Below are 72,089 nucleotides of genomic sequence, written 5' to 3' on the forward strand. Positions count from 1 at the left end.
TGACTGATTCTTACAAGGGCCTAAAGACCTGGTACAAAACCTAGGCTTTGAACAAAGAGAAGGCAAAATGTATCCAAGATACCCATTGGGATCATATGGTTCTTGCTCTTAATAAGACTCATATCTTTCTTGTGTGGTACTAAGGTAGCTATGGCAAGTGTGGGTATACATACCTCTTGGTAAGGGGTTCTTGATCTTGTTCCAATTGAGGAGTGATCAGTGGCACTCAGTGAGTAAGGCATAGGGAGCATTTGTCATGGTGCCAAAGTCCACACTCTTGGGTTTCCTTGGTACCAATAAATGAGCTGTGTCATGGTTCCATTGGCATTGGCAATGAGCTGTGTCATGGTTCCATTGGCATTGGCAATGAGCACAAAATTGTTATTTTTTAGCATTGGCATTGGCAATGAGCTGTGTCATGGTTCCATTGGCAATGAGCACAAAATTATTATTTTTTAGGGCTCATTAATGGACACTCTGTACTTGTATGATATTGGAGGTAAATTGCACACCAAACCATATTTCTCCCTAGAAATAAATGTTCACGTGCAGCTTTCAAGAACTGGCTAGGTTTATCCTTAGGGGAAGTCCTATTTGCAAAATAAAGTAGTTCTAACTTCTTTAAATATAAGCTTTTATATCTTGGACACATAATTATTGTCCATGATGTTTGTATTGACTATGAAAAAATCCAACCCATGTCTAGCAAAGAAATATGATAACTAAGGGAAATTTTGATAGAGTTTGAGCCAATACAAGTCCAACAACACAAGAGTTTATAAACAAAGAGATAATCAACAAATCAACCCTTAAAGTTATGCCTAGAAAATGTAATAAATCAATTTTCAAAGACGAGAGGGGAAACTATACACCAAAATAAAGGGGTAACATATGGAAAAGGATATTATGAAACTTCTAGTTGTTGGGAAAGATAATACCTAAAAGAAGAAGAATAAACAAACTTGGTCAATTTTCAAACTCATTACCTACGTCATCGTATCAACAAATTTTATTTTACAAAAATATTTATACCCATTCATGGGAAACATAAGAAAAGTAGTGAGACCACTTATATCTAGATTAAAATTATCTTAATCACATTACTTTCCATTTATATGAATTCACATCAACTTACGTAGTTGAGATTATTCTCAACATGCAAGTTAAGACACAATAATTGTCCAATAAAAACACCATAATATCAAGACAACCATTTTTTGTTATTTTCAAAGTCACAAAAAATATTATAGAATAAAGGTCCAAGGAAGGCATGAAAGTTAGATTCAATAGTAATGGATGCTTTTGACAACCTTTCAAAGAGATTGAAACGTAACCTCTATGGGGACATCCAATATTTTATTTTGAATGCACCTTTTATTTATATAATCTACCAGGATTAATGTATTTAATCAAGATATGTGCGCTAGTATGATGTTTACTAGGATTAATGTGTTTAAAAACCTCTGTTTGGTGCTAGTATGATATGGTCAGGATTAATTTGTTTAATCGGTTGTGTGCATTGACTAAATTATTTTTGAAGAAGGCGAAGAATGAGTGACGGATTGTGTTAATCGCGGGTACAACGTGTGTTGGACCACTTGGGATATTTTTGATGGCATATGAACACCTTTTATGGTTTCATATTTAGGCATCAATATTTTTGTAAGGCTAAGGCCTCATCCTTTGTACATACCAAATAGTATTTTATGCTTTTGGTAGGCCCAAGATTTTAAATTAATGCTTGGTACATTTTTGTAGAGCTTGCACACTCATAAACTCAAAAGCACTTGTGCTTTGTTTTTGGAATTATCTTTTTTTGGAAAGCAAGCACTTTTTCTAATACATATAAATATGGGTGAGTGGTACAAGGGCCACTCTTATCCTAGGGGAGATTCAACCCACTCTTGTGTTGATGGTGATCTCTATTATATTCTCGATCTTATTTTGTTTATTAAATTTTATGCTTCAATTTGTGCAAATATATGTTATACTCTAATTTTTGTGTTGAGAAATCTTAAAGGTCCTGGCAGTGGTATTAAAGTTTATGCTTTCAATTTGCGTAAATATATGTTATGCTCTAATTTTTGTGTTGAGAAATTAGAGTTTCCTTTTCCAATTGTCTTAAAGGTTTTGATTACAGCTAACTTTTTCCAATTGTCTTAAAGGTTTTGATTACAGCTAACTTTTTCTCTTTCCCTCCCTATTTTCTATTTCCTTCCTTATTGCACAAATTAAGCCGCGCCTGCCTTTATTTAAAGCTTTGTAAAACCTTAATCTTATAAAGCTTATACTTATATCATAAGCTTATAAAGCTTTGTGTAAAAGCTTTATCTTCTAAAGCTTATAACATAAGCATTACAAGCCTACTATATCATAAGCTTATAAAGCTTTCTAACATCTCAAATTTAAATAGAAGCTTCAAGTATTTACCCCCCTACATACATACCTTTGTATTAAAAAATTAAACAATTTTTGGACCATTTTAGCCTTAACTCTAGCAAAAACTTATAAATCTCACAAGATTTATAATCAAAGTTTCCAAAAAGGGGATATATCTCAAGCATGAACTTCAAGTAAATTCAACATCAAAGATTACTACTTTGAGCATGTTTCCAAGATTTTTCTAACATTGCTTTTTATAGATTTCAAAAACTTTATCCAAGATTGATTTTTACAAAGCTTCCAAAAGGCTTGCTTCTTCAAAACTAAACATCGAGGGTGACAATCAACAGAAGATCTTCAAGGCTTTATCCAAGGCTTAACATCAAAAGTCTATAAAATCAACAATGTCTCATAGTTTTGTCAAGATTTTTTATTTTTTTTTATTTTTTTGCAGATTAAATCAAAGCTTTCAAACGATAATACATCATCAAGGAGCAATAATCCCAAAATTATTCAACCATGAGACCAAGAATTTCAGGTAATCAAGGAAAGATGTGGAAAAAAAATATTTCAAGTGGAATTTCATGACAAATCTTAGGCGCTTTGACATATTTCTTGGTTGCTACATCTATCTTTGGGCTTCACCAAGTTTTGAATCACTCATATTTCTTGTTAATCGGCGATTTACAAACCAATTTATCCAACATCAAGAAGTTATTTTTCATATTTTCTTTCTTGATTTTAGTCCGCTTCAAAATTCTATTTTCTTTTTTTTTTCATATTTTCTTTCTTGATTTTAGTTCGCTTCAAAATTCTATTTTCTTATCGGCATCAAGCGGGACGGCAAAGTTTATTTTTCACTCAACGAAAACGAGATTAAATTAAGGGTTCAAGGACACTTTAGGCATTAAGAATTTTCATATTTCTTGCTTCTTCAACACTTCTTTCTCGAAAGCTTCCAAAAGGATCAAACAAAGAGCAAGGTCTTTAGCAAATCGAGCATCAACCAAGAGAAGAATTTCAAGGTTTTGTCGATGTTTCCTTTTTGTAGATTTCATCAAGGCTTGCTATATTACACGAGTCAACCATGAGGAAGGTGACTTCTCTCTCAAACAAAAGGGTAATTCTACACATAAGGAATCTTGATGATCTAGGTATGCCTATTGAAAATAAAGTTTCACCTCTTATGCTTCTAAAAATAAGAAGAAGAATAATTCTTATTATTAAATGATGATGAAAATAAAAACATAAATTAATCACAAGTAACATATGCTAAAATTATCTTATAAATTTTATGGATCTTTCGAAATTATACAAGAAGAATTAATCATAGACCATGAGACCACCACTAGCCAAATAAACCTACCATGCCTTAAATAGGGAGTAATTAAAAGCCTCTTGATTCTGGAAATTTGATCAATGTCAATATGACAAGGCTCAATTTAACATTTACACAAACAACCAATACAACCCTATTGATAGTCTATTATATTAAGAGAATCCTCATGTGCCCAATAGTGTGTTACATAGGAAACATTTTATTTTGCTAATTCATGTATATTTGCACGGCTAATTACATGCTAGTATATGTTACTCAGCAAATTATAAAGATAATTTGTAAACATTAACATGTATTGGAATGTAAAGTTCAAACATATGAGGTCTATCTTAAGCCATAATTTTTTTTAAAGTTGGGAGTGGCATTATTAATTGGAAGCATCCCCTAGTAATGCTAAAGGAAATTTCAATGAGCATGAACAGATGCATGTAAAATTTAGAAAATGCATAAAGATATTGGAACCTATACTAAACGCCCTACTTGAAAATTTAGTTTTATAACTCTTAGTATTGCCAACACCAAAGATAAGACTTGCAGTCGATTATTGAAAATATTTCCATGTACAAAAAACGTTATTCCTAAGTATTCCTCTCCCTATGGATGCCTTCGCATAAGACTTGGTATTACCCTCAAAATTACCCAAATTAATGGGAAGCAAAATAGTAAGCTGATAATTTTGATGTAAACTTTCTTATAAGCCTCAATGCAATCACATAAGGTTTCCTAAAGTTCCAGAAGATGAATCATACAAGTAGTAGCTTACCTCATGTTACTCGCTTTGTTCTACAGCAAAACAAACCATATGAATGATACAGGAGCACATGATTAAATGTATGGCAAGTAGCATGCGTCTATTTCAAAAATTGTTTCAATATTTAGGGTGATATTCACATGAAAATGTAAACCCTCAAAATGCCTCCAAGAGACCATAATTGTGAGTAAAGAAACAAAAACCCTAACATCTGGTTTGATGAGAGACAATGAGAAGAATTCATGACAAGGTACGAGGGCAGAGGGTCAACTAATTGCACCCCCCACCCCCCCTCACACGTGCGCGCGCGCGCACACACACACACACACATTCTTTCCATTACTTCTTTGGTGATCACACCTACAGAGAAAAAAAGGGGCACACACATGAAAAAGAAAAGATGAATGTTGTGAGTAAAGAGTGAAGAGCATAGGACATTCTGATCTCATCTCGTACTTAGTCATTGCGGTAGCTCACTAGAGCACAGTGAGAGTCAAGGACATTAGAGTACGACGTGTGCACTCACGAGAGCACACTGAGACTCAAGGACAACGAGTCTCAGTGTGCTCAGGGACATTGAGCATAACATATGTGCTCTTATAGACTATATACAACAGCACACTAACACTCAAGGACATTGAGCATGACTCGCGTGCTCATGAGAGCACAGTGAGACTTAAGGACTTTGAGTCTCAGTGTGCTCATCACGAGAGCACACTTGAGACTCAGGGACATTGAGCATGACGTGTGTGCTCTTATAGACTATATACAAGCCTTCCTGTAACTGACTGAAAGTGAGACACCTTCTCCAGCTAAAGTAACCCAAGAGACCGTTTTTTCAAATGATAAGCAATCTTAGGAAAACGTCAAATAGTTTGAACAAACCTAATTCTTGAATTGGTAGTGAAGCTCTGTGAGGACTCCAAAACACAAAACCAGACATTCAAAACCGATTACATAAAGCTAACATTGTCATTAACAATTGATAAAATGTTTGTTGGCGTCTTGGGTGTAGATTATGCATTGCAGATGTTGGGATTATATTTTACAATCCCATTTCTACAGAAGTTGGGCGCCCTTCACCTTGCAATGTCTCCTTTGGCTATTGAGCTGTGGTTTTCCCCACTCCCCACTTGCCAATTTGCCACCATGGCATATAAGAATACAACCTCCTCCATCCCACACCCCCCCCCATCCCCTGCCACTGACGCGTGCCTCCCACCCCTGCTATTTAAGTATGAATACCTTGCATATAATTGCTACTACCTAGAACATCAAGACTCCAAAGACAGAAGCTTGCGGCGGATGATTTGTCGGTCTATGTCATTCAGACTTGGATTATCCTGCATTAACCGCTGCCTCAACTTCCTGGTCTCTGCATCTGCCAATTCTCCAACAACCTGCAAAAGTAAGGTGTTATGTTCCTCGAGTGTTGAAGGGTATTTTCGGACATAACATATGGCCACCTCTGCCCTCAAGTACACACCCTTGGTATCCCCCTCCCAAGCATATCCCAACGTGCATTGCTAAGACCTTGCACATGAGGTTTTTTCAACGTGATAATCCTTCACACAGTTACATCATCTCCCACTAGTTCCTAGACCATACACTTAGGCAGCTAAAATCAGGCTTAGATGAGATAGTTCCTATACCATATACTTAAAAGGCTACTAAACCTGCGTCAATCAGGCTTAGATGAGATAGTTCCTAGACCATACACAAGGCAACTAAGCCTCCATCAATCAGACTTAGATGAGATAGAAAGGTCCTGATTACCTCCACAAAGTTGTTGATATGGCCATCCTTGTTTGGTTGCGTCAGTGGCTCATGTGGGTTGGTTGTCCAGGTTCCATCAACTATATACTTGTATTCATATTTTCCAACCTGTTTTATATGCCCAAGCTCATTACATTGATCAGGGATATGAACCCTCAAAAGCACCAACATAAGCATCAGCATAAGAACTATGACAAAAACAACAAGTGGAGGCAACATGCCACAACTTACGGGTAGTTCACGGCTCAGCATCCAGTAGTTCTTACTTGGTACAAATGTTAAAGGAAGCATCTGCTATACAACCCCACGACTCAACAAATCAATAAAAGCCAAGCTTCAACAAAGCTTGGAAAAATCACTCTTCACTTGGTGCTTTTAAATGAGAGTTAACACAATTTAAAACAGCTTTAATGAGTGTTTATCACAATTTAAAACAGCTGCTACATCTTAACCACACGCCTTGCTCTTTGGTGCCAGAAAACCCTTCCATACTTGCAATGATGGATTCAAATCTTTTGTGCTTTTCTTGTCATCAATTAGAAAGCTTCATATCTGAGTAGCAGATGAGATTCCTAACTGGACATGCATGCATGTCCTGCCGATGAAAACTATCCTGAGAATGCTGTGATGAAAACTATCTCATGGCGCTCACACCTGTAGGCATGGCAATGTCTGCTCTCATGGCACCTCTCTGGACTGTAGTCATTGCCAAGCCACCTTTTCGCCGCCTGCGAGCGGGCCAGATCTGAAAAAGGCACCAACTGAACCCACTTGAGAAGCATCCTGGCTGCTGCTCCTTGCTTGGCAGAGGCTGCATACAATTATTGATGATTTATCTGGGGCTGGATCCACCCTTCACTAGGCTGATTTGATGTTGATCAGGCCCTTTTATAAAATCAGCCTGCTGTAGGACACTTCCATGACCTGTTTTCATCATCATTTTCACAGGAGTGCTTCCCAATTGGCATATGGCTTGAGGATTCTTTCCCAACTGCCTTGGATGCCCCAACAATGCAAAAACAGGCTTGTACCTTCAGATGTGCCCATGCCTGTATATGTGTCACAACATTGGAGGCTTAGTTGTCAAAACTTGGTACTAGCAAGGTCCCAACCCCTTTCTCACATTTTTTCTTGAGAGGGTCTGATGTTAAGAGGCTTGCATCCAAACTTTGCCAACCCACCCTTTCCAACCCTGTGGAAAACAATTCTTGAAAACAATGATTGGCAAGTCTAAAAGGCCACAAAAATATTTAAATTTAGGGGCTTTGAGACACTGGGAAGTTCTTCGCATCAGAAACTAAAGGGCAAATTAATAATTGATGTTACTTTCTCTCCCTATGGAGTGGGAAATGTGTGCACTCATGGATATTTGTATGGGAGAGATTGCTGCATAGTGCCAGCAGCTATACAAATCAAGTCAGGGCTGCCAAGCCTGCTTGCAGCAGATGGATGACCTACAACCACGCTGTGTGCTGGTGATGTGGGCAACTCAAAAGTACACATGCACACGTCAGCAAGGTGCTTATGAGAGCAAGCCTTACGGTGCACACACAAGCTGCCAGCAGCATAGTCACATGGGACGCAAAATGGGGACGGGGAACAAGGACGGAAAAGATTGAGAATGGCCATTCCCTGTGACTATAGAGTGACATGGGACGGGAATGGGAATGGGAAGATGCTGCCATCCCCAACATTCCCGACTCTAAAAATGCCCATTCCCTGTGACTATGAGCAGCACACATAAGGGTGGGCTTCAGCACACGTGAGAGCAGCCACTAGAGTGCATGCTCACGTGAGAAACATCAAAAGCACATGTGCTTGGGCTATGTTGAAGGCACTCGTGTTGGCTGAAGTGGCAAGCCAAGTAAGAACAGCATCAACGCCACCCATGTAGCAGACAGGCTTGATACAGCAGTGGATATGTTGATGTGGCTCTGAATCATATTTTCGAAACTCTTGACAGCTGGAGAAATGAAGAGAAATAAAGAAAGAAACTAGCTAAAGAAACAAAATAACCATGTGAATGTCAAATGTAAAAAAAGCCCTGTAGTAGCTGAAACATGTGGTAGGAAAAAACTGCTCAGCTAAGAGGGACTCAGCATCTCAGGTACAAGCCCTCTATCCGCACTTGGGGGATCAATGTGTATCATCTACATCTGTGAAATCATACAAGCTCCTTATATCCACTGGCCATTGTGGAGCACTCCTGCCTTTGAAGTATGGAGAATCACCTTGGCCCAATGCACCTACAGCAACTGGAGTGCTCTTTCCAGTGTAACCCTTCAGAGGCGTGGTGGTCAGGGTAGCTCTGGAACTGCCAACGTGTTCTGTTTGATCCGCCTGGTGAGATCATTTGAATATATGATCCCTTGCGTCTGCCGTTGCCAACTGCCTCCATCTTGAATTGGTCATTGAGAGAGAAACTAGTGATGGGTGACTGACTTGTTCGGGGCCTGAGTCCAGGCCTCTCTGCATAAGTGTTCTCTACGTCGGCCCAGCTACAGAGCCCGAGGCAACCCTAGTCCGTAAAGTCAATGACTCCGGACAATGTACCAAAACCAGCTCCGAAGAGACAACAGACCTCCTCCATATCTCACAACACACTGGGCATCTAAAAAGCTAGTGCTCTTCCATCTCGACCCCTGGAGTGGAGGAGAGTCTACAATTCCTGGCCCCTCTTTTGCAATGCCCTTTAATCTACCAGTCCACTCTTAGGCCATGGGATGAGACCCAGATAATCCAGGCTTCTGGATGAAGCCATCATTTGTGAGATGATCCCAACAGAACTGCAGCTTCGTGGAAAGCTGCAGTGGATCCAGCCATGTGGAGCAAGTCTAAAATCAAGAGAGGTTAGAGTGGATGGGTTGGGTAATGTCCTGCCTAGTGAGGGGTGATGTGGCATGCAGTCCATCTGAAGCTCGTGTGAGAGGAACCATCATGTAATCAAAGCATACTACAACCTATCATGTCAATGATGGAATCCCCCCACCACTGCTGTCTCGTCTCTTGCACAGGCGGCCGGAATTCCATCCCTTCGCATTTGTATTGCCTCGCCGGAGACAGTGCCTCATGTCATATCTATCCCATGCCTTTGCGGTGACCCCGTCATTCAGAGAGTGGAGTACTCAGGCCTCCCAAGCCAGTGTTTCATTTGCAGGCAGATGGGCCACCTCGCCAGAGCTTGCCCTCGGCGCCAGACCAAGAGACCCCCCCCCAAAACCAGTCCCCGCTCAGATACTCACCAAGGGGTAGAGAGAGAGGCAAGATCTCAGCCTTCAGGTAGCGGAGCACCAGGATCCGGCCGTGGACAACCCTACCGCCAGAGAGTGACGGGCAGTTGGCCTGCGCCCGGGCCGTCAGCCGACTATCAGAGCCAAGCGTCATCACCACGCACGCCAAGCTGGTAGAGTACAGGAGGATTCGGTTCTGTTAGAAAACCGTTTCAAGCATTTATCACAGCACCCACCCGTCGACGATGGGCCCCCTCCAGTCATAGAGAGGGAACCTCTGGCCCCTCCGGTTTGGCGGCCGCTTTCCCACCAAGATTCCTCCTCCGGTTCTCAGTTTCCAATAAGGCCAGTGGGTCCCACTGATTTCCCGGCGAGGCTCCCTTAGCAGCCTTCCTCTCCGACAGATCGCTCTCAGCCGCTCCCTTCTTCTTCCTCTCCGCCTTCCCACCCCCCTTCGCCTCCTTCCCCCCCTCCTCCACCTCCCCCATCCTTGCCTCTGACTTTTCCCACAGTGGTCCCCTCTGCACTGTCCTCTTCCTCTGAGCCAACACTCCCCCCTCCCTCCGCCTATCCACAGCACTCCCGTCGCCCTCCAGCGGCACCTGACCCAAGAGTGGAGGCAGCTGGCGAGTTCTGTTCGCCGCTTGATCCATAGATTCTCAAAGCCGGTAGAGATGACCATCGCCGCTTCCCCGGTGAGGGCTCTCCCTCCAGAGTCCCTTGGTGGGGCTCCCCAAGATCTTGGGGCTTCGAGTGGATTACAATTTCTTCCACTGCCTTCTGGTGGAAGGGACAGATCTTTTTGAGGAGACAGGAGCCCCCATTCGAATATGTGTGGTGTTCCATCACTCAAGACCTTCTACGCCAGAGAGTGGCGCGATAATCTTCTCTTTTCCTTTGAGTGCAGCCCTAGAGACAACCCCGGAGACGGAGTGGGACTAGGAGTTGGTGGCTGCCCCCATTCAGGGGCAGGCAGTCGAGCTTTCACACCATCTTCACGATCTTCGCATCACTGATGTGCTCACCCACCTCTGGTCCTTGGCTAGGATGCAATTGGGAGGCTCAGGCCAGAGGGACCAGGACGGAGAGGTGGTAGCCTCCAGTCTGGAAATGCCACAAAATCAAAGAATTGGGCCACAGCAGCATATACCAATGCCTTCTTTTACAGATACCAAGATGTATGGAATGTGGGTTGCCTTGCTTTCTGTGATATAAATCAAGGCTAACGGGAATCAACGGCTACTCATAGGTGACATGGCACAGAACAGAGTATAACAAACTGGTTGTATGGGGTGCAAAGGCTTCAACTCCAAGCGATGTGCTGTACCGGCTGCAGCTGTAAGTGCTGCAAACTGCACAGCCCTCATGTGCTGTATGGGCAGCAGATTGCAAGGCTGGTGCACCTGATCTGATGGGCTGGCCGCTGAACTCTTGAGAGCTGCCAAAATGGTGGATTTGATTTGATATCAATAGACTTTGTGCTCCTTTAACATGTCAAAGAAACTAAAAATTGAGGATAAAGGACTGACCAACACAACGCATAAACCAAAGTGCAGTTCATTATGATGTCTTTATGGTAGATAAACTGAGAACAAGCCACAGTAAATGCGAGTGGAGCCTCATTATGAAAGGTCAGCAATAAGCCTAAGGGAAATCTAGTACAAAGAAAGCCCAACATTACCTGGCCCCAGCCAACATCAAGGCCCGAAATCTCTACATTTTGACAGCCACTGGTCCGCCACTTTAAGTAAACAGTTTCTTTCGCTCCACCTGTCAGCTGCCAATCCCAATCACAAATGTTACATTCAACAAGCCTGAGATACTAAGCCTACCCATAAAAGTTAAAGTCAACCCCAAAAATGGCAATCTTGCTCACAAGATCACAAGTAGCGTTTTTTATGGACTCCAGCTTTGGGAAACATGGCCGCACACTCTGAAACACAGCATCAATGACTTCATTGATCTTGTATAGTGTGAATGGTTGTGAATAGTTGAGCACATCTTCACATTAAACTATGAATCAAATCAAAACTTGCAAAGACCTCTGTAGCATCAAGGAGATACATACACTTAAAAGCTTGCAAGAATGGTTCGGAATATACCAAAAGCAGAGAGTTAGCTTCTAGAAGCTCATAACCCAGCAACCAATACATATATGTAAGCTGCAGCCAAAAGCAAAAAAAAAAAAGTAAGTTTGCAAGATTCTAATCTATACCTTCATACATGAGCTAATTAACAAAAAAGAACTGCATTTTGACGAGTGAATTGTATTATGACCCATGTGCAGGTAGGATCGCACAGACCAGGTGCAGGTACCAGCACACGGCTGCCAAGGTGCATCTGGCAGCAGCATGCGCAGATGAGGCTTGTCAGCCTTCAGGCAATCAGGCTGGATGGCATGTTGGGCTGCAAGTGTTCTGGGAAGCAGCAGATTTGGGCCAGCCAATGGCCAAGCGCTCAGATTTAATCATAAGATTAACGGTGCTTAAAACTAATCGACCAACCAATGACCCACCATGGACCAGGCGACTAGGAATAAACAGCCCGACCAGCATCTAGCCAGCACTATAAATATCGCCCAAAGATATTTTGCACTTGAATACTTTCCAGCAAGCAATCAGGAGCACAGGTGTTTGGAGAATAGCCTAGCATGACATGTATTTGAATGTCTGAGCTGATTCCCTCCATGTACCTTTCTGTTATATAATCTGCAATCTGCATCATCCATTCAATGCCGAGTCCACGTGGCTTAAAACTAACGGACCAGCCCATGAACCACCATGGACCAAGCAGTTTAGGAATAAACAGCCCGACCAGCATCTAGCGAGCACTATACACAGCCCCCAAATGGAATCATAAGACATTTTGCACTTAAAACTTTCCAGCATGGCCTGGCTCAAGAACCTCGCTCGAGGGGACGGCCACACCAACATCTGTAAGAGAAGGGCAAGAGAGTGCGAGGGGGGGGGGGGGGGGGGGGGGTGTGTGTTGGGGGGGAGGTTTGTGGGGGGGGGGGGGGGGGGGGACCTTGTGGATGGGGGACAAGGACGAGGCTCGGGGGTAGGAGAGGACTGCCTCCAAAGGCAGAGAAAAAAGGGGGGAGTGCGGGTAATGAGGGTCAGGGTGGCCCATCCAGCCGCCTGGGATGCAGCTGCCGAGCTTGCTACATCACCAAACTGCATCCATTGTCAAATCTTGGGGTGGGTCCAGGATAAATATTCACAATGGTTCGAAGTCCAAACCGTTAGATCGGCTCATGTCCATAGTGGAAGCGGGTCCCCACCCCACCCATGACAGCAATGATGTCGCCTACAAGAGGTCCACGATTGCTGCCCAGCTCCTGTGGGGCCTGATGAGGCTCTCTGTAAGTCAGTGGTGGCGCTGAAGGAAAGGGCGCAGGTAAGGCTGACGGTTGGCACTACTATATGACCACGCATCAGGCTCACCAGCATCTGGGGCTCTCGGTGGCTGGCCCAGACCTGTGCGCCAAGGACATGCCCACTCAAGGTAACTGATCTGCCAACACACACAACATTGCTCGGGTAGTCCTGAAAACTCTATACGCTGCAGGAAAATGGAGTGGGAATGCAACCTGGCGAAGAAAACTCTCTGGAGATGAGATGAGTACTCGTATGGATGGGAGCCCAGCTGCCCTTGCAACGGCAACTGCCATGGTGTGTGTGTGTTTGTTTTGGAGAGGGGGGGAGGGGGGGGGGGGGGGGGGGGGGAAACTCGAGAACCTGTCCCAAGGAGCGCCCAATCACTGAAAGGGCATGATACTTCTGTCAGAATATGCAGTGGAGATGATGACAAAATCTGAGAACACGAGCAAGTGCAGAAAAAATACAGCAATGGAGAGAGAGAGAGAGAGAGAGAGAGAGAGAGAGAGAGAGAGGCATGTAACTCTGCTCTATATACACAAGGAAAATCCCGAAAACATCATACAATGGAGTGGGGGCCATGGGGGCATTTTATATGGCCCCAAATACCCAGTCGGCCAGTGAATAAACAGCCGCCAGCCTCACGACTGGGTGTCATCCAGTCGGCCAGCAGAAAAGAGGTCCACGACCTGTACAAAACCAATCGGCCTGCTCCAAGAAGTGAACATGTGCACACTAGTGCAGTCGGCCAGCTTCTGGGTCATCTTGCCATCATAGGGCAGCCACCCATACCATGGAAAAATAGGGAAAAATGGGGAAAAAATATGGAGAGTGGGGAAAAATGAGAAAACACCTAATACACGCAGGCACACCCAGACAGAGGCCCTGGTGTATATGTATAGACAGGAGATGACTTCTAACACCCCCTCTCAGCTCTTGGCTATGGAACCAATCCCAGGGAGCTGGAGTGCCGCCAGAGCAACGCCTGAGATAGAGACTTCCTGAAGAGGTCCACCACACTGTCCTCCGTCGAATAGAACTCTAGCACGATGTCATCAGCAACGATCTTTTCACGAACAAAGTGCCTCTGGATGACCAAGGATTCCACCAGTGGAAACCCAATCCTGCCAAGTAACCTCTGCAACCTCACCACCTCGCAAGCAGCACCACAAGCAGCCCGGTACTCTGCCTCTGTCGACAAGGCAAGAGAAAGCTGCCTCTTAAAACTGCTCCTGAGGCGAGGGTAAAACTGTATCCTAAAGTAGATCTCCACGTCTCTGGATCTCCTCCCCAATCTGAGTCACTCCACCCTTGGAGTTTGACTCCATCCATCAATCCCCCTCCTATGTAAAAGAGTCCAAGATCCTTCGCATGCTGCAGAAACCACAAGATACGCAATCCTGTCTCCCAAAGAGTCATCTGCAAACATGAGCTCAACAGCCTCATCAGGAAGCTCCCGTCCAATCTGGTATACATCAACCAAATCAATGAACCATTCTGCTTCCGAGTCACAGAGGCACCATACTGCTCACAAGGATCGACAACTGTTACGGTGGGATGCCAAGTCCTGGAAACCTGCTAAGACCACTCAAGGCCTTCGGAAACCTGTAACCAACCCCCTCTGAATCTGGAACCGCAAAGCCTGCTGGAGAATGTGCAACATCCACCTCCTTCTGCAAGTAATCAACTGCCACCTGCTTGGCTTTCCAATAGGTCCCCGTGGAAAGAACTTCCTCATCTACAGGAGTTTCTTTGTCCTGAATACTACGAGACATCACAGCATAAGTTACCTGTAAAGTTTTCTCTGACTGACAAACACAAGAACTACCAACATATGTACTGGAAAGTTCCTGCCAACTGTTGCCATCAACTGGCAAGCTATCCTCCATCTGGTCCTCCCGGAAAGCCTGCACCTGCAGCGTATCCACACTTAAGTGGCCATTACCAAACTGCCACTCATCACAAAATTGAGGACCTGGGAGAGAGAGTGCTGAAAGTTTGTAAACTCCATTCTTCACTCTGCCTTCCCAAACTACCTGGCCTGTTGCCTTGTCCTGGAGAGCAACAAAATGCTCATCAAACTCCACCCGTACGCCAGTCTTACAAACCTAATGCACTGACAACAGATGAAAACCAAGTGATGGAACATACAACACCTGGGAGGAATGCTTCCCCCCTCTGCCATCAGGAACTATCTCCAACCTGCCCTCGATGTGAACTGGGATAGTGAATGTATCCCGATTCCCCAGTAAGAATGTGACCAGAATACCTGCAGAGATCCTGTAAATCTGAACGGGAAGGAGTCATGTATCTGGAAGCACCATTGTCTAGAATCCACTCCCGAGTATCCGTAGCGGCGAGTCCTCGAACCTCCTCCCTGCCCGAAGAAAATGAAACATCGGTGTCCATCACCTCCAGATGCACAAAAGCTGGAGTCTTCCCGGTTGCTGCTGAGGATTCTTCACCCTTCTGCTTGGGACACTGCCTCCAATTGTGGCCTTTCTCGCCACAAATCATTACAGGTCCTCTCTACCTTCAGTTTCTCGTGCTCTGAGTCGGAATTCTTCTCAGAAGCCTTCTCCGATGAAGCCTTCCCTTTGCCCTTGTTGGTACGGCCTTTCAACCGTTGGCCAGTTAAGGCCTCCGAACCTCCGCCCTATGGAGGGTTCGAGAATCTTTCCTCCTGGTCCAAGACCATAGGCACAAGCTCCTCCCGCGTAATGGTGCTGAGCCTACCACCACTGGTAATCAAAGACGAGTAGAATGCTGAGTACTGAGAGGGCAAATGCGACAGCAATGTTATGGCCATATCCTCCGACGATATCTCCTTCCTAGCCTGAAGAACTTCCTGCTGAAGAGCAGGCAACTTATTAATGTGCTCCTGCATCGTCATGACTTTGCAGGGTTCATAACCCGCATTTGTACTTCCAAGGAAATCCTCTTCATGGGCGATACCCTGTTATAAAGAGAAGCCAAATGCTGCCATATACCTCTGGCCAGCATCATATGCTTTATATGATTGATTACCTGCGGTGTGCAGTTGAGGAAGATGAATGAACGGACCCTGGCATTGACACGATCCCACAACTATGTTGTGCCTCACGGTCCTTTCGAATCGACGGTAACTCCCCTTCATCTACCTCCGGCCGTGGAACCCCAACAACAATGAAATCAGCAAGGTCATAAGACTCTAGAACAGATTCCATCATTACCTTCCAGATGCCGTAGTTATTCCCGTCCAACTGACGGTCCACTGGGAACGTGGGGAGTGTCGGGATCTTCACATGTCTCTCAGCCATCTCAAGAAGATCTGCCATTGCGGGGATGTAACTGAAAAGGGTGGGTGGGTGGGAACACAGAAGAACTTAAACCTGCAAGTGGCTGTCCAGCAAATCAGCCCGCCTTCCTCTTGCTTCTCCTCTTCACGAACAATCCAAAACAGTCCACCAATCAGCAACACAACAGTCCCCCTCTTGCTCACACAATTCCCAAGATCTATCAAGAGCCTAGGGCTCTGATACCATGTCAGAATATGCAACGGAGATGATGACAAAATCCGAGAACACAAAAGCAAGTGCAGAAAAAATACAGCAATGGAGAGAGAGAGAGAGAGAGAGAGAGAGAGAGAGAGAGAGGCGTAACTCTGCTCTATATACACAAGGAAAATCCCGAAAACATCATACAATGGAGTGGGGGCCATGGGGCCATTTTATATGGCCCCAAATACCCAGTCGGCCAGTGAATAAACAGCCGCCAGCCTCACGACTAGGTGTCATCCAGTCAGCCAATAGAAAAGAGGTCCACGACCTGTACAGAACCAATCGGCCTGCTCCAAGAAGTGAACATGTGCACACTAGTGCAGTCGGCCAGCTTCTGGGTCATCCTGCCATCATAGGGCAGCCACCCATACCATGGAAAAATAGGGAAAAATGGGGAAAAAATATGGAGAGTGGGGAAAAATGAGAAAACACCTAATACGGGCGGGCACACCCACAACAGAGGCCCGGTGTATATGTATAGAGAGGAGATGACTTCTAACAACTCCTTGGTCCGAGTTTGGGGAAAAGCCATGTCTCCACAGAGCGAGGTAAATCTGAGAGCCACACACTACTAGTGGGCTGGACACCAGGATCTTCGCAGCCAGGGAGAGCAAGTCGAGCCGAATATAGCCATTGCCAAGAAAGAGGACGTCCATAATTTGCCCTTGCTCACCGACAAGTGCAGCCTGCAAAAGGTCGTAAATTGTTCCATGGGCCGCTCTGCTGCCGACAAATTTGTAGATCAGGGTAACTATTGTGATAAGCAATATGATGAGAAGAAGACCCACTTAAAGAGGCACTGGGATGGTTACACATGACCAAAGAGGAGGACAACAACTCCTATAAAAAAGTGCACAGTCAACTCTTCATCTCATCCCTAGTATCACAAGTAATGAACAAAGTATGGTGGATAAAATCAGGAGCTCATAGCCTCAAAAAACTTTTCGTGCATCTGCGGTTGGGTTCTACATTTATTGCACTACTTTTCGAGCTCCTACCAGATTGCATGAGATAATGATTAACAATTAGCAAGCATGCCTTAGCATATTCCTTCAAGAAAGGATAAAACAACAATTAAAGAAGAGTGTGTACTGACTGCAACAGCAGGAGCCCTGCCAAGTCCAGCCGTACAATGAATATATGTGATCCCCTTGTTTCTCTCGATTGCTTTATACAATGTGGCAACAACTGCTGGAAGCCGCTTCCTCAGGTCAAAAGGATCAAAATCTCTGCATAAATTTTGAATTTTTTAAAAGAAGGCTAAATGACATCAAAACTAAAACTAAAACATCGGAAACATAGTATTTTGCTTGTATTTCCTATTTAAATGTTCCCCACCATCTTGCTGATTAACTTCATCATACTTATCTTCTCTTGTTGGCATTGGCACATGTGGCTGTGTTTTCGTTTCATAATTTGATGATGAAAGGACAGCCCCTAGCCATGAGAGAAAACAAGCACAGTACCTTATTCGGGCACGGATGTGTTCGATCCCTCCAATATCTTTTGCCCGCTCTTGAATGGCATTGATGTCCACCCCAAAATATCTTAGATTTGAGGATTGTGAAATTTAAGGAGAACAAGGAAAGAAAAAATTTGCATGGCTTCTCTTAGATGACTAACTTGGAAACCTAAAAAATGAAAGGATACTCAAGATCAGGGTCTTGTTGAAGGCAGAACACTGTTTTTACTCCAATGCTTTTCAAACGGTCTACATCTAAGGGAGTCTGGATTTTCAAGATAGAAGTAAGTTCAGTTCCAACCCATCAACCATAGAAGTAAGTTCCAACCCATCAACCATGTCTATAATTTTTCAAGCAAGCAAATATAGAAGCATTACACTTCAATATAACTTGAAATACCCTATATTTCACCCAAAAAAAACTATATAAGTAGCATGAAGTACTTCTTTTCTTTTGTAGTTAAGGCATTCAAGAAAGGTGAGGAAGTCGGGCCTTAGCATACTTGGAGACAAGAACCAACAATAAGATCAGGTAGAACAAAGTTGTAGTTCATTCCGAGCTCATGCCTGTAAGTGAGAACTGCAGAAAGCTCATACAGATTTCGATTTAGAATCATGATAATTGTTTGAAATTTGAAGGTTACGAGTTAAGACACTGCCAATTATCTAGGTTAGAAAACCAACTAGATTTTTAGGCAGGCCCTTCCCCAGAAGAGAGAGCAAGTTTGAGCCCCCATACACCCATGCATGCGCAAACAAAATTAGAAGCAAGTCAAAGAGGGCAATTGAAGAGTACCTGCACCCATAGCATGTGTCATGTCGGAGCTGTAGACATCAGACTTTGCTTCGTTCCTCTTTGTATCATCCTCCTTTTTTAGATCCTGTTAGAGAGATAAAAGAGAAACTAGCCTTTGCTGAATCATTAGAGGCAAGGCTTACTTTCATAAAGCACAGAGAGTTGAAAACATAATGCTGTACTAAAGACTTCCTAACTGCAAACTACAAAATCATTTCAGTAGCCAACGGTTTTCTTTGCAACTAATAAATATCCTACCTCCACCTTTTCAATTGGCTGTCTTTTTTCCAATTCATCGACATTGCGGCTTGCACACATGATCACCTGGAAGCACAAACTATATCATATATGACGTCTACTAAAGCTTAATTCTTTAATTCGATCATCAGCCCAAACAGACAGCCTGATAATCTTAAGCATCTGTGTAAACTTTAACAAATAAAAATGCAATCCAGGAACAATTCCTTTTCTCCTTCCTTATTTGTATCCTTAATTAAGAGCCACAAGCAGCTATATGCCAAAGAATTGTATGCGATAGAGCATATGGTGCCAGGTGGTTAGAATGCTTCGTACAGTACACACTTTATATGTATCGAGCAAGTACAGAAAGTACTATTAAGGTGTTTTGGGTGCATTGCCCTTTTTGCATATTTGTATATATTAAGCTGTGTATTTCTATATGTTGAGCTGTAGAGGAAATCTACTTAACCACATATGCATAAGCTAAAGGACCCATTCTATAAAATGAGAAGATCCATGTATCAAACAAGAAGAAAAAGAGAAGCAAGCAACTGACTCTGGAGCCAGAAGAAGAAACAAGCATCTGCTCTAACCAACTTGGCCCTCAGATCTCCACAGTTACTAGTTAACTGAAGCAAGGAGGATGCATGCACAATTGTATACTTTTGAATACTTGCATGCTCCTTACACTGCACTAGGGACTGAAGGTGGTGTCAAAATAAGCAGCGGAAATGATAACCAAATCTGAGACCACAAGAGCAAGTAGAGTGCAGAAAATAGACAGCACAAGAGAAGGAGAGAGAGAGGCGTATAACTCTTCTCTATACACAAGATCCCGAGGAAAAACTGAATACAATAGGTGGGGGGGCCATGGGGCCATTTTATATGGCCCCATAAATGCAGTCGGGCGGCCAGTAGATGGACAGCCGACTGGACCTGAAATGCCCACGACCAGAAAATACAGCAGTTGGCCAGCATATCAAAGTCGGCCATCACTCGTGTGCAGTTGGCCAGCAGCAGAGAGCAACTAGGACCGCCTGTGACCAGTCGGCCAGCACCTGGTACAGCCGACAGGTCCTACACTGCCTTCCACACCCTGGAAAAATAGGGAAAAATGGGGAAAAAATACGGGGAGTGAGGAAAAATGATAAAACACCTATACAGGGCGGGCACACCCACAACAGAGGCCCTGGTGTCTGATAAAGAAAGGAGATGACTTCTAACACCCCCTCTCAGCTCTGGCTGTCAAATCAACCCTAGGGAGTTGGAGTGCCGCCTGAGCGTAGCCTGAGGTAGAGACTTCGTGGAGAGGTCCACTGCATTGTCCTCCATCGAACAATAACGTAGCAAGATGTCACCAGCCAAGATCTTCTCACGTACAAAGTGATACTGTATCTCTATGTGCTTGGTCCGGGCATGGAAGACCGGGTTCCGAGCAATAGCTATACAACTCTGGTTATCGCACTGGATGACTATGGGCTCCTTCTGTGGAAACTCAATCTCGCCTAGCAGCCTCCGCAACCACACAACCTCGCAAGCAGCACCACAAGCAGCCCGGTACTCTGCCTCTGTGGAAGATAGGGCAATAGTTGGCTGCCTCTTACTGCTCCAAGAAACTGCTCTTGAGCCGAGGGTAAAACTGTAACCTAAAGTAGATCTCCTCGTGTCTAGATCTCCTCCCCAATCTGAGTCACTCCAACCTTGGAGTTTGACTCCATCCCCTCTTGTGTAAAAGAGTCCTAGATCCTCCATACTCTGCAGATACTGCACGATCCGCAATCCTGCGTCCTAATGAGACTTTAATGGCGTATGCATAAAAGAGCTCAACAGCCCCACGGAGAAGCTCAAGTCCAATCTGGTGTTCAGCAACCAGATCAATGAACCAACCAACTTCCGATACCGCGAGGCATCAACCGTCTCACAAGGATCATTAACGGCTAACTTTGTGTTTGGGTCCATCGGCGAAGTAATAGGCTTGCAGTTCTCCATCCCAAAGGCCTCAAGCAACTCATGAACATACCGCTGCTGTTGAGAGACAAAAAACCCCCTCTGGGTCTACCAGATCTCCAATCCCAAGAAGTGGAGTAGGCCTAAGTCGGTCATCTCAAACTCCTTTGACAAGGCAGCCTTCGTCACGCCAATGTGCTCCACATGATCGCCGGTGAGAATGAGATCATCCACATAAAGGATGATAATCATAACCATGCCGCGTTCCCGAAAGAGATACAGGTTAGGATCTGCAAACCGATCTCTGAAATCCAGTCCGAACAAAGAAGGAATCAATCTTCTGATTCCAAGCCCTGGGAGCCTACTTAAGACCATACAAGGCCTTACGTAACCTGTAAACCATCCTTTCTGATCGTGGAACAACAAAGCCTGGAGGTTGCTTAACATACACCTCCTCCTGCAAGTCACCATTAAGGAACGCAAATTTTACATCCATTTGATACACAGGCCACCTCTGAGAAGAAGCAAGGGCAAGAACGGTCCGAATCGTGGTCATCCGTACTGTCGGTGCAAAGGTATCCTCGTAGTCGATGCCTGGCCACTGAGCATAACCTTTAGCCACAAGTCTTGCTTTGTGTTTGTCCACCGACCCATCTGACGCATATTTGGTCTTAAAGACCCATTTGACACCAATGACTCACCGTTTCGATACCAACTCCCATGTGTTGTTCTTCTCGATGGCATCAAGTTCCACCTGCATGCCTTTCCTCCAAGTATTCTGGGAGAGGGCTTCCTTGACGAAAGTGGGCTCCTTGTCCCGCATAATACGAGACATCAGAGCATAGTTTACCTGAAGAAGCTCCGCTGTATTGCTTTTGTCTCGGACTCTGTGTGATCTTCGAGGGCCGTCCTCTGTGGTCCACTCGGAGGGTAACTCCGTGACACTTGACTCCCGAAGGGTGTCCAACAACCACCTAGGTACTTGAACAGATCGTGGAGCCTCCTGCTGTTGCGGGGGCTCTACTCCAGCTGCGGGCTCAACCTCCTATGCTGACTGAGGTTGATCAACTGGAGCAATGGTCTGGGAATCATCATCAGACTCTTCTGGATCTCCAAGAAGTGGCGGCTCCTCGACAGTGGATACTGGAACATGCTCATCAAAGACCATATCCCGGCTGACAACAATCTCGTTCCTATCTGGATCATACAATCTGTATCTCTTGGAAAGAGAATTATACCCCACAAATATAAGCTTGCGGGATTTGGAGTCAAGCTTCCCCCTGTGCTTCTTCGGAATATGAACATACGCATCACTCCCAAAAACATGGAAGTGCGAGACATCAGGTTTCTTGCCAAAGTATGCCTCAAACGGAGTCGTATCAGGTACTGAAGTCGTTGGAGACCGGTTGAGGGTATGGACAGCTGTTGCCACAACCTCTCCCCAAAGTGGACGAGGAAGATCACGATGCTCCAGCATGGTCCTCACCATCTCCACCACAGTCCTGTTTTTGCGTTCTAGAACTCCATTCTCTGAAGGCGATCCTGTATTGGCCAGTTCCCTCTTGATGCCATGATCTGCACAAAATCTGAGAAATACAGTCGAGGAGAATTCACCCCCTTTGTCAGCCCTGAGAGTCTGTACCTGCAATCCACTCTTTCTCCACCATCACGTGCCAATCCTTGAACCGTGCAAAAGCTTGGTCCTTCTGTGAAAGAAAGTAGACCCACGTGAATCTGGTACAGTCATCAACAAGCAGCATAAAATAGAGAGATCCTCCCAATGATGGTGTCTGCTGCTGAGGTCCACACAAGTCAGTGTGAGTCAACTCCAACGGTTTCGAAGCCCGCCTGGAAGCCTGCTTCGGAAAGGATTCCCTGTGCTGCTTACCACGTATGCAAGAACTGCAACATCCTTGCCTACTGCCAACATCTAGCAAGCCAACCACCATCTGGTCTTGGAAAGCTCACCGCAGTGCATCCACATTTAAGTGGCCAAAATGAAAGTGCCACAGATCTCCGACCTGAGAACCTGTCAACGAGGAGAGTGAAGAGAGCTTGTAGATACCATTCTCCACACCGCCTTCCCAAACAACCTAGCCAGTCTCACGGTCCCGTAGAGCAACTGAATGCTCCTCAAATTCCACCCGAAAGCCAGTCTTGCATACTTCATGCACTGACAGAAGATGAAAACCCAGAGCAGGGACGTAAAGAACACAGGAAGCATGCTTGCCCCCCTTGCCGTTGGGAATAATCTCCATCCGGCCCTCACTGTGTATCGGAATAGTGGAGTTGTCGCCAATAAAAATGCGACCTGATTGCCGTTTCAGATCCAAAAAGAAGTCACGGGACGGAGTCATGTGCCTAGAAGCACCACTGTCAAGAATCCATTCCCAAGTATCCTTTGCGGTGAAGCCAACTGCCTCCTCGCTCGAAGACGATGAAGCATCGGAGTCCATCATCTCTAGGTGCACAAATGCAGGAGTCTTTGCAGCTGAGGCTGAAGAATCAGCACTCTTCCCAGTCCGCTTAGGACACTTCCTCCAATAGTGGCCTTTCTCGCCACAATCATTGCAGGATCGTTCGGTCTTCAGCTTCTCTCGTTCTGTGTCGGGCTTCTTCTCAGAAGACTTCTCCGGTGAAGCCTTCCCTTTGCCCTTGTTGTTATTCCGGCCTTTCGACCGTTGGCCAGTTAAGGCCTCCGAACCTCCACTGTGAGGAGGATTCGTGAAACGTTCCTCCTGGTCTAAGACCATGGGCACAAGCTCCTCCCAGGTAATGGTGCTGAGCCTGCTACTCGTAATCAAAGAGGAGTAGAAAGCGGAATATTGAGCAGGCAAGTGGGACAGCAAAGTAATGGCCATGTCTTCAAATGATATCTCCTTCCCAGCCTGGAGAACTTTCTGCTGAAGGGCCTGCAACTTGTTAATGTGCTCCCGCATCGTCGATGACTTTGCAAGGTTCATAACCCGCATCTGCACTTCCAAGGAGATCCTCTTCATGGGTGATACCCTGTTATAAAGAGAAGCCAACTGCTGCCATATGCCTCTAGCCAGCGTCATATGCTTTACGTGATTGATGACTTGTGGTGTGCAATTGAGGAAAATAAATGACCGGACCCTGGCGTTGACACAATCCCACATCTGTGCATGTGCCTCGCGGTCCTTCTTCATTGACAGGTAACTCCCCTTCCTCTGCTTCCGGCTGTGGAACCCCGATAACGATGAAATCAGCAAGGTCATATGACTCCAGCACACACTCCATCATAACCTTCCAAATGCCGTAATTGTTCCCGTCCAACTGATGGTCCACTGGCAACGTGGGGAGAGTCGGGATCTTCACATGCTTCTCAGCCATCTCTAACAAATCTGCCATCGCGGGGATGTAACTGAAAAAGGGTGGGTGGGTGGGAAAAAAACTCTAAACTTGCAAGTGGCTGTCCAGCACCTTAGTCCGCCTTCCTCTTGCAACTTCTCTTCCCGAACAGTCCAAACAGTCCAGCAATCCAGCAACGTAACTACCCCCCTCTTGCTCAGAAAACTCCCAAGATCTTTCAAGAGCCTAGGGCTCTTATACCATGTCAAAATACGCAGCGGAAATGATAACCAAATCTGAGACCACAAGAGCAAGTAGAGTGCAGAAAATAGACAGCACAAGAGAAGGAGAGAGATAGGCATATAACCATAGTCACAGGGGACGGCGGGGACGGCGCCTAGGAACGCGGGGACGCCGTCACGCTACGGCGCAGGGACGGGGACGGACGGGGACGGACGGACGTCCCCTGTCTGGCGTTTCAAACCGGGGACGGCGCAGGGGACGCCGTAGGGACGGGGGACGGCTGTCGGGGACGGCTGTCGGGGGACGGCAGATAGCCGTTGCGCCGGCCCGTTTCTGGCCGTTGCGCCCGTTTCTGGCTGTTGCGCCTGCGTGCCGCGTGCCTGCCCCACTGTAGCCGTTTATGGCTGTTGGGCTTGGGCTCTACTAGCCGTTTATGGCTGTTGGGCCTTGGCCCTCTCTCTCTCTTGCCTATCTATATAAGAGCCCACAAGGCTACAAGCTGCCACACACAAGTTCATTGCTCATTGCTCATTGCTCAAGCTTCATTGCTCAAGCTTCATTGCTCATTGCTCATTGCTCATTGCTCATTGCTCAAGCTCTAGGGCCTAGGCTCTCACCTCTCCCTCAAGCCTCTTGAGTCTTGACTCTTCCAACTTCCAAGCCTCTAGGCTCTCTCTCTCTCTCTCTCTCTCTCTCTCTCTCTCTCTCTCTCATTCCTCAAGGCTCTCTCTCTCTCTCTCTCTCTCTCTCTCTCACACTCCTCAAGGCTCAAGAGTCAAGCGGCAAGCCATCTTCAACCATGGCATCCTCCTCACGTGCCGGGGCTTCTCGTAGAAGGACAACGGGATGGACATGGTGGGAGGAGGTAAACTACACCACATCCGTTCATGGAGGCGGTTCTCGGCCATGGGTATGCAAGCTTTGCCCGTACCGGCGAACGGGTGGCGCCGACAAAGTGCGAGCCCACCTCTTGCATGAGAGTGGGCATGAGGTGAGGTTTTGCACGAATGTCACGCCCGAGAAGAGACGGGAACTTCTTGACAAGCTTAGCGTCTACGAAGCGGTCGAAGCGACAAGAAGGACACCACGAGTGGCCGTGGATCCCGCGACGATGGGGAGAGGAACTCAAGCCTCTACCATGGAGTCATGTGGTGGATCGGGATCATGCACACCATCACCTTCGCCATCAAGTCGGAATGTTACTCCATCCACGACACCGGCACCCTCCATCTCCACGGCCTCTCAATCATTACGTGGCCCACGGCGACAATCTACACTTGGGGAGAATTGGAACCCCAAGTTGAAGGAGGAGGTGGATATGGCGGTGGCCCGCTTCTTCTTCCACGACCACATTGCCTTTCAAGCGGCTAGGTAAGTGCAATCGATCATTGCCAATTCATCATTCATGTTTTCATCATCCTAGTCTCCTTCTCATTAGTAAATTACTTTCTTGAATAGGTCGGAATACTTCAAGGTAATGGTTAAGAAGATTGGGGAGTATGGCTCAACCTATACGCCCCCCTCATCCGAGAGCTTGCGCACTACATTGCTCGACAAGGAGAAGCGCATTGTAGAGCAAGCGGCCGACAACACAAAGCGGCAATGGGAGAGGAACGGAGTCTCCCTCATTGTGGATGGATGGAGTGACACCCGCAAGAGGAGTATTCACGGCATGGTTGCATATTCCCGTGGAGAGATGTACTTCATCTCATCTCATGATGCATCCGGCACTGGGAAGAGCGCGGATGTGCTTGCGGCGGAGTGGGCTACCACCATGGAGATCGTTGGCCCCGAGCATGTAGTCGGCTTTGTTGCGGATGGGGAGCCTTCCAATAGGGCGGCGGGAGCTATTCTCCAAGGTATGTATGGACATGTCACGGTGTCCTTTTGTATGGCTCATTGCCTAAACAACCTCCTCAAGGACATCGGGGCATTACCATGGATCAGCCCGCTCATTGAGGAGGCCAACACCATGGTCTCCTTTGTCCTCAACCACCAAAGACTTCGGCATGAGTTCAACAAGAGGTCCTGTCTCTCTCTTCTCAAATATTCCGACACCCGGTTCGCCTACAACTTTCTCATGTTGGGCCGGTTGAAGGATTGTAGTGGTGCTTTGAGGGGGCTTTTCCTTAGCGACGAGTTTGTCGCCATGCAAGAGTCCCATACAAACACTGGCCAAGAGTGTAGGCTACGGGCGGATGACGCCTCTTGGTGGGAGCGTGTGAAGACCACAGATGCTATGGTGAGGCCCATAGTCCACCTGTTGAGGATTGTAGACGCTATGCAGCCATGCATAGGCAAGGTCTACGAGGCCATGGATCGCATGATAGAGAAGTTGAAAGACTTCGTGCCTGACGAAGACAGATACGAGGAGATCCATGCCTTGTGTCTAGGAAGGTGGAATTCCTACTACTCTCCATTGCATGCAGCAGCTTATGTGGTGGACCCAGAATTCCAAGGCAACAAGCAGGAGAGCGACCGGGAGGTGAGCGCTGGATGGAGGATCATCTTGGATCGTCTTGTGCCTGATGCATCGGTTAGGCGCAAGATCAGGGACCAGCTTTCGATGTACAGGTCGTTTCATGGCTCCTATGGCTGTCATGATGCACAGGTTGACCGCTCCAAAGTTGGTGCTGCTCTATGGTGGGAGGACTTTGGTTCAGATGGACCGGAGCTGCAGCAGCTTGCCATCCGCATACTTAGCCAGGCCGTCAGCTCCTCTTGCTTGGAGCAACTTTGGAGTACCTACAGCCACATTGCCTCTAGGAAGAGGAACCGACTCGGGGTAGAGCGTGCCAATGACCTTGTCTTCGTCAGCGCGAACTTGCGAATGCTTTGCAAGAGCATGACCAAGAAGGCAGATTCCTTCACCGAGTGGGAGATGAGTCAACAAGAAGAGCAACGGGAGGATGAGGTGCAGGAGCAGCATGCCAGTGAGGATGAGACTGAGGATGAGCTTGATGCTTCTTTGGCAGCCGCACAAGCTACCCATGACCATGAGGCGAGCACTTCACGTGGATGATCATTCATGGATCATGATTCATGGGCCTTACACTTAGCTCTAGCCTCTAGCCTCCAGTCTTCAGCACTTTTTTGTCATTGACGCATTTGAGTCCGTCCTTGTATTTTCATTTTGCCTCCTTAAGGCTCCTGAGTCCTGACTCTTGAGTCATGACTCATTTTGTATCAGATATCTACTTAATTATTATGTTTGACTCAAAATCTTAGCATTTTAGTGTAAACTTGTGCTCATTTTGATGTGCTTCCAAAGTAGAATAAGTGCAGAGTAGAAAATTTTTAAAAAAAATTATTTTTTGAGTGCCGTTCCCTCCCCCGTCCCCGTTCCCTACTTATGGCCGTCCCCCGTCCCGTCCCCGTCCCCGTCCCCCGTCACCGTCCCCCGTCCCTTGTGACTATGCATATAACTCTTCTCTATACACAAGATCCCGAGAAAAAACTGAATACAATAGGTGGGGGGGCCATGGGGCCATTTTATATGGCCCCATGAGTGCAGTCGGCCAGTAGATGGACAGCCGACTAGACCTGAAATGCCCACGACCAGAAAATACAGCAGTCGGCCAGCATATCAAAGTCGGCCATCACTCGTGTGCAGTCGGCCAGCAGCAGAGAGAGCAACTGGGACTGCCTGTGACCAGTCGGCCAGCATCTGGTACAGCCAACAGGTCCTACACTGCCTCCCACACCTTGAAAAATAGGGAAAAATGGGGAAAAAATACGGGGAGTGAGGAAAAATGATAAAACACGCACACCCACAACAGAGGCCCTGGTGTCTGATAAAGACAAGAGATGACTTCTAACAGGTGGCCTGGTCCACCACTAAAATTTGTATCACCAACTTTTGATACCATGCAACTCTCCTTCATACAACAGAGCAGGAGCACCTTGTGAAGCCTTCTGTACAGCTTCAGTCCCCCGTTTGGTATCTTGGTGTACAGTTTTCAATCCTACACATGTACATGCCAGGTGCATCTCGAAAAGTTACAAGACCATTTCATAGTGGTGTGCTACTTTCCAATAAAGAAGTCAACATACTCAAAAGACATAACAGAGCTTGAAACACAACCTCCATATCATAAATTCTATAGGGAGAAAGAAGAACCAAAACTGTTTTATTTGCTTGGGCCAGCAGAAGTGCGCTTTTTCAACTCCTTGGATCATACGCATGCACCACGTTTCCTTTAGCTTGGCATTGTATGAGACACCAAAGCTGTTGTGTTGCATACTCCTCAATAAGACAACATTGTTGGCACCTTAATTTGGTTGTGTGTAATATGCAAGTTTACATAGCTACAACAGATCCAACAAGTCCATTACAGCAGTCATGCTATTACAAGTTTGTAAAACACTCAACAAATACAATGCTCAATTCCCTGATGGCCTGCTGCACGCAGTTGAAAATGCCTGAGATTACCACAAAAATTGGCTTTATCTTTTACAATCTTATGAAGGAGAGAATCAATACAGCCAGCTCTGACACTGATCAGAGGGTTCATATGAGCAGAGAGCACGAACCTGTTGCACGAGAGGTGATGGTCGATGTGAATGTCCTGACACCAAAGGGTTGTAGGCGGCAGACCTGAAGAGCATAAAGATAACACCAGCTGTTTCAATTATCCTGCCCCCAAGATGCCCCATTTAAATATGTTATCTTAAGATACAAAATTGGCATATGAGTTTGATGGACGGCAGTTAACAGTACAGCATTGTACGGTACTCTATGGGCAGGGTAAGTGTATCGCAGGGATTACCGATTAACATATTTCAGCATTAATTCAAATCCATACGTCAAGAGTTAGGTTGTCTCATTGACTATGCTCAGGCCATTGCAAAGCTGAATTCTGTTAGCCGTAACACAGAAAGAAGCATCCATTGCTTCAAAACCATACGGATGCTAGTGAGATAAAAATTTAAGTTATCTCATTGACTATGCTCAGGCGCATTGCAAAGCTGAATTTTGTTAGCCCTAACACAGAGAGCAGAATCTGTAAACCCTTAAAAAATCAGTGCTGTAACCCTAGAGACACAGCTCCATAGCCAAAGGACACCTGATCTCTAGTCAAAATGCACCCAAATAGGAAGGAATCAAAAAGAAAAAAAGCACCTGAGGCAAGATTGTGCGAAGAGGGGGCCTGTTGACATGCGAGAGCTAGTGATGGCAGCGTTCAATGACACCATAGCTGTGTAGGAGCTTCGCATTCTGCACTTGGTTTAATATTTTCGTTGAAGATGTTTGATCTCAAAACAAAAAAGGACAGGCAAAATGTAAAGCTGTCTAGATGGCACATTTTGATTCGTTCACACACAGGTGTCCTCCTGTCCACCGATCCTTTGCACCCATAGGCACGTAACCGACTTGTCAGATGTCTCCTAAACGAAAGAAAAACCAATGATCGAGATGAATAATATATATATATATATATAGGGGCACCAAAATTTCTATTAAATATATTATGCCAAATTTTGAAGAAAAAGAGTGTTTTCCTAAGGTTTATTTTAGTATGTAGTTATTAATGCTTTAAAAAGTCAATGAAATGATGACCCTCCATTTGCTTTCTACTTGCATGCATTCACCCTCCATTAATTAATCGAGATGACTAGGAAATTCAAATTAATAATAATAATCACAATAAATTCAACATCTTAGTGTTCACAAAAAATATAGGTCTCATGTGAAAAAAAAAATTGTGAATTGACCATGAAAAACAAAAAGAGCGAATTGCAAATTTAGGGATGTAAAATTTATTGATCATCTAGTATTGGAAGGGTGCAAAAAAGTTTTTCCAAGTTATATATATTTTTTATCCTAGGGTCTCATACTTAAGTATTGGGGGTTGAAGAGTGAGGCTCAAGGGTGACCATGGAGAGTCACCTGCTGTGCTGCTCACATGGCCATGTCAAAATAATAACGGCCATGACACTTGGCAATAAATGATGATTGTGGTGTGAACTTTGAAATTAATGCCATAAGTTTTTTTTTCTCTCCCTTTTGCATGTTAAACATTTGTTTTTACAATTGAAGGTTTTGTAACTTCTTATTATGTGGAAAGAATTTTAGGCATTTTTAGTATTGTCTGATAAACATCTCAATATGGGTCCCAAATGGTCCCAAAGCAACATCCCTGGAGAATCGAGATGACTAGGAAATTCAAACTAATAATAATAATCACAATAAATTCAAAATCTTAGTGTTCACAAAAAATAGGTCTCCTATCATGTGAACGACAAATTTTGTGAATTGACCATGAAAAACAAAAAGAGAATGTTTTCGTGAATTGCAAATTAGGGATGTAAAATTTATTGATTGATTTTTAAAAAAAACATACATTTTTCCCATTTAGTGTCAGAAGGGTGTAAAAGGTTTTTTGAATTATACATATTTTTTATACTAGGGTCTCATACGTAAGTATCGGGGGTTGGAGAGTGAGGCTCAAGGGTGACCATTGGAGAGTCATGTGCTGCTGCTACTTACATGGCCACGTTTAAAAATAATAATGGCCATACCACTTGGCAAATAAATGGGGATTGTAGTGTGAACTTTAAATTGAATGCCATAAGTTTTTTTTCTCTCCCTTTTGCATGTTAAAAAAGATGTTCAAAGGCATAGTTTTACAATTGAAGGTTTTGTAACTTCTTATTATGGCATTTTTAGTATTGTTTGATAGGCATGTTAATATATTGTTTGACATGCATTTTTTATTATTTTTTAACAAGCATCTCAAAATTTAGGTCGTAAAAAATATTCAATACGGGTGTCAAAATTAATCTAGGTTGTGTGTTACCATGTTTAAAGTCTGAAAATGACTTGTTTCTATCATCATTGAATCACACGACGACTTTATAATACCCATGACACCTTCAAAAAGTTGAAAAATCTTATACTACTATTGAAAGGGAGAGAAGTCATATGGTGTTATGTGACCTCTCTCCATTTCCATTAGTTGGCATACACTTTGAATGGTGAGTGATATATAAAACTGGGGTTTATTCCTTATGATGTTTCAAGAGTAGTGATGTGGCGATGATAATAGATTTTTGGTAAGGTTTGTAAGGTTCTTGGGTTTTATATTAGAAGGTTAGGGTTAAAGTTTTATTGTGGCTTATGAAACTAAATATTGTAAAGGTCAATTGTCATCATCTATAAGAGGATATAAGTTGAGAATCTAGCTTCTGTGTGCTTTGCCTTTATAAGGCTATTTATTGTGTATGCTTAACTTATCTAGCAATTTATAACATTTACGTGTGTACTTTCCCTTAACAAGGCTATTTCTTATACATTTAATTAATATAGCAATTATATAACTATTGTGTGTGTACAAGATCTCTCCCAATATAGTCTTAAAATATGTTACCCACCGATCTTTTAGGTAGGCGCACCCATAGGCACATAAGCAACTTATCAAATGTCTCCTAAAACGAAAGAAAAATCCCTCTATCAATTGTCAAAGTAGTGTCCCTTGAGAATTGAGATAACTAGGAAACCAATAATAATAGTACTAACATTAATAAAATTCAAAATTTTAATGTTCACAAATATCAAGGTCGACTATCACGTGAAAATTTTATGAATTGACCATGAAAAATAAAAAGAGAAGGTTTTCATGAATTGTAAATTTAGGGGTATAAAATAACTCATTAATTTTAAAAAACAAGCATGTTTTCCATCTAGTGCAGGAAGGGTGTAAATGGTTTTTTGAATTATATATGTGTGTGTGTGTGATCTTAATTTTCTTTGAATTTTATGTATCTTGCATTTTTTTTATACTAGGTCTCAGACTTAAGTATAATAGTAGTTAGAGAGTAAGGCTCTGGAGAGTCACATGTTGGAGAGAGAGGCTCAAGGGTGACCATTAGAGTGTCACATGTTGGAGAGCGAGACTCGAGGGTGACCATTACAGAGTCACATGTTGGAGAGCGAGACTCAAGGGTGACCATTATAGAGTCACATGTTGCCACATGGACACGTCTAAAAAACAATGATCACATGTTGCCCACATGGCCATGTCTAAAAAAATAATAGCTATGACACTTGGCAATAAATGAGGATTTCTTGTGCTGTGAAGTGCCATGAATTTTTTTAATCTCCCTTTTGAATGTTAAATTTTCATGCTAAAAGATTTTTGAAGGTATATTTAAGGTCTTCTAACTTCTTATTATGTGGAAAGAATTTTATTTTTTTTATTTATGTCAAAATTTTGAAATGTTCCATGTAGAATGTTAATATATTTGTTATAATTTTGTGAACATTGGACATGAAATGCAATTGAACTTTGAAGGTTTTCACCACCATGGTACTAAATTGTGGAGACCTACATGGCATTGATGGGGGAAGCTCCAAAAGTAATTTGCATACCATCAAACTCTTTTTTAAATTTTTCATTATCAAACTAGGAGCCACATGAACCCATGTGAATCTTCTTGATGCTATGTTGACTCATACACCACCAAGATATTTTCCATCATAATTCAGTCACTATATATGATTTTGCACATAAAGTTGTATGCAAACTTGTCTTTCAATATACCCCCAGTCATCTATTTTCATGACGAGTCTCTAATTACCATCCCTTTTAGGCATTTTTTATTATTGATTAACACACATCTCAAATTTTAGGGTGTCTTTATTTACAATATCCAAAAATGTGTATTATATAGGTGTCAAAATCAATCTAAGTTGTATGTTACCATGTTTTAAGTGTGGAAATGACTTGGCTCTATCATCATTGAATCATGCAATGACTTTGTACTACCCATGATGTTAGTTTTGAATATATCCCATAATAGTCATTTATACTTTTAATTTATACCTTAGTCATAGCTTTCTTATTACAGTTTTAGATATCAATGGTTATATTGATTCTATCATGATGTTGTGTCTCTGTCACTAGGGATATATCTTGTAAAGTGCAAAGCATAAACATATATAATGAATACACAGAGATATGGATGTTCAATAGTTTGTATAATCTTTTTGTCTTGTTCATTATATGATTTGTTTGATTAATATGTTAACCTTTTTGCCTTGTTCATTGTTTGATGATTATTGACTATTTATATGTTTGTTTGTAAATTGTTTGATTAATATGTTAATCTTTTTGTGTTGGATATCTGCCAACACTTTTGCTGATTCTGTTTGCGCAATCGATGTCCTATTGTGCTTTGGTTTTTGCTTTTGTCGTGTTGGAGCTTTGTCATGGATTTGTCATTGGTGCAAAATTCTCCCTCCTTGCTAAACAAACAATCATCTAAGGCCTCATTGAGTCAGAGGATCTTCTTTGATATCATCGTAAAATAACGAGGCTCCGGAGCATGTAGGTCCAGTGTACATCTTGGATTTGTTTGGCCCCAATGATTATGTATTAGCTAGTGGATTGCATAGAATATAAGACCATTCACTTTTCTAATGGGCCCGGTTATTATCGATAGTTTTATCTGGGTGAGATTCCTCACCCCATGTGGTTTACTGATTTTTTACTCTTTTTTCTCGTTGGGATGCCTATTTATTTTTGATCCGAATACAAAGAGGGAACTATAAGATTTAGAAACTCTTTGGGATGAGTGTGGCTATGACCAATAATTACACCTTGATGTCTTGCTTGCATATTTGCGATGGTAAGTGGAATTCTCTTAAGACACATTACGTTTGATGCAATAGGATAGCTATGGATTCCAAAAAAGTGTTAAGATTCCTACTATGGGATTGATCATGGTGATTAGCAACATAGATTAAGCATAAACTAAGGTGGGTTATTCCACACCAAAAAATCCATAACTAGAGAGAGAGTAGCACACTCAACACAAGTGCATATTCTTAATGAACCATACAATGAGGCTTCTAATATAAACAGCCCTCATCTCACTTTACATGTGTGCATCCATGTGGCACACTCTTTTGGTTAACACTCACATACCACGCAATATCATATGTGGCATTCTTATCTTACCACAATTTCGTATCTTGCACCTCTAGGGTGCATTCACATACTCAAGCCCAAGATTCACTTTCACTCGTTTTACATTGCACATTTCAACACCCCTACTCAATGTAAACTTGGGTATGTGCATACAATCTCTCCAATCAATTTGATCAACTCACCTCTCACCCCCATAAATTTGGCATTACCAAGCTCAACACTCTCCCTAAATGCAAATTTGAGTGTTCAATAAGTGTGTGTGCATGTGCCTAGCCAACCTAGACAACTTAAGTCCATTTTGAGCACCATTTTGCTCCGACGGAACCACCGAGTGCTTTTTGAACATAAATGTTTAGGTGGGAACCAACCCATGCGCATGTGGTTCCTATCATGTCGTGTATGGGGCACATGCATGTGGGAGTGTGTGCACCTTAGGAGAAATGTGGATGTGCAAAGTTTAGATGGTTGTCAAAGGTTAGAATGTTTGGTGAAATGTAAAAGGGAATGGGTAGAGTCTAGAAGATTCCAATGAGGTCATGGATGATATCAAATGTTGACTTTACATGTGGATGAGAATGAGCGAGATGTGTTCACGTTATGTCGTGCCACTTGAATGGCTATGAGGAGATGGGGATAAGCTCACTTGAGCTATAAAGTGATGTACCTTGGTCATTTTATGATGGTGGGGTTTATGAGTTTTTTTTAGTCCATTGTCTTGCTTAGTAGTCCTCAATTAAGTGTTAATTGCTCTTATTTCCAATCATGGATTTGTTATTGTACCTTGATCCACACAAAAGTGAATTGCACACAAAAGTGACCGCGAGAGGGCGAAGGAGGAGGAGGAGGAGGCGCGCGTGTAGGTAGGGCGGAGATAGCGACGATGAGTGAGAATCAATGGCATCGCCATTGCAAGCAGACGACAGTAAGGCAGTAGGACACGTGGCGCTTCATAGGCGAGGCTCCATTGTCACTTTTCAAATTAGCTTGCAGATTACATAACATAGATAATTTTTTTAGTGGTTGTAAAACCTTATCCTCCAAGGCTCTCTTCACAAATGTCACTTAATACGTAACTTTTCTCATGGTTTTTTTTATATTGGGCTTCCACACGATAACAAGTATCAATGTGCTCACATGGGAGTTAGATATTATGCCTTCACGAGCTTTTGCAATGACAATTGCTTCATCAACACGTTTTGCCATGATGTATTGGTTCCCATGTCATTTATATACCATGCCATACCTCATGCTTATGTTCTATGTATGTTATATGTCCATGCATGTCGCATGTCATATGATGCCCTTGATATTCTTATGACCTCATGATGATGTTTCGAAGAGGACACTGCTCCCAGATGGTCACTTCCATGATGATGTTCAGTTGACACAGAACCGCCTGTTTCTGCCTCCGGATGGCTTCACTTGTCCCCAGTCGGAATCCTGTCCTCCAAAGTTGATTAAGAAGGTATTGTCGGCTTGTCGCTCAAAGAATTGCCTCTCCAGGGGTGGATTCTCTTCATTGGCATGTATTGTGGATGACAACCTTGGGTTTGGGCAACCCTTGGCCAAGATGTGCAAATATGAGAATGTGATAAAGATGTTCATGTCCATGATGTTATGATGATGTAATGCCACCTTTGAGCACCTATGGTGTAGCTCATGTGCAATGATGTTCATGTAACCATTTTGTTGTATGTTACCTCTAGTCATCAATGATGTAGGCGAGGTAGCAAGGCCTATGTTTATGTCCATGTCTATGTAAGTCACCTCTAGCCACCAATGATGTTGTATGTTACCTCTAGTCATCAATGATGTAGGCTATGTGACCATGTAATCATGTCTATGTAATCTTACCCTTAGGATGAGACCCATGTGAGCACTAGGGGGGGTAACCATGTATGTCTCTATGTTATGTGCATTACCTTCTTGGGATAAGATCCATTTAGGCACCAAGGGGGGCTGTTGAAATATGGTGCCCACCATCATGTCATGTATGGGGCACATGTATGTGGGAGTGTGCGCCCCTTACGAGAAATGTGGATGTGCAAAAGTTAGATGGTTGCCAAAGGTTAGAATGTTTGGTGAAATGTAAAAGGGAATGGGTAGAGTCTAGAAGATTCGAATGAGGTCATCGATGATGTTAAATGTTGACTTTACATGTTGATGAGAATGAGTGAGATGTGTTTACATGTTGTGGTGCCACTTGGATGGCTAGGAGGAGATGGGGATAAGCTCACTTGAGCTATAAAGAATTATATCTTGGTCATTCTACGATGATGGAGTTTATGAGTTTGTTTTAATTATCTTGATTAGTAGTCCTCCATTAAGTGTTAATTACTCTTCTTTCCAATCATGGATTTGTTATTATACCTTGATCCACCATATCTTGGCCCTAGATCCATGTATTTCAACAGTCTTCCTGTGTCTAATTAAGGCTTTTGATGTTAAATCTACATAGGTGACCCTCCATTATGTCAAATCTGCATAGGTGACCCTCTAGCATGTCAAATCTACATAGGTGACCCTCTAGCATGCAAATCATGCCCTTAAAGAGGATTTGTGGTAGGCAAAGGCTGACCAAGAAAGGCTCCAGGCAGATTTGTTGGAGCCTCAAAACAATGTCTTAGCCCTACGGATCAGCACGTAAACCTTTTGGGCTAGCAACACCTTTTTATCATGAACTAATTAGAGGCCACAACTAAAGAAGATAGAGACGCATTGGTGGTCCTCATAAGTTGGTTGGTTGCACTTGAAATATCTGATGATACAAAAGTCTATGAGTTGTCCCTAGCATAGTTAGATTCTTATGGAAAATGTATGTTCGGTCATGGATGATCTTTATTCTAGATACACTGAGTAGTCCCTAGTAGAGTTAGATTCTTATGGCAAATGTATGTCCGCTCATGGATGATCTTTATTCTGGATACACTAAATAGTTTAAATTGATCACGACTTTGACTTGCCGAACGACAGCTCATGGATGACCTTTATTCTGGATACATTGAGTGGTTTAAATTGATCATGACTTTGACTTGTCGAGCGGATACATTATGGAATAAAAAACTCGAGGATGGTGGATCCCAAAGTGTATCTGATATTGGATCTAGAGAACAATTGGGTGATCCAACTATAAACCCAAGGATCCAAGGTCACATCAACACTTTATTAGACCATTAGTAGTGGATCTAAAGGATAGTTTGGTGATCTAGGTGAAAATCCCCGAGGATCCAAGGTCGCATAGGCAGTTACTAAGACCACTGATAGTAGATCCACCAAAGGAAAGTTGGTGATTCGGCTGCCAAGGACCCAAGGTCACATCGGCAGTTACTTAGATCCTTGATAGTGGATCTAGAGGATAGTTTGGTGATCTGCTACAAACTCCCAAGGACCCAAAGTTACATTGTGAGTTACTTAGAACATTGTAGATAAAGGAAAACAACCAATAAATAAGCCATAGACTATGGAGGCAATGCATATCTAACATGCTAAAGAAAGTACCATCATCCACCACAAGTAAGCCCAAGTTAATGTCCAAAGAGCTAAAGAGCTAATGGGGTAGAAGCTGTAATTAGGCCAACTTTGCCCAAAGCCCTAATTTGTGGTGGTTCTGGGAGCTTCAATTTGTTGATTTTTTCCATATTTGGGGAAAGCCCCAAATTTTTATTGAGACATTACCTCTAATTTTTGTTGTAATGCCTATGATTTGATGATTAAATCAACCTTTATGTGAAATTCCCAAGTTCCATTTCTTGAAAAATTAAAAAATTATGCAAACTTAAGGAACAAGAGCTTTGCTTCTACCATATGTGTGGTAATTTCTCCAAATCTTGTGAAGTTGATGTGAATCTCACTGGTTTCATCTTCTAGAAAGGTTGTGTTATCTCCAATTGGATCTTTTCCACTTTCGTAATTACTTGTTGTCCAGCATCACGTTTTGGATCAATTACACACGGTAGTAGGTAGGCTAAAAAATCATAACATTGAATGAGGGGGGCTATAGAGAAAAACATAAGGCTAAATGGGGGTAAAAAACATAGGTGTGATTGTGGGTTCACCCATGCTCTAATACTATATAGATGAACATGGTTTTAGTCATGGAGAGAGTGGGAGTGGAAGAAGAGGTGGAGAGATCAAGCCATGGTGACTTGTTGCATAGAGATGGGTGGGTGGAAGAGAGAGAGAGAGAGAGAGAGAGAGAGAGAGAGAGAGAGAGGGAGAGAGAGAGAGAGAGAGAGAGAGAAATGATAACACACACAAGAGGGAGAGAGTTATTGCACATCCCCACTCAACCACCAATAAACGCTGGACTCGCCTTGATAGGCTACATGACTAATTACTTCAGGGGTTCGGCTTCGACTGCAACCTCTGCACCTAACCAAGCAGCATATCAATTTGGGGATGAGGGAGTGGAGGTTAGCTCCAAGGCCTCACCTAGTGTCACCTTAGACATGAGCCCTATGCATGTGAAAATTCCTATCTACATGGGAACAATCTTGACCAGCAACGCAATGCCCATAGACCAAAACCTCGCCCAAAACTTATTGCCAATTGGTAGGACAAAAGAGGAGGTGCAAGAAGTAGAAGCCCTAATCCAAGGTGCTAGGGCGAAAGAGGAAGATACCTTACACCGAGACCAAACCGCACCAATTGGGCAAGCCACCCAATTGCCCAGGTGACTGACAACCTAGAGAGCACAAGACCACATAAATTTATATCCAAGGTGGATCTAGTTGTCAGATTCTCAATCTCATTACTACAAACCGAGCTAGAAATTCGATACAACCCATGAAACCTTGATAGACCTGGCTATGGGCCTTATTTATGCTATTAGCTCTGCTGGGAGGAAATCAGGCAAGTCATTTCTACTTCCATATACGAGGAAGAGAGACTTTGAATGGTCGTGGAATGTATTCATGCTATTGTAAAGCAAGAGAGGCTTAGAGAGGGAATCACCATGCCCATGCAATTTCCCGTGACTCAAGTTGGGAGGACAAGCAATGCGTGAGGCCCTACCTTGAGTGAGATAGAGACACCATCAATAAGCCCTATTGATCCCACATATATGGTGACACCTAGCTACACGATGGACCAAGACTTGACTCTGCTATTGCTCCTCAAGGTTACACAGGACTCTAAGAGTCTCCTAGCATGAGCTTCACATTCTAAGACTGTAGAGAGGTACCCACTCAAGATGTTGTTAGCACAATCCCAAACTGTGGTATTGGTACGACAACACTCATATCGGCACCATCTTGTGACCAACCATGTAGCATTTCCCATTAGTTTCATGCCCTTGGTCATGACTATGGCAACCACGGTTGCATCCGTCCCTCCTACAACAATGGCTCCACACCTAGTTAACACATCCATATCATTTGCTAGGGCCATAGAAGGAGGAACCTTCACCCAACATTCTTGATTCCTTGCATCTTCCTCTACTTTACCAATGCAACCTGGAGCAAAGGGGGACATCCTCTCAAATAAAGAGACCAGTGGCACCCTTGGCTCATATGCCATCGGTACCTATGGGAATTCCTATATGAACCCCCACCTATCGGACTCATGTTACTCCTCTTGGATTCATGCGATTATACCCACAGGTAGTACCCTTCGTGTACCACATGTTAACCCTGTTATACTAATACTTCCGGGATCAACCCTCCCAACTGATCCAGTAGCCTTTGCACAAGCATTAGGGAGAGAAGTGGCCGAAAGTATAGGACCAATCATGAGATAATGGACGGAGTAGCTCTGGAAAGGCTACACAAATCGCGAAGCTCACACACAAGTTCAATGGAGAGGGCAATCCTAGAAGACATCTTGAGGTCTTCAATCAAGTTTGCGAGGCCTTAGGTGAGAGGAATGAGCTTGCAAAGACTAATTCCTTTAGCCTTACACTAGATGGCAAGGCTAGTGATTAGTACCAAATCCTGAGAGTTGAATAACAACTAAACTTTACCAAGCTTTGATGGCTATTCCTTTTTGGAGTGTGGCTTCACAGTTACACAAAGCTGAGACACAAAGCTGAGAGAGAAGAATAACAACTAAACTTTACCAAGCTTTGATGGCTATTCCTTTTTGGAGTGTGGCTTCACAGTTACACAAAGCTGAGAGAGAAGAAGATGAGTTAGTGAGAGATTTTATTAGTCATCTCAAGCATTTGGACTCTCGTTGTGCTCTACATGAACGCTTCTCCAAAAATCAATTGCTTGATCAATTCATCCATAGGATTAAGCATGAAGATATCCATAATAGTTTGGTCATTAGAGGTATCACCACATGGGAGGATGCCACAATTAATGCCATCTAACTTGAGGATAACTAGATGATAAGGGGAGTTAGAGCTTTAGATTCTAAGTTTGTTGCGTCAATGGTTGTAGCATGTGAAACCTATAGCTAAAGGTAATACCTTAGCGTGGAAATGATTTGGACTAACTTCTCAAAATCTCTCCAAGAGGAAATGAAGGATAGGAAAGCTTTGGACAATCTGCACATGTACCCAAGGAGAGAGCTTCATTGGTGTTCCATTTGCCATATCAAGGACATACCACAAGCGAATATCCAATTTTAAGAGCTCATTACAATGGTAACTGTAGCTTTTGTGGGCGCTATGGTCACGAAGCTTGAGATTGCCAAACATGCCTACAAGCTATTGCCAACACAACGAGACCACAACTAGCCTTGCCGGCACCACAACAAACACTAGCCCTCGGTCTTGTAAACAAATCAAATGATGGTTGAGAATCCCACACAACAACTCCTATTATCAAAGGGCATGCACAGTGCACCTAATGTGCCATTATCTCCACTAGTCTTAGGATCGCAACCATCTCCACCAAGGGTGACACCTCTTAACCAAGTAAGCTTCAAGGAGCCTACGGATTACTAAGAATATAAGGTGGATGTCAAACCCATTCCACAACTCTTTGGAGGACCCCACGAAGCTTCATCCACTATTATGTAGTGGATGGGAGAGGGGGAGTCAAGCTTGTTTACCAACTTGCCATGATAGAAAGGGGCCTAGGAAGGAGAATGCCTCTTCAATGTTACCACTGTCAATGTCCCATTGAGTTTCGGAATGCCCCGCACACACCCATTCACTTGTATATTTCAACACCTCCCCTCAAGTGAATAATCCTAGCACACTTGGACCCTATACCAAGTTTCCTCTTACTTGGTAGCCCACGACCAGTGCCTCAAGTCCCTAACTCATAGTCCTTGACACTCTCTCTATGTGTCCAAGGCTACTACAAGTGCCCGTGACCTTGACTAAAGTTCTCACACATACATCTACCACATGGCCTACATCATCGGGGTGGCGCAGAGGTGGTTTTACTCTATTGGAGTAGGTTACATTGGGTTGTGGGATTTCTCTCTCTTTCTCTCTCAGAAAAGATGATCTAACTAAACTTCCTTAGGAGTATCCATGAAGTTTGCCGATGTCCTTCCTTCTTCACTGGGTTTGCTGTATCAGTCTCTTGCCATGTGTCATGGCTTCCCACAGTTGTGGCAAGTGAAGGTCCTTCCTCCTCCCCTGCCTCTTCCTCGTCCTCGTCCTCGTGAGAATCCTCCTCGCGTGAAGAATGCTTTTTCCTCTCTAGCTGTTGGGTCCACGCCTTTCTTCTTTTTGACCTTGGTCTCTTGCTTTAGTAGAGCTCCTTCTATCTCATGCAGCTTCAATTCAGGTACGTTCTTTAAGGTTGCCACAATGTTTTCATATTCTCCTTTGTCCACACTCTTCAGAAGCACTGCTAGTGCTGCCTCATCATCCTCTACCTTCTTACCAATGGCTGCCAGTTGTTGCTTAATGCTTTTGTATTTGTTTAAGTGTGTGATTAGAGGTTCACTTTCCTTCATATCAAGTTTGTAGAATTGCATTAGCAGATTTATCTTTGAATTTTTTGCTTGAGTGCCAAATAATTTATTGAGTTCATCCCATGCATCTTTTGCCCATTATATCCCTGTGTGATGTGGTGAATGATTTCATCATTTAAACTGAGTGCAATGAGTCCTAATGCTTTCTCATTCGTGCTCTTCCACTCATTCTCCCCAATCATCTCTAGGCATTCATCTCTTCACAGATTTTTCCTCATGAGCAAATACATTGTCATCACGGGAGTGAGATTTGTGAGATTTTTCAAAATATTTTATCATGGGAGTAAATCCAATTAATTATGTGTGATGCATGGTTCATGCGTGAAGCATGATCATGGGTTCAAGACAACCAAGGTGGACATTAGATGAGATTATCTAGCCAAGCACATGTGTGCTAAATATTTAACTTTGTATGGTTTGGCCCATTGTACATATGTTGGGCAAGGATTATTTTTTTATGAGATGCTTTAAAATCCATTTAATCTTCTTGAAGAAATAAATCAAGAACTCAAATTATATCAAAAATAAAACAAAGGCTTTGAATTGAATTGAAAAACTAAATCACATATGCATAACATAAGGCAAAAGAGAAAGAATAATATCACCATCAACACAAGACTGGGTGCAATCTCCCCCCCGACGTGTGTGGCTCCACTCCCACACGCGGTATTTTAATCATATTAATAAATTTAGCCCTTGGAGCCATAAATAGCATAGCTTTTTCAAAATTGGGCTTTTACAAGGTTGCTTTTAAAGCATCTCATAAAAAAAAAATCCTTGCCCAACATATGTACAATGGGCCAAACCATACAAAGTTAAATATTTAGCACACATGTGCTTGGCTAGATAATCTCATCCAATGTCCACCTTGGTTATCTTCAATCCATGATCATGCTTCACACATGAACCATGCATCACACATGATTAATTGGATTTACTCCCATGATAAAATATTCTGAAAAATCTCACAAATCTCACTCCCGTGACATACATGGTCTTTGTTTGCCATGTATAAAACTGCTCCCCATTAAATTTAGCTATTTCTTATGCCATGCTCATGATGATGTGAAGGGGGTTTTACCTCTTGATCCAATTCAAGATTCAAGGGTAGTGTCTACCCTTTTACTGTTGCCATATATATAGGCAGTGATGTGTGTGAACACACTTAGGACCGCCGGGGCACTTTTTCCCTCTTTAGGAGGTTTTTTCTCCCGGCTTGTATATACGCCCATTATTCTAGGGCTAACTTATCTTTGTACATTGACATAATCTAATACATTGTGTGTTGTGTGCATTCTTGCTTCTTCTTCTCCAAGCTTTGTGTGCTTTCCTGCAATTCTAATTCCAACAATTGGTATCAGAGCAAGCATCGGCTCCCAGGGCTATGCCGCCAGCACCCTCCGACTCATGTTCTCCGATTGAGGTGAGCTTTCACGAGCGCTTGCAGGTCCCTATACTCTGCAAATAGACCCGCAGGGCTTTGCGTTCTCAGAAATTGCATCTGAGGTCATTTCGGGCTCCGTTTTTGTATTACAAGTTCTACACAGGTGTTTTCGTCATTTTGTGCAAAAATTTTGACAGTGCAGTCTTTTTCTGCAAAACAGGCATAGGTATTCTATTGTGGACCGTGCTACATAGCACAATGTCCACATGCCCTTGGAGGAAAGTTAAAAACCACGATCACCAACACATCAATCTAAATTACAAAAAAAACATGCAAAACAATATATTTACCATTGCATTAAAAAAAATAGAGGGTTTAGGGTTTAGTATTAATGATACTTACAAGCTCCAAATTGACATCATCCTCAAATCTCCAATACTTGCTAGAAATCTAAAGGTAGAACACACGTTTCAAACATAGGCCTACTGATGTGTAAAGATTAATCGCCATGGGAAGGTCTTCACCTCACTGAATGGTCACAAACATGCCCCCTAGCAGCAAAACTCCTTCACTAGCATTATAGCTCCCTCTACATGGCCACTAGAAAAGTCATTCCACGGAGGTATGAGTGGGTTTTTATGGGCTAATGCAATGTCTATTGGAAAATCTACCTATGCTATTTGGGCACCTCCATTGTGGTGGGTCGATCCACATTGCCTATGCAAATTTGTCTCATCCTTAATTAAGGCCTAGATGCAAATTTGTAATTATTAATTTCTCATTAGCCTAGAAAAAAGAAGTTCAATTTTTGCCTATGTGTTGACCTTGCATTATATGAATTCATCACACAACTCATTTGTGTTGCACATTATTGGCAAGTGCATTGGTTTCACATTGCCAATTGTGTTTACCCACAAATAACACCACCACCTTTCATCCATTAAAAGAATCTATTCACAACAAATCCTATTATTCCATGTAGAATGAAAAAAAGGGAGCCTTCAACCTTATTGATTGTGCATGCACTTACAATATCTCGCTCAATGGCACTACCCTCATGGGGTTGCACACTCATTGTTAGTCTAGGCTCAACGCATTGGCTTGGAGCCTCAACACGTTGGGACTCCCATTTACTTTCCTCCCAAGGCTCTGCATCCTCCTTGTCCTCTATATCTTCATGTTCTATTCGTCTTGTCTTAGGTTTCTTTGTTGGTGGTGGTGGTTGGTCACTAGTTTTTCAGCCAATGAAAGCTTGTGCGGAAGGAGGGAGAGGTGCAAGCCTTTAGATCTCTTTCTCTTGCCATGGTGTCTCTCTTGAGCAGCATTGAGGCATAGGAAACCTCTCTCCCAATGTAAGAAGAGGAACAATTGGCAAGGTGTGGGGTACTACTTTGGTGCAAGATCAGTGTAGGAGAGATACTCGGGGTGGTTAACTTTTTGAAAGTGTATCATATCATCTGAGTTAACCAGAGGGGTTTGTTTTACTCAAAAAATGTATACTTTAAGTATACACAAAGGGGTGGAGGGTTGCTTGTAATGATACCCATAGTGCAAATATAGCATGTATATAGGGATATTATTAATAATCTCTTGAATGCACATGACTAGCAAAGAGTAACTACCCCTAGGAGACATAGGAGGACCTTAGGGTAGCTAGGGTGGGGCAGGGAGCATCGCTATCTATGGTGCGAGACCATAACAGACCTTAGGGTAACCCACTAATTTAAAGATTCACATCAATAGTCAAGGACATTCAAGAAAGGATATGAAATGGTGAAAATGAAGCCTATTAATATTGGGTGCCATGCGCGCACATGTATGTGTGTGTGTGTGTGTGTGTGAGAGAGAGAGAGAGAGAGAGAGAGAGAGAGAGTCATGAAGTCAAAGGAAAAGCAAGTAGTTGTTGGGATTTAGAGAAGGGTTTGTGGGCCTTTGAGAGGAAAGTAGTAGGCTAGCAAAGTAAATCTATTTTTCATTTTCAATAGTTGAAAATGATGCCCATTAGTCAAGGATAAAATTTCAGAATAGGGCATGCAGATCCTTGAGAGAGAAGTAATAGGTTAGTTGCCAAATTTGTGTTTTCTTCTCAAAATTTGGAAAATGGAACACACAAATGGACCCACCCAAATGGAGGATATAAGTCCTTGAATTTTTTAGTGTCAATTTTTAAGGATAACATAAGATATTTATTTTGGCAAGGTTATCTTTGAAAGCAAGCTTTTAATGAACATCAATAGTAGTAAGGGGTGAGAGTAGAGGGTCACTTCATTACATGTACTATGATATGTGAGTGCACAGAGGGGTATAATTTTAAAAAGAATCTTCAAATGTTATAGACATTTGGGAGGGGGCTTATAATTACCAACCTAGTTCATTTCATACATGTGAATTCACGAAGGGTATCAGAAATTGAGATATTGAAAAAGTATACATATGAATTAGGGGCATAATAATTTTTATAAAAAAAGTTATAACTTCACTTTTAGGTATATTTTAAATATACCCTTACAAGTAGGTGCTATATAGGGTTTACACATAGTGACCCCCCCCCCCGCCTCTAAGTAGTAGTGGATTCACTTTCCCTCAATTTTGGGGTGTTGTCAAATTCTCTCTCTCTCTCTCTCTCTATCTCTCCCTCTTTATATGTTCATGCAGCCAATGAAAGCTTGTGGAGAAGGAGGGAGAGGTACAAGCCTTTAGATCTCTTTCTCTTGCTATGTGTCTCTTTTGAGCAACATTAAGGCATAGGAAAGCTCTCTCCATATGTAAGTAGATGAACAATGGGCAAGATATGGGGCACTACTCTGGTGTGAGATTAGTGTAGGAGAGATACTCGGTGTGGTTAATTTTTTGAAAATGTATCATATCATCTAAGTTAAGCAGAGGGGTTTGTTTTACTCAAAAAATGTATACTTTAAGTATACACTAGGGGGTGGAGGTTAATGATACCCATAGTGCAAATATAGCATGTATATAGGGATATTATTAACAATCTCTTGAATGCACATGACTAGCAAAGAGTGACCGCCCACCCCTGGGAGAGATAGGAGGAGCTAGGGCAGGACAGGGAGCATTGCTATCTATGGTGCAAGACCATAGCAAACCTTAGGGTAACCCACTAATTTAAAAAGCCACATCAATGGCCTTTTAAACTAATAGGCACTTGCAACAAGACTTTTGTGTGAATAAGTTGCAAAATGATGTCTATTACTATAAAAGACAAAGTTTAGAAAACTGTATGAGGACCCTTGAGAGAAGTATAGTAGAGTAGTAAAACCACAAAAACAAAGTTTTTGAAAAATTTTCATGAAGCCTTTTCTGAGTCTTGAAATTTAAGCATTGGGAGTCTCTTCTTTTGTTGAATTGTAGCCTTAGAAGGATAAGGATAAGGTTAAGCATTTTACATCTCAAAGTCAAGCCTTAAAAAGTCTTGATTCTTTCTCAAACACATTTTCTTTTCTCTCACACAAATTTTCTTTTCTCTCAGAATTATTTCCTTTTTTTTAACATACATATCCTTTTCTCCCTCTCACCTTTACATATTGAAATCTTTTTCTATTTGAACCAACAACGTTGACAATGTTGGCAGAATAATCATACTAGCTCTAAATTTCACACTATACTTTTATGGTAATCAAACCCCTTTCTTTCTCCCATACATATAATGAAAGTTCACTCTCACCCACCATGAATTGCCTACTTTTTATATAGAGGCCTTGGAACTCCCTAGAAATTTCTTTGATTTGCTTTGCAAACATGCTTTCAATTTGCAATTTTTTATGTCACTTGTTGAAAATCTTCAAGACTAATTAGTGAGTTTTCATTTAAAAATGTTTGTGTGAAATACTAGGAACTTGGTAAAACTAAGCAAGGTATTATTATGATTTCTATTTGGTGTGTATCAAATCATGAGCCTTCTTAAGCATGAGTCCCACACTCTGAGTAAGGGAAGGATTTTATTTTAGGTGAATAATGTATATTTTTTCTTTTGTCTACCCTGAGGACCCATTTCGACTTGGTGGGTGAGACTTAGTGTATACCAAGTCTTAAGATGATGCAATTTGTTGTCTTTTTAAGGTGTAATAACCTAGTCATAGTCCTATGTGTCCATGTAACACCATTTTGGGGAGTTATACTTTATGTCACACTTGGCTGCAAAGTGCCAAAAGTGAGTCACCCTTAACCTGCTATCACCCAGGTACTTAACAAGGATAGAGGACAATAAATCCCCATTGCAAATTGACCATCTACCAAGAGGATAAATGCATGGGCCGTAATGGATTTCTCTACAAACTTGCTTTGGATCTAGAAAATTGGTTTGGATTACATAGAGGAAAGATAGAGGAAAGGTAGAAGCTCAAGAAGAGAAAGATGTATCCCCTCGACCCAGCACATATGTGAGTCCTCCACTGTATCCAGGTAACATATATGATGATTGTTTTGCTAATTTTCTTGGTGAATTTGGAAAAAAGTTTGAAAAGATAGAGCATTGCTATCTATGGTGCAAGACCATAGCAAACCTTAGGGTAACCCACTAATTTAAAAAGCCACATCAATGGCCTTTTAAACTAATAGGTACTTGCAACAAGACTTTTGTGTGAATAAGTTGCAAAATGATGTCTATTACTACAAAAGATAAAGTTTAGAAAACTGTATGAGGACCCTTGAGAGAAATAGAGTAGAGTAGTAGCCACAAAGACAAAGTTTTTAAATTTTCATGAAACCTTTTCAGAGTCTTGAAATTTAAGCGTTGGGAGTCTCTTCTTTTGTTGAATTGTAGCCTTAGAAGGATAAGGATAAGGTTAAGCATTTTACATCTTAGAGTCAAGCCTTAAAAAGTCTTGATTCTTTCTCAAACACATTTTCTTTTCTCTCACACAAATTTTCTTTTCTCTCGGAATTATTTCCTTTTTTCTAACATACATGTCCTTTTCTCCCTCTCACCTTTACATATTGAAATCTTTTTCTATTTGAACCGACAACGTTGACAATGTTGGCAGAATAATCACACTAGCTCTAAATTTCACACTATACTTTTCTTGCAATCAAACCCCTTTCTTTCTCCCATACATATAATGAAAGTTCACTCTCATCCACCATCAATTGCCTGCTTTTTATATAGAGGCCTTGGAACTCCCTAGAAATTTCTTTGATTTGCTTTGCAAACATGCTTTCATTTTGCAAATTTTTATGTCACTTGTTGAAAATCTTCAAGACTAACTAGTGAGTTTTTATTTAAAATTGTTTGTGTGAAATACGAGGAACTTGGTAAAACTAAGCAATTTATTATCTTTTTAAGGTGTAATAACCTAGTCATAGTCTTATGTGTCCATGTAACACCATTTTGGGGAGTTATACTTTATGTCACACTTGGCTGCAAAGTGCCAAAAGTGAGTCACCCTTAACCTGCTATCACCCAGGTACTTAACAAGGATAGAGGACAATAAATCCCCATTGCAAATCGACCATCTACCAAGAGGATCAATGCATGGGCAGTGATGGATTTCTCTACAAACTTACTTTGGATCTAGAAAATTGGTTTGGATTACATAGAGGAAAGATAGAGGAAAGGTAGAAGCTCAGGAAGAGAAAGATGTATCCCCTCGACCCAGCACATATGTGAGTCCTCCACTGTATCCAGGTAACATATATGATGATTGTTTTGCTAATTTTCTTGGTGAATTTGGAAAAAAGTTTGAAAAGATAGAGCATTGCTATCTATGGTGCAAGACCATAGCAAACCTTAGGGTAACCCACTAATTTAAAAAGCCACAACAATGGCCTTTTAAACTAATAGGTACTTGCAACAAGACTTTTGTGTCAATAAGTTGCAAAATGATGTCTATTACTACCAAAGACAAAGTTTAGAAAACTGTATAAGGACCCTTGAGAGAAATATAGTAGAGTAGTAGCCACAAAGACAAAGTTTTTAAATTTTCATGAAACCTTTTCAGAGTCTTGAAATTTAAGCGTTGGGAGTCTCTTCTTTTGTTGAATTGTAGCCTTAGAAGGATAAGGATAAGGTTAAGCATTTTACATCTCAAAGTTAAGCCTTAAAAAGTCTTGATTCTTTCTCAAACACATTTTCTTTTCTCTCACACAAATTTTCTTTTCTCTCGAAATTATTTCCTTTTTTCTAACATACATGTCCTTTTCTCCCTCTCACCTTTACATATTGAAATCTTTTTCTATTTGAACCGACAACGTTGACAATGTTGGCAGAATAATCATACTAGCTCTAACTTTCACACTATACTTTTATTGTAATCAAACCCCTTTCTTTCTCCCATACATATAATGAAAGTTCACTCTCACCCACCATCAATTGCCTGCTTTTTATATAGAGGCCTTGGAACTCCCTAGAAATTTCTTTGATTTGCTTTGCAAACATGCTTTCATTTTGCAAATTTTTATGTCACTTTTTGAAAATCTTCAAGACTAACTAGTGAGTTTTCATTTAAAAATGTTTGTGTGAAATACTAGGAACTTGGTAAAACTAAGCAAGGTATTATAATGATTTCTATTTGGTGTGCATCAAATCATGAGCCTTCTTAAGCATGAGTCCCACACTCTGAGTAAGGGAAGGATTTTATTTGAGGTGAATAATGTATATTTTTTCTTTTGTTTGCCCTAAGGACCCATTTCGACTTGGTGGGTGAGACTTAGTGTATACCAAGTATTAAGATGATGCAATTTGTTGTCTTTTTAAGGTGTAATAACCTAGTCATAGTCCTATGTGTCCATGTAACACCATTTTGGGGAGTTATACTTTATGTCACACTTGGCTGCAAAGTGCCAAAAGTGAGTCACCCTTAACTTGCTATCACCCAGGTACTTCACAAGGATAGAGGACAATAAATCCCCATTGCAAATTGACCATCTACCAAGAGGATCAATGCATGGGCCGTGATGGATTTCTCTACAAACTTGCTTTGGATCTAGAAAATTGGTTTGGATTACATAGACGAAAGATAGAGGAAAGGTAGAAGCTCAGGAAGAGAAAGATGTATCCCCTCGACCCATCACATATGTGAGTCCTCCACTGTATCCAGGTAGCATATATGATGATTGTTTTGCTAATTTTCTTGTTAAATTTGGAAAAAAGTTTGAAAAGATAGAGCATTGCTATCTATGGTGCAAGACCATAGCAAACCTTAGGGTAAGCCACTAATTTAAAAAGCCACATCAATGGCCTTTTAAACTAATAGGTACTTGCAACAAGACTTTTGTGTGAATAAGTTGCAAAATAATGTCTATTACTACAAAAGACAAAGTTTAGAAAACTGTATGAGGACCCTTGAGAGAAATATAGTAGAGTAGTAGCCACAAAGACAAAGTTTTTAAAAACTTTTCATGAAACCTTTTCAGAGTCTTGAAATTTAAGCGTTGGGAGTCTCTTCTTTTGTTGAATTGTAGCCTTAGAAGGATCAGGATAAGGTTAAGCATTTTACATCTCAAAGTCAAGCCTTAAAAAGTCTTGATTCTTTCTCAAACACATTTTCTTTTCTCTCACACAAATTTTCTTTTCTCTCAGAATTATTTCCTTTTTTCTAACATACATGTCCTTTTCTCCCTCTCACCTTTACATATTGAAATCTTTTTCTATTTGAACCGACAACGTTGACAATGTTGGCAGAATAATCATACTAGCTCTAAATTTCACACTATACTTTTATTGTAATCAAATCCCTTTCTTTCTCCCATACATATAATGAAAGTTCACTCGCACCCACCATCAATTGCCTGCTTTTTATATAGAGGCCTTGGAACTCCCTAGAAATTTCTTTGATTTGCTTTGCAAACATGCTTTCATTTTGCAAATTTTTATCACTTGTTGAACATCTTCAAGACTAACTCTAGTGAGTTTTCATTTAAAAATGTTTGTGTGAAATACTAGGAACTTGGTAAAACTAAGCAAGGTATTATAATGATTTCTATTTGGTGTGCATCAATTGGTGTGCATCAAATCATGAGCCTTCTTAAGCATGAGTCCCACACTTTGAGTAAGGGAAGGATGTTATTTTAGGTGAATAATGTATATTTTTTCTTTTGTCTGCCCTAAGGACCCATTTCGACTTGGTGGGTGAGACTTAGTGTATACCAAGTCTTAAGATGATGCAATTTGTTATCTTTTTAAGGTGTAATAACCTAGTCATAGCCCTATGTGTCCATGTAACACCATTTTGGGGAGTTATACTTTATGTCACACTTGGCTGCAAAGTGCCAAAAGTGAGTCACCCTTAACCTGCTATCACCCAGGTACTTAACAAGGATAGAGGACAATGAATCCCCATGATCAATGCATGGGCCGTGATGGATTTCTTTACAAACTTGCTTTGGATCTAGAAAATTGGTTTGGATTACATAGAGGAAAGGTAGAAGCGCAAGAAGAGAAAGATGTATCCCCTTAACCCAGCACGTATGTGAGTCCTCCACTGTATCCAGGTAACATATATGATGATTGTTTTGCTAATTTTCTTGGTGAATTTGGAAAAAAGTTTGGAAATTTGTTATCTATGGTGCAAGACCATAGTAAACCTTAGGGCAACCCACTAATTTAAAAAGCCACATCAATGGCCTTTTAAACTAATAGGTACTTGCAACAAGACTTTTGTGTGAATAAGTTGCAAATTAATGTGTATTACTACAAAAGACAAAGTTTAGAAAACTATATGAGGACCCTTGAGAGAAATATAGTAGAGTAGTAGTAGCCACAAAGACAAAGTTTTTGAAAATTTTTCATGAAACCTTTTGAGAGTCTTGACATTTAAGCATTGGGAGTCTCTTCTTTTGTTGAATTGTAGCCTTAGAAAGATAAGGATAAGGTTATGCATTTTATATCTCAAAGTCAAGCCTTAAAAAGTCTTGATTCTTTCTCAAACACATTTTCTTTTCTCTCACACAAATTTTCTTTTCTCTCAGAATTATTTCCTTTTTTCTAACATACATGTCCTTTTCTCCCTCTCACCTTTACATATTGAAATCTTTTTCTATTTGAACCGACAACGTTGACAATGTTGGGAGAATAATCATACTAGCTCTAAATTTCACACTATACTTTTATTGTAATCAAACCCCTTTCTTTCTCCCATACATAAATGCAAGTGCACTCTCACCCACCATCAATTGCCTGCTTTTTATATAGAGGCCTTGGAACTCCCTAGAAATTTCTTTGATTTGCTTTGCAAACATGCTTTCAATTGGTAATTTTTTATGTCACTTGTTGAAAATCTTCAAGACTAACTAGTGAGTTTTCATTTAAAAATGTTTGTGTGAAATACTAGGAACTTGGTAAAACTAAGCAAGGTATTATAATGATTTCTATTTGGTGTGCATCAAATCATGAGCCTTCTTAAGCATGAGCCCCACACTTGATGAAAAACACTATGGTATTTTTTCTCAAAAGGTGAGTTACCATTTTTTGGCACGACGAGCAGTGGTATAGGGATACACATTTTTGCACCTGTGTATGCGGGTGCAGGTCCAGCCCTTTCTTTTTAAAAGGAATGGTTCTCAAATAAAGTTGCACGTCTTTTAAAAGGCGTGCAACTTTATTTCAGAACCATTCCTTCTTTTTAAAAAAGAAGGAATGGTTCTCAAATAAAGTTGCATGCCTTTTTTTTAGAAGTCTTCTATGCTTTATCATTTTTGGCTCTCTCTCTCTCTCTCTTGGCTCTCTAGACTACACGCTCTCTCTCTTTCTCTCTCTCTCCCCAATAGAACTTTTTAACTTGGATAGTATTCTGTCAATCTCCCTTAGCTAGGCAAACCTTGTTGCTCTTGTTAATATTTGACTAATACAAAGTTACGAAGCAGTAATCTAATCTAAATTAGATTACCATTCGTAGCTTTTTAATCTTTGGTTACCAAATTTTTACTCATACATAATGCCTCACGTGGGACACCAATCTCTAAAACGTCTAATTTGCACTCACAATTTACCACTATGTAACTTAATTTCCCACAACCACTATCATTCAGAGTGCACATAAGGCCTCTCAGCATTCTAAATAAGTACAGAGTCGAGAGAGTTGAGCACAAAGGTCACTCACTCTGCATACTCAAGTAGAGAGAGTCCAGCACAAGCACAGAGCTCCACGCAGCATGGCTGATCAAGAGGACCAAAACCTTCAGCATGCGAAAGTGCTGTGGAAAGCCTTGACGGACATCCAAGGGCTCTCTATGGAAATGAGGATGGCTCATCTTTACCGCATTCTTACCATCGCGGAGCTGTTGCGGATAGCCCCTGTCATGTACGCAGACCCGCGCAAGGGCGTGGCCGACGTTCTCTGCCAGGCGACGACAGAAGAGGATAAGGCCACGGTTACCGGCACGAACAGCAGACTACGAAGCGATTGTGCAAAGTGTCTAGCGGGGGGGAGCCGACAAGAATTTGCAAAGAATGCCACATTTCTGAAAAAGAAGCTTGGGTTTGACGTGGGCGCTTTCGATGGAGAGACATCACGGCTTTGTAAGACGATGGGGGAGGAGCTGCAGGGGGAGGCGTCAAAACCACTCCCTCGCCCATATGAAGCATGTGCGGAGCATGCTGTGTTCGAGAAGCTAGATAGGATGAATCTGAGGCCGCACTTTACGTACGCTGTTCAGAAGAAGGGGGGTGATAAGAAGCAGAAGACGACGTTCCAAGTGAAGATCGTACAACGATGCCAAAACTGCCAGGCTGCGGGTGGGGAAGCGGTCCGAGACGGAGAAGCTTTTGGTTTAACGCCAAGGCTTGGAAGAGTTGTGACAGACCATCCTTCCCTTGTGGGTTTGGACGTGCCCATCATTACACCGCGCGTCTTGCAATACTTCAGGTACTCTGCTAACACAATTCCCACTTTGCAAATTACGTGAGCTTTCTGTAGAGGAAGCTGCACCTGCACCCAACGGCACCTAGCTGGGTATGCGGTGCCTCGTCTGCAATGCCTCTGCGTACCTGGCTAGGTTCGGTTAGGGGCAAGAGAGTGTTGGAAGGGAGTGTCGCCCCCCCCGGCAATCCCCTGCCCCCAGCCGCACCTAGCTACGCGGTGGACCGCCTCCTCTGCATGCAGAAGCTCGTGATGTTGAACAGTATAGGGCATTATTTACCTCTCTTGGTTGATATGAATAACACCGTAGTAGGGCAAAGGGGGCCATCTTTTACTTCTCTTGGTTTATGTGAATAACACCGTAGATTGCATTGGCTGTAGGACTATCCTCGCTGGTTATTTCGGCGAGCAGGATGAAGATGGCGATGCCGATGAGGTGGTGACTGAAGATTTTCCAATGGTGAGAGTGTGGGCAGACGTGAACATGAGGCAGCATTGCGTCGTCCCTAGCTTAGGACCAACGGACCCTGATAGAATCAAGGAAGAGCTTGCTCTTGCAGGTTTGCCAGCAGATGCGCCGCCTCCTCCTCCTCCTCCTCGCCATGACGAGCTCTAAATCTCTCCATAAGGGATACCTGCTCAATATCTTATCTCCATTATATCTACAAGTTCCACCTCCATCATCCATGACACATATGTATGTGATTGTGCCATTCCAAACTTACAAGAATAGTTAATCAGCAACTTTTGGCCAGCTGGTCAAATGTGGGTACTTTTGCAAAAACTCTATATAAGTCACTTTTGCTAAGTAATAAGGCTCCATTTTTGTGAGCTAGCTATTGGACGAGATTTTTCAAAGAAGCACTCTAGATCTCCAAGAGCATTCTGCTTGCTAATCTCCTTGCCCATTGTAAACTCTCTGCTCAAGTGCTCTATGCTTGAAGCTTATTTGCAATGAAAGAAGGCTACTCTCTCTATTCTCTAATCTCTCTATTTCCAATGAAAGAAGGCTTCTCTCTTTATTCTCTAATATCAATTATGTTGATGATGTTTTCTTGATTAGCTTAAGCTTCATTTCTAGCATGAGTGTGTGAATGAAACCCTTATGCTAGTATCTTCTCTTTCTCTCATCTATTTGAGCTTGTAAATCAATGTGTGGGTTTGAGTAGATTAATGTTTTAGCTCTCTTTGAAGCTTTGAATGTATGTTTTTCTTTCCCATTAACAAGATTTATGATCATAGGTGAAGTAGCTCTTTGCTTACAAGGTTCACTAATTAAGTTGATTAAGAAGAGTGCTTAAGAAGGTTGAGCCATTGGATGAAAATGCATTGCTATTTTCATTGATTAGATTGATTGTATTGTATAGGGATTCAAAGGTGAGTGTGTGCATGCTTATGTGCATTGCTTTCATTGTTTAGAAGCTTTATTGATTGCATTGTGTGCTAGTTGAGATGGTAGGTTGAGAAGGCTAGGTTAATTGTGATAAGCAACTCTCCCATTAGGGATAAACCTCCGTGTACTACTTGGGTTAGAGTTCTTTGGTTAGACATTAAGTAGCAATACCTTATGGATGCATAGGTCAATAGCTCTTTCTAACCATATCAACAAGCATAGGGAACACCGTTCTTCATTCGCGCCAATATCGGGGAGCGATACACTATACTACAAGTTGAGGGTTAAGCTAGTTGCCATCAATACCCTACTATCAACTGTTGGATAGGGTTTAGATGTGGGCATTGTGTGTGTGATCCCAAGGGTGCCACACACAGACTAGTTAGTTTTAAGCACAGGCATTGGGTGTGTGATCCGAACGGCACCGAGATTAGGTTAAGATTACGTGAGTGAAGATTGAGTGATTAATGGCATGTGAAGAAACCATTTCACATTGTCATCAAAGCAGTTAAGTTAACTCCTACATACTCTCTTTATTTGCAAGTTAGAGAGATCTTAGGGTTTTAATAGTGGTATCAGAGCAATCTCTATTTAATTGTTGTTGATTTTTTTAAGTACTAATTTTGTTGATTTGTGTTGATGAATTGCATGTGGATCATTGATATGGTGATTAGAATGTGTGTTACTACAATTCAATGGACGAATTGACGTTGCGGGGGAATTCCATGAGTTTAATGCTATTTTTTCTTATTTTTTATGGTTTAAAATAAGCATTAATCAACTTTTTTTACAAAAATACCACATATTTTATGGTGGATATTTTTGGTAGAATGGATTCCCTGAATTTCTAGAAATTTTAGAAATTTTTTCTAATTTTTAAGGAATTTTTTTGAGCATTTTTATGATTAAAAATGTATTTTTATACATTTTTGCGGGTTTTTTCCACGGGAATGCGATCAAATTTCTGTTGATTTTCTACTGAAATTCAGTAGGGGACGGTGTGTTGATGCATGAAATGCTCTCCCGTGTGCGTGGGACTCTCTTCGCCTCTCAAATCTGATTTTTTCTTCTTTTTTTTTTGTGAGAAATTATGTTAAAAATGATTTTTTAAACATTAATCATAATTAATGATTATTATTAAGTATTGTTTAATTAAAAACTTTAATCAAAGATTAAAGTTAATCTCCCTGTGGTTAACAGAGGAGAGATAGGAGAGGAGGATTGTATTTTGGATGGAGAAAGAAAGGAGAGAGGGGAGAGGGAGGATTCCCTCTCCATCACCTCCATCAGGCGCAATGCAGGCACAAGGAACTTTTGGTGGCTCCCTATATAGTGAACTTCACCATATATAGGAAATTTTGAGAGATTTCCTGGTTATGTTGATGGAAATTTCCTTATATATCTAGGCAATCGTATTCCCCATTCACTCAATCCTCTATATGTAGGAAATATGGGCTTATATCTATGTAATTCAATTTCTTATATAGGAAATATGGGCCAATATCTAGGTAATTAAATTTCCTATATAGAGAGTATGAGCCAATATCTAGGTAATTCAATGTACTATATACACAATATGGGCCAATATCTAGGTAATTCAATTTCCTATATAGAGAATGAATAAGAAATATAGGCTATTATCTAGAAAATACAATTTCCTATATAGAGAATGGATTGCCTATGTGGAGAATTGCACCACAAATGAGTAAATGGCTTTCCTCTATCTTTCCTCTATGTAATCCAAACCAATTTTCTAGATCCAAAGCAAGTTTGTAGAGAAATCCATCACGGCCCATGCATTGATCCTCTTGGTAGATGGTCAATTTGCAATGGGGATTTATTGTCCTCTATCCTTGTTAAGTACCTGGGTGATAGCAGGTTAAGGGTGACTCACTTTTGACACTTTGTAGCCAACTGTGACATAAAGTATAACTCCCCAAAATGGTGTTACATGGACACATAGGACTATGACTAGGTTATTACACCTTAAAAAGACAACAAATTGCATCATCTTAAGACTTGGTATACACTAAGTCTCACCCACCAAGTCGAAATGGGTCCTTAGGGCAGACAAAAGAAAAAATATACATTATTCACCTAAAATAAAATCCTTCCCTTACTCAAAGTGTGGGACTCATGCTTAAGAAGGCTCATGATTTGATGCACACCAAATAGAAATCATTATAATACCTTGCTTAGTTTTACCAAGTTCCTAGTATTTCACACAAACATTTTTAAATGAAAACTCACTAGTTAGTCTTGAAGATTTTCAACAAGTGACATAAAAATTTGCAAAATGAAAGCATGTTTGCAAAGCAAATCAAAGAAATTTCTAGGGAGTTCCAAGGCCTCTATATAAAAAGCAGGCAATTGATGGTGGGTGCGAGTGAACTTTCATTATATGTATGGGAGAAAGAAAGGGGTTTGATTACAATAAAAGTATAGTGTGAAATTTAGAGCTGGTATGATTATTCTGCCAACATTGTCAACGTTGTCGGTTCAAATAGAAAAAGATTTCAATATGTAAAGGTGAGAGGGAGAAAAGGACATGTATGTTAGAAAAAAGGAAATAATTCTGAGAGAAAAGAAAATTTGTGTGAGAGAAAAGAAAATGTGTTTGAGAAAGAATCAAGACTTTTTAAGGCTTGACTTTGAGATGTAAAATGCATAACCTTATCCTTATCCTTCTAAGGCTACAATTCAACAAAAGAAGAGACTCCCAACACTTAAATTTCAAGACTCTGAAAAGGTTTCATGAAAATTTTTTAAAAACTTTGTCTTTGTGGCTACTACTCTACTATATTTCTCTCAAGGGTCCTCATACAGTTTTCTAAACTTTGTCTTTTGTAGTAATAAACATCATTTTGCAACTTATTCACACAAAAGTCTTGTTGCAAGTACCTATTAGTTTAAAAGGATTGATGTGGCTTTTTAAATTAGTGGGTTACCCTAAGGTTTGCTATGGTCTTGCACCATAGATAGCAATGCTCTATCTTTTCAAACTTTTTTCCAAATTCACCAAGAAAATTAGCAAAACGATCATCATATATGTTACCTGGATACAGTGGAGGACTCACATATGTGCTGGGTCGAGGGGATACATCTTTCTCTTCCTGAGCTTCTACCTTTCCTCTATGTAATCCAAACCAATTTTCTAGATCCAAAGCAAGTTTGTAGAGAAATCCATCACGGCCCATGCATTGATCCTCTTGGTAGATGGTCAATTTGCAATGGGGATTCATTGTCCTGTATCCTTGTTAAGTACCTGGGTGATAGTAGGTTAAGGGTGACTCACTTTTGGCACTTTGCAGCCAAGTGTGACATAAAGTATAACTCCCCAAAATGGTGTTACATGGACACATAGGACTATGACTAGGTTATTACACCTTAAAAAGACAACAAATTGCATCATCTTAAGACTTGGTATACACTAAGTCTCACCCACCAAGTCGAAATGGGTCCTTAGGGCAGACAAAAGAAAAAATATACATTATTCACCTAAAATAACATCCTTCCCTTACTCAAAGTGTGGGACTCATGCTTAAGAAGGCTCATGATTTGATGCACACCAAATAGAAATCATTATAATACCTTGCTTAGTTTTACCAAGTTCCTAGTATTTCACACAAACATTTTTAAATGAAAACTCACTAGTTAGTCTTGAAGATTTTCAACAAGTGATAAATTGCAAAATGAAAGCATGTTTGCAAAGCAAATCAAGGAAATTTCTAGGGAGTTCCAAGGCCTCTATATAAAAAGCAGGCAATGGATGGTGGGTGCGAGTGAACTTTCATTATATGTATGGGAGAAAGAAAGGGGTTTGATTACAATAAAAGTATAGTGTGAAATTTAGAGCTAGTATGATTATTCTGCCAACATTGTCAACGTTGTCGGTTCAAATAGAAAAAGATTTCAATATGTAAAGGTGAGAGGGAGAAAAGGACATGTATGTTAGAAAAAAGGAAATAATTCTGAGAGAAAAGAAAATTTGTGTGAGAGAAAAGAAAATGTGTTTGAGAAAGAATCAAGACTTTTTAAGGCTTGACTTTGAGATGTAAAATGCATAACCTTATCCTTATCCTTCTAAGGCTACAATTCAACAAAAGAAGAGACTCCCAACGCTTAAATTTCAAGCCTTCTGAAAAGGTTTCATGAAAATTTTCTAAAAACTTTGTCTTTGTGGCTACTACTCTACTATATTTCTCTCAAGGGTCCTCATATAGTTTTCTAAACTTTGTCTTTTGTAGTAATAGACATCATTTTGCAACTTATTCACACAAAAGTCTTGTTGCAAGTACCTATTAGTTTAAAAGGCCATTGATGTGGCTTTTTAAATTAGTGGGTTACCCTAAGGTTTGCTATGGTCTTGCACCATAGATAGCAATGCTCTATCTTTTCAAACTTTTTTCCAAATTCACCAAGAAAATTAGCAAAACAATCATCATATATGTTACCTGGATACAGTGGAGGACTCACATATGTGCTGGGTTGAGGGGATACATCTTTCTCTTCCTGAGCTTCTACCTTTCCTCTATCTTTCCTCTATGTAATCCAAACCAATTTTCTAGATCCAAAGCAAGTTTGTAGAGAAATCCATCACGGCCCATGCATTGATCCTCTTGGTAGATGGTCAATTTGCAATGGGGATTTATTGTCCTCTATCCTTGTTAAGTACCTGGGTGATAGCAGGTTAAGGGTGACTCACTTTTGGCACTTTGCAGCCAACTGTGACATAAAGTATAACTCCCCAAAATGGTGTTACATGGACACATAGGACTATGACTAGGTTATTACACCTTAAAAAGACAACAAATTGCATCATCTTAAGACTTGGTATACACTAAGTCTCACCCACCAAGTCGAAATGGGTCCTTAGGGCAGACAAAAGAAAAAATATACATTATTCACCTAAAATAAAATCCTTCCCTTACTCAAAGTGTGGGACTCATGCTTAAGAAGGCTCATGATTTGATGCACGCCAAATAGAAATCATTATAATACCTTGCTTAGTTTTACCAAGTTCCTAGTATTTCACACAAACATTTTTAAATGAAAACTCACTAGTTAGTCTTGAAGATTTTCAACAAGTGACATAAAAATTTGCAAAATGAAAGCATGTTTGCAAAGCAAATCAAAGAAATTTCTAGGGAGTTCCAAGGCCTCTATATAAAAAGCAGGCAATTGATGGTGGATGAGAGTGAACTTTCATTATATGTATGGGAGAAAGAAAGGGGTTTGATTACAATAAAAGTATAGTGTGAAATTTAGAGCTAGTGTGATTATTCTGCCAACATTGTCAATGTTGTCGGTTCAAATAGAAAAAGATTTCAATATGTAAAGGTGAGAGGGAGAAAAGGACATGTATGTTAGAAAAAAGGAAATAATTCCGAGAGAAAAGAAAATTTGTGTGAGAGAAAAGAAAATGTGTTTGAGAAAGAATCAAGAATTTTTAAGGTTTGACTTTGAGATGTAAAATGCTTAACCTTATACTTATCCTTCTAAGGCTACAATTCAACAAAAGAAGAGACTCCCAATGCTTAAATTTCAAGACTCTGAAAAGGTTTCATGAAAATTTAAAAACTTTGTCTTTGTGGCTACTACTCTACTATATTTCTCTCAAGGGTCCTCATACAGTTTTCTAAACTTTGTCTTTTGTAGTAATAGACATCATTTTGCAACTTATTCACACAAAAGTCTTGTTGCAAGTACCTATTAGTTTAAAAGGCCATTGATGTGGCTTTTTAAATTAGTGGGCTACCCTAAGGTTTGCTATGGTCTTGCACCATAGATAGCAATGCTCTATCTTTTCAAACTTTTTTCCAAATTCACCAAGAAAATTAGCAAAACAATCATCATATATGTTACCTGGATACAGTGGAGGACTCACATATGTGCTGGGTTGAGGGGATACATCTTTCTCTTCCTGAGCTTCTACCTTTCCTCTACCTTTCCTCTATGTAATCCAAACCAATTTTCTGGGTTGAGGTTTGGTAACCATCGTCGAACCAAAGGCTAAAAAGTTACGAATGGTAATCTAATTTAGATTAGATTACTGCTTCGTAACTTTGTATTAGTCAAATATTAACAAGAGCAACAAGGTTTGCCTATCTAAGGGAGATTGACAGAATACTATCCAAGTTAAAAAGTTCTATTGGGGAGAGAGAGAGAAAGAGAGAGAGTGTGTAGTCTAGAGAGCCAAGAGAGAGAGAGAGAGAGAGAGAGAGAGAGAGAGAGCCAAAAATGATAAAGCATAGAAGACTTCTAAAAAAAAAGGTATGCAACTTTATTTGAGAACCATTCCTTTTAAAAAGAAAGGGCTGGACCTGCACCCGCATACACAGGTGCAAAAATGTGTATCCCTATACCACTGCTCGTCGTGCCAAAAAATGGTAACTCACCTTTTGAGAAAAAGTACCATAGTGTTTTTCATCAAGTGTGGGGCTCATGCTTAAGAAGGCTCATGATTTGATGCACACCAAATAGAAATCATTATAATACCTTGCTTAGTTTTACCAAGTTCCTAGTATTTCACACAAACATTTTTAAATGAAAACTCACTAGTTAGTCTTGAAGATTTTCAACAAGTGACATAAAAAATTACCAAATGAAAGCATGTTTGCAAAGCAAATCAAAGAAATTTCTAGGGAGTTCCAAGGCCTCTATATAAAAAGCAGGCAATTGATGGTGGGTGAGAGTGCACTTTCATTATATGTATGGGAGAAAGAAAGGGGTTTGATTACACTAAAAGTATAGTGTGAAATTTAGAGCTAGTATGATTATTCTCCCAACATTGTCAACGTTGTCGGTTCAAATAGAAAAAGATTTCAATATGTAAAGGTGAGAGGGAGAAAAGGACATGTATGTTAGAAGAAAGGAAATAATTCCGAGAGAAAAGAAAATTTGTGTGAGAGAAAAGAAAATGTGGTTGAGAAAGAATCAAGACTTTTTAAGGCTTGACTTTGAGATGTAAAATGCTTAACCTTATCCTTATCCTTCTAAGGCTACAATTCAACAAAAGAAGAGACTCCCAACGCTTAAATTTCAAGACTCTGAAAAGGTTTCATGAAATTTTTTTAAAAACTTTGTCTTTGTGGCTACTACTCTACTATATTTCTCTCAAGGGTCCTCATACAGTTTTCTAAACTTTGTCTTTTGTAGTAATAGACATCATTTTGCAACTTATTCACACAAAAGTCTTGTTGCAAGTACCTATTAGTTTAAAAGGCCATTGATGTGGCTTTTTAAATTAGTGGGTTACCCTAAGGTTTGCTATGGTCTTGCACCATAGATAGCAATGCTCTATCTTTTCAAACTTTTTTCCAAATTCACCAAGAAAATTAGCAAAACAATCATCATATATGTTACCTGGATACAGTGGAGGACTCACATATGTGCTGGGTCGAGGGGATACATCTTTCTCTTCCTGAGCTTCTACCTTTCCTCTATGTAATCCAAACCAATTTTCTAGATCCAAAGCAAGTTTGTAGAGAAATCCATCACGGCCCATGCATTGATCCTCTTGGTAGATGGTCAATTTGCAATGGGGATTCATTGTCCTGTATCCTTGTTAAGTACCTGGGTGATAGCAGGTTAAGGGTGACTCACTTTTGGCACTTTGCAGCCAAGTGTGACATAAAGTATAACTCCCCAAAATGGTGTTACATGGACACATAGGACTATGACTAGGTTATTACACCTTAAAAAGACAACAAATTGCATCATCTTAAGACTTGGTATACACTAAGTCTCACCCACCAAGTCGAAATGGGTCCTTAGGGCAGACAAAAGAAAAAATATACATTATTCACCTAAAATAACATCCTTCCCTTACTCAAAGTGTGGGACTCATGCTTAAGAAGGCTCATGATTTGATGCACACCAAATAGAAATCATTATAATACCTTGCTTAGTTTTACCAAGTTCCTAGTATTTCACACAAACATTTTTAAATGAAAACTCACTAGTTAGTCTTGAAGATTTTCAACAAGTGATAAATTGCAAAATGAAAGCATGTTTGCAAAGCAAATCAAGGAAATTTCTAGGGAGTTCCAAGGCCTCTATATAAAAAGCAGGCAATGGATGGTGGGTGCGAGTGAACTTTCATTATATGTATGGGAGAAAGAAAGGGGTTTGATTACAATAAAAGTATAGTGTGAAATTTAGAGCTAGTATGATTATTCTGCCAACATTGTCAACGTTGTCGGTTCAAATAGAAAAAGATTTCAATATGTAAAGGTGAGAGGGAGAAAAGGACATGTATGTTAGAAAAAAGGAAATAATTCTGAGAGAAAAGAAAATTTGTGTGAGAGAAAAGAAAATGTGTTTGAGAAAGAATCAAGACTTTTTAAGGCTTGACTTTGAGATGTTAAATGCATAACCTTATCCTTATCCTTCTAAGGCTACAATTCAACAAAAGAAGAGACTCCCAACGCTTAAATTTCAAGCCTTCTGAAAAGGTTTCATGAAAATTTTCTAAAAACTTTGTCTTTGTGGCTACTACTCTACTATATTTCTCTCAAGGGTCCTCATATAGTTTTCTAAACTTTGTCTTTTGTAGTAATAGACATCATTTTGCAACTTATTCACACAAAAGTCTTGTTGCAAGTACCTATTAGTTTAAAAGGCCATTGATGTGGCTTTTTAAATTAGTGGGTTACCCTAAGGTTTGCTATGGTCTTGCACCATAGATAGCAATGCTCTATCTTTTCAAACTTTTTTCCAAATTCACCAAGAAAATTAGCAAAACAATCATCATATATGTTACCTGGATACAGTGGAGGACTCACATATGTGCTGGGTCGAGGGGATACATCTTTCTCTTCCTGAGCTTCTACCTTTCCTCTATCTTTCCTCTATGTAATCCAAACCAATTTTCTAGATCCAAAGCAAGTTTGTAGAGAAATCCATCACGGCCCATGCATTGATCCTCTTGGTAGATGGTCAATTTGCAATGGGGATTTATTGTCCTCTATCCTTGTTAAGTACCTGGGTGATAGCAGGTTAAGGGTGACTCACTTTTGGCACTTTGCAGCCAACTGTGACATAAAGTATAACTCCCCAAAATGGTGTTACATGGACACATAGGACTATGACTAGGTTATTACACCTTAAAAAGACAACAAATTGCATCATCTTAAGACTTGGTATACACTAAGTCTCACCCACCAAGTCGAAATGGGTCCTTAGGGCAGACAAAAGAAAAAATATACATTATTCACCTAAAATAAAATCCTTCCCTTACTCAAAGTGTGGGACTCATGCTTAAGAAGGCTCATGATTTGATGCACGCCAAATAGAAATCATTATTATACCTTGCTTAGTTTTACCAAGTTCCTAGTATTTCACACAAACATTTTTAAATGAAAACTCACTAGTTAGTCTTGAAGATTTTCAACAAGTGACATAAAAATTTGCAAAATGAAAGCATGTTTGCAAAGCAAATCAAAGAAATTTCTAGGGAGTTCCAAGGCCTCTATATAAAAAGCAGGCAATTGATGGTGGATGAGAGTGAACTTTCATTATATGTATGGGAGAAAGAAAGGGGTTTGATTACAATAAAAGTATAGTGTGAAATTTAGAGCTAGTGTGATTATTCTGCCAACATTGTCAATGTTGTCGGTTCAAATAGAAAAAGATTTCAATATGTAAAGGTGAGAGGGAGAAAAGGACATGTATGTTAGAAAAAAGGAAATAATTCCGAGAGAAAAGAAAATTTGTGTGAGAGAAAAGAAAATGTGTTTGAGAAAGAATCAAGAATTTTTAAGGTTTGACTTTGAGATGTAAAATGCTTAACCTTATACTTATCCTTCTAAGGCTACAATTCAACAAAAGAAGAGACTCCCAATGCTTAAATTTCAAGACTCTGAAAAGGTTTCATGAAAATTTAAAAACTTTGTCTTTGTGGCTACTACTCTACTATATTTCTCTCAAGGGTCCTCATACAGTTTTCTAAACTTTGTCTTTTGTAGTAATAGACATCATTTTGCAACTTATTCACACAAAAGTCTTGTTGCAAGTACCTATTAGTTTAAAAGGCCATTGATGTGGCTTTTTAAATTAGTGGGCTACCCTAAGGTTTGCTATGGTCTTGCACCATAGATAGCAATGCTCTATCTTTTCAAACTTTTTTCCAAATTCACCAAGAAAATTAGCAAAACAATCATCATATATGTTACCTGGATATAGTGGAGGACTCACATATGTGCTGGGTTGAGGGGATACATCTTTCTCTTCCTGAGCTTCTACCTTTCCTCTACCTTTCCTCTATGTAATCCAAACCAATTTTCTGGGTTGAGGTTTGGTAACCATCGTCGAACCAAAGGCTAAAAAGTTACGAATGGTAATCTAATTTAGATTAGATTACTGCTTCGTAACTTTGTATTAGTCAAATATTAACAAGAGCAACAAGGTTTGCCTATCTAAGGGAGATTGACAGAATACTATCCAAGTTAAAAAGTTCTATTGGGGAGAGAGAGAGAAAGAGAGAGAGTGTGTAGTCTAGAGAGCCAAGAGAGAGAGAGAGAGAGAGAGCCAAAAATGATAAAGCATAGAAGACTTCTAAAAAAAAAGGCATGCAACTTTATTTGAGAACCATTCCTTTTAAAAAGAAAGGGCTGGACCTGCACCCGCATACACAGGTGCAAAAATGTGTATCCCTATACCACTGCTCGTCGTGCCAAAAAATGGTAACTCACCTTTTGAGAAAAAGTACCATAGTGTTTTTCATCAAGTGTGGGGCTCATGCTTAAGAAGGCTCATGATTTGATGCACACCAAATAGAAATCATTATAATACCTTGCTTAGTTTTACCAAGTTCCTAGTATTTCACACAAACATTTTTAAATGAAAACTCACTAGTTAGTCTTGAAGATTTTCAACAAGTGACATAAAAAATTACCAAATGAAAGCATGTTTGCAAAGCAAATCAAAGAAATTTCTAGGGAGTTCCAAGGCCTCTATATAAAAAGCAGGCAATTGATGGTGGGTGAGAGTGCACTTTCATTATATGTATGGGAGAAAGAAAGGGGTTTGATTACACTAAAAGTATAGTGTGAAATTTAGAGCTAGTATGATTATTCTCCCAACATTGTCAACGTTGTCGGTTCAAATAGAAAAAGATTTCAATATGTAAAGGTGAGAGGGAGAAAAGGACATGTATGTTAGAAGAAAGGAAATAATTCCGAGAGAAAAGAAAATTTGTGTGAGAGAAAAGAAAATGTGGTTGAGAAAGAATCAAGACTTTTTAAGGCTTGACTTTGAGATGTAAAATGCTTAACCTTATCCTTATCCTTCTAAGGCTACAATTCAACAAAAGAAGAGACTCCCAACGCTTAAATTTCAAGACTCTGAAAAGGTTTCATGAAAATTTTTTAAAAACTTTGTCTTTGTGGCTACTACTTTACTATATTTCTCTCAAGGGTCCTCATACAGTTTTCTAAACTTTGTCTTTTGTAGTAATAGACATCATTTTGCAACTTATTCACACAAAAGTCTTGTTGCAAGTACCTATTAGTTTAAAAGGCCATTGATGTGGCTTTTTAAATTAGTGGGTTACCCTAAGGTTTGCTATGGTCTTGCACCATAGATAGCAATGCTCTATCTTTTCAAACTTTTTTCCAAATTCACCAAGAAAATTAGCAAAACAATCATCATATATGTTACCTGGATACAGTGGAGGACTCACATATGTGCTGGGTCGAGGGGATACATCTTTCTCTTCCTGAGCTTCTACCTTTCCTCTATGTAATCCAAACCAATTTTCTAGATCCGCTTAAGGGAGACAAAGGCTATGAGGACCCCTATTTTTTACCTTGCCACATCAGCCATATACCCCTAGTTTCAGTTTTTAAAGGGAATATTCTCATACTCTCTTACTTTTTGACTTTTCTCATACTTTCTTTTTCATTTTTTATCTTCACTCTCTGTACAAATTGAATCTTTCTTGTCAGTTTGAAATCTCCTTTCTCATTAACTCCCACCATATCTCCCTTCCACATCAGCAAAACATTCTCGTATTTAGGTGAGCCCCCAAAAGTGAAATTTTTTATTTTTTTTATTTTTCTACATTTTGAGGTGGAAAAAACACCACCCAACCAATATGTGTGAATTTTTTATCTTCACTCTCTACAAATTGAATCTTTCTTGTCAGTTTGAAATCTCCTTTCTCATTAACTCCCACCATATCTCCCTTCCACATCAGCAAAACATTCTCCTATTTAGGTGGGCCCCAAAAAGTGAATATTTTTTATTTTTTATTTTTTTACATTTTGAGGTGGAAAAAACACCACCCAACCAATATGTATTATTAAAAGTAAAATTTTTCCTCCAAAAAGCTTGTAATTCAAGGGTCACGTCAGAAGCCTATTAGGAGCCAGTACATCCATAACTAACTGTCAGGTCCCCACAACCCCATAAACATAACTAACTGTCAGGAACCACTACATCCATGAGATCCCAAGTATGTAAAATGGATGACAGTAGGCTTCCCAAACGGGCATGGGATGCTAGTACATGCCTACAGAAAATGTGGAAAAGTAAAGTGCTTTCAACAGGATGGGTGCTGGATATGCGAAAATGGTTTAAAGGGTGGGGAGTGGATAGATATCTAGATATGGCACCAGAAGATATATGCATGGATACATTTCAATCAGACCTCTTACGAGCGTATCAAGCAAAACATCAAAGCAAGGGAGCAAATGGCAAACTTGCTTATTACAGTATGCATATCTATCCTTCATGTTGGGAATCCTACATGCAGGCAGAGGCACACACGCAGCCATACATAGCCAACCCGCTCTCAGTGGTATTTAGACAGAGTATTGCATGACTTTGAACTCGATCACACACTTTATTGATCGTGGAGACAGGCGCATGGAGTGGACAGGCACGAGAGATGAGGTTATGCAAGCTGTGTGGACTATAGCGTGTAGAATCAGAGGAGCACATGATTATGACATGCCCAGCATATGCACACATATGGGCTGAATTTGATATCCCTTTACAGGGGCCACTTCACCAATTTCTGACCACTACTCCTATATCGAAGCTAGGGGCTCTCTCGCATGTTACGCTTTCGGGAGAACCATGCTGCATAGATCGTTCTTTCAACGTAGCTACCCTTTCCTACCATGGGGGAGGAGACTCATTGTATATCTAGAAAGGTCCCATGGGTCATAATTTGGCCTTCCGCCGTGGACGATAATAAACTACTCTACTCTACTCTCTCTCTCTCTCTCTCTCTCTCTCTCTCTCTCTCTGAGGATCTCTCTGCTTTAGCTTCTTCCTCTGCTTAGCTATGGAGCCTTTGCAAGCTGTGTGTGTCGCCCCTTGTGAAGCTAGAAAACGGAAGGTTGATTTACACATTGGTATTCCTGAAGAGTATGGCAGCTCTAAAAAACCCATCCTACTAATGCACAATCTAGCCAAGCTCGTAGGATAGCTAAGGAGAAAAATATAGATGAAAAGATGCAAGGGGGAAGAGAGCTTGAGCTCTTGCAAGCACACACACACTCACAAAACCCTAATAGAGAACACACAAGGTGAGAGGCTGAAAATCTTCTTCTTCTTCACTCAACACTCAACACACCATATATAAGATAAGAGTACACAACCAAATACATACAGGGGTTCTCTATAGTGTGAACCCGACTAAATGAGCTGGCGCTATAACTATGCCAGTCTCTAGAATGGCTGTCACACAGCCTGTCATCCCACTGGCCGCATATCACCCAAGATCTCACCAACCATGCCAGTGGTGTAAGTGTGGGGCCTATCCCCCAGGCGGGTCATCAGTGTTCACCGCCTCACTAGACGAGCTCGATATCTCAACACTCCCCCTCGAGCTCAACTCCATCTCATGTACACCAAGCGAAGCCCTGAATCTGCGGAGCTTCTCTGTACCCAATGCTTTGGTGAAGATGTCAGCTACCTGATCCTCTTTGCTGACATAAACAAGGTCGAGATCTCCTGCCAAGACCTCTATGTGCTTCGTACGAGCATGAAAGACTGGGTTCCTGGCCAACTGTATACTGCTAATGTTGTCACAGAAAATGACAACTTGTCTATCCACTGATAGACCCAAATCTGCAAGTAGCTTTCTCAACCAAGCTACCTCACGTGCTGCCATAGCAGCTCCTCTGTACTCGGCCTCTGTACTGGATAGAGCAACCGTAGGCTGCTTCTTGCTGCTCCAAGTCACAGCAGCACTCCCCAAAGAAAACATGAATCCACTGGTAGATCTTCTATCTGAGATACTACCAGCCCAATCAGCATCTGTGTACCCATGTACACATATCTCTGTCCCAGTCTCATAGAATAGTCCACAATACAAAGTAGACTTCACATACCTCAGTATGCGTCTCACTGCATCCAAATGCGGTTTCCGTGGAACCTGCATAAACTGACTCACCAACCCAACAGCATAGCTCAAATCTTGTCTAGTGATCGTCATGTAGATCAAGCTTCCTACTATGCGCCTATACATAGTAGGATCCTCCAAGATCTCTCCTGAATCTGCACTCAACTTGCCATTCTGATCCAATGGCACGGAAATAGGCTTACAGCCTGTCATACCATACTTGGACAACATGTCCAAGCCATACTGTCTCTTTAGTAATCCAATACCATGTGGTGACCTAATCACCTCAATGCCCAAGAAATATTTGAGCTCCCCCAGATCCTTCATCTCGAACTTCTGTCTAAGCAAGATCTTTACATCAAAGATCTCTGCATCATGGTTCCCTGTAATGATCAAGTCATCTACATAGATGACAACAAGCACAACTCCTCTATCACCATGTCTCACATACAGCGAGAAATCTGCATTGGCTACATGAAAGCCAATAGTGACAAGATATTCAGAAATCTTGTCAGACCATGCTCTTGGTGCTTATTTTAAGCCATACAAGGCTTTCTTCAACCTGCAAACATGCTCGGGGTGACCCACATCCTCATAACTAGGTGGCTGCAACATATACACCTCTTCTTGCAAATCCCCATGCAAGAATGCATTCTTTACATCCATCTGATGTAAAGACCATTGCTTTGATGCAGCCACTGCTATCACAACTCTCACCGTTGCCATCTTGGCAACTGGGCTGAAAGTTTCCTCATAATCAATGCCATATGTCTGCGCATATCCTTTGGCTACCAATCTAGCCTTGTACCTGTTTATGCTTCCATCACTGTTATGTTTAACTTTGTACACCCACTTGCATCCAATGGCTTTCTTGCCTTCAGGCAATTGCACTAAATCCCAAGTTTCATTTCCATATAGCATCCATCTCCTCATCCATAGCTTTCTCCCAACACACATTTCCAACAGCCTCTTCAATGCATGTGGGCTCTACAACCTGCACAACCTTTGCCATATATGCATAGTGATGTGCCACATAACCATCATAGGTAAATCTCTGCACAGGATTTTTCACTCTCCCAGATCTTTGCAGCTTCTCATTCATGGCTTCCATAGCCTTCTTTACACCAGGTGTTCTCATAGCTGGGATCCCAAGCTCCTCATCAAGGTTCATATCTGAGCCACTAGACTCTCCATCAACATGAGAATGCCCTGCAGAAATGTCAGGCATACCAAGGGGCTCAACCACTTTCTCTTTTCCTTTACGTGATGTACTAATCACATTTGCAGGATTGGTATTATGACGCAACCTGCCACTCCATGGTCTATCAACAGACCCACTAGATGAGGACTCTCCTGGTCCACTCAAAGACTGTGATTGCTGACCTGCATTCTGTGCAACCACACTTCCACTCACATCAGCCCCAACAGCTTCTTTTTCAGCAGCATACCAGCTGCTCATCTCATCAAAGACAACATCCCTGCTTACCCTCAACTCACGTGTCGCAGGATTATAACACCTGTATCCCTTTTGCTCAAGGGAATATCCAATAAACACACATTTTTCGGCTTTCGGATCCAGCTTAGTTCTCAGCTCATCTGGCACATGCACATATGCAATGCATCCAAAGACTTTCACATGAGACAAATTTGGTTTTCTGCCAGTAAACCTCTCCTCTAGAGTTACATCATGTATGGCTGCAGTTGGAGTCCTGTTCATGATGTATACTGCTGTAGAAACAGCCTCAGCCCAATAGCTATGCGGCATATTTTTCTCTTCCATTAATGCCCGCGCAATCTCAGCAATGTGCCTGTTTTTTTGCTCAGCAACTCCATTTTGCTGCGGAGTGTATCTACATGTAAACTGTCTCCGAATACCATTCTTCTTCAAAAATTCAGAGAACTCATTGGAGAAGTATTCTCTTCCTCCATCTGACCTTAGGC

General features: G+C 41.4%; 2 protein-coding genes across 4 annotated transcripts; one reads left to right on the plus strand and one right to left on the minus strand.

The window, feature by feature from the left end:
- Positions 1-5,425: 5,425 nt before the first annotated feature.
- Positions 5,426-29,760, minus strand: SEX4 (dual specificity protein phosphatase (DsPTP1) family protein). 3 transcript variants are annotated; one of them, XM_086781784.1, is made up of 14 exons: positions 29,520-29,760; positions 28,931-28,994; positions 18,920-18,979; positions 18,656-18,740; positions 18,363-18,439; positions 18,048-18,124; positions 17,864-17,944; positions 17,494-17,626; positions 11,581-11,640; positions 11,355-11,411; positions 11,160-11,255; positions 6,480-6,539; positions 6,249-6,356; positions 5,426-5,872 (listed from the first exon to the last, which is right to left on the minus strand). In XM_086781784.1, the coding sequence occupies exons 1-14, from the start codon at positions 29,612-29,614 to the stop codon at positions 5,747-5,749; spliced, it is 1,179 nt and encodes a 392-aa protein (XP_086637910.1). In that variant the 5' UTR covers positions 29,615-29,760; the 3' UTR covers positions 5,426-5,746. The 3 variants fall into 3 exon arrangements, with proteins under 3 accessions (XP_086637910.1, XP_086637909.1, XP_086637912.1); XM_086781783.1 differs by having other exon boundaries at positions 18,914-18,979; XM_086781786.1 differs by lacking the exon at positions 29,520-29,760 and adding an exon at positions 29,167-29,288 and having other exon boundaries at positions 18,914-18,979.
- Positions 29,761-53,336: 23,576 nt separating this feature from the next.
- On the plus strand, positions 53,337-55,382 carry LOC147613793 (uncharacterized). The gene is made up of 2 exons (XM_086781782.1): positions 53,337-54,405; positions 54,781-55,382. Exons 1-2 carry the CDS (start codon positions 53,693-53,695, stop codon positions 55,013-55,015), a joined length of 948 nt encoding a protein of 315 aa, XP_086637908.1. The 5' UTR covers positions 53,337-53,692; the 3' UTR covers positions 55,016-55,382.
- The last annotated feature ends 16,707 nt before the right edge of the window (positions 55,383-72,089 follow it).

This window comes from Cibotium barometz, chromosome 43 (genome assembly GCF_041138505.1).
Source record: "Cibotium barometz isolate CiBa-2024 chromosome 43, ASM4113850v1, whole genome shotgun sequence".
NCBI lineage: Eukaryota > Viridiplantae > Streptophyta > Polypodiopsida > Cyatheales > Cibotiaceae > Cibotium > Cibotium barometz.

Coding starts and splice junctions, on each gene's coding strand:
- SEX4 (XM_086781783.1), bottom strand. CDS start 29,614: ATGCGAAGCTCCTACACAGCTATGGTGTCATTGAACGCTGCCATCACT. Junction 17,627..17,863: donor CACATCCGTGCCCGAATAAG/GTACTGTGCTTG, acceptor AAATTTATGCAG/AGATTTTGATCCTTTTGACC. Junction 6,540..11,159: donor TTGATGTTGGCTGGGGCCAG/GTAATGTTGGGC, acceptor GTTGTATAGCAG/ATGCTTCCTTTAACATTTGT.
- LOC147613793 (XM_086781782.1), top strand. CDS start 53,693: ATGGCTGATCAAGAGGACCAAAACCTTCAGCATGCGAAAGTGCTGTGG. Junction 54,406..54,780: donor CGCGTCTTGCAATACTTCAG/GTACTCTGCTAA, acceptor CATTGGCTGTAG/GACTATCCTCGCTGGTTATT.